General features: G+C 46.4%; 1 protein-coding gene across 4 annotated transcripts; it reads left to right on the top strand.

Annotated features, from left to right (window-relative positions):
* The first annotated feature begins 19970 nt into the window (after window positions 1-19970).
* CERK (ceramide kinase) lies at window positions 19971-66382 on the top strand. 4 transcript variants are annotated; one of them, XM_077935817.1, is made up of 13 exons: window positions 19972-20316; window positions 32971-33084; window positions 35015-35137; window positions 36324-36449; window positions 41045-41108; window positions 44391-44536; window positions 50136-50210; window positions 51131-51283; window positions 51800-51905; window positions 54277-54347; window positions 56686-56894; window positions 59935-60143; window positions 61298-66382. In XM_077935817.1, exons 1-13 carry the CDS (start codon window positions 20169-20171, stop codon window positions 61380-61382), a joined length of 1629 nt encoding a protein of 542 aa, XP_077791943.1. In that variant the 5' UTR covers window positions 19972-20168; the 3' UTR covers window positions 61383-66382. The 4 variants fall into 4 exon arrangements, with proteins under 4 accessions (XP_028602130.2, XP_028602132.2, XP_077791943.1 ...); XM_028746297.2 differs by lacking the exon at window positions 35015-35137 and having other exon boundaries at window positions 19971-20316; XM_028746299.2 differs by lacking the exons at window positions 35015-35137; window positions 36324-36449 and having other exon boundaries at window positions 19971-20316.
* The last annotated feature ends 5258 nt before the right edge of the window (window positions 66383-71640 follow it).

The raw sequence follows: 71640 nt of genomic DNA, 5'->3' as shown, positions 1-71640 counted from the left end.
TATTATTATTATTATTATTATTATTATTATTATTATTATTATACCCCATCCATCTGGCTGGGTTTCCCCAGCCACTCTGGACGGCTCCCAACAGAATATTAAAAATACAATATCATTCTTATATTGAAAGCATGGGGGACCTATGGCCTTCTAGACGCTGCTGAACTACAACTCCCATATTCCCTGGCATTGGTCACGCTTACTGGCGCTGATGGGAGCTGTGGTTCAGCAACACCACATCTGTTACATCGCATACATTGGGTTGTAGCTCCAAATGTCATGACCAGGGTAGGAGCTGCAAATCAGCAACATCTGGCAGGCCAAAGGCTACTCGCTCTTGCTTCACTTTAAGGGAATGACTCTTATCCCAAAACGTGAAACTAGAATACAACCAACATTTCCAATGTCCAATTGTGATATCCGTGGGGTCCCGAACAAGGTCCTGGCTCCTAGACATCAACAAGTAGCAGTGGCATTACGTGGGTTTACAGTGCCCGGGGCAAGTCAAGTATTGCGCCCCCAAACCCATGGACCATTAGCACTCTCTGAGTCCTTTCAACCAGCCCAGTATTGAATAAAGTCAATGAAAGACTCTATCACACTGACTTCTGGGTATCAAATCACTTGAGACAAGCACGGCGGAGAGTGGGATGGGTGTTGGTCAGGAGTGGGTATCTTCATAAACCCCGTGCAGAGGGTGCCCTAGAAACCAGCCGCTGCCCAAATCTGCTCCTCAGTGTGTCCACACAAACATTGGGAGATTTTCTGTGTAAGTTATTTCTACTTTCCTTCTTTTTCTTTTGAAATTTTGTGCCTCTTAAGAATTTTGCGCTCAGGACAACCGCCCCTGTGGCCTTTCCCATGCTATGCTATGGCACTGATTGGCCAGAATAACCAGCTGTTCTGTTGTCCAGCCTGTCCAATGAGCCAAGAAAAATGTTGACATTGCCTACCAAAAGATGCAGCAGCAGGACTCTGCTTAAACATGCTTGACGGTGTTGATGAACATAGGAACGTGACATGATAATAATAATATTTTATTTATACCCCGCCCTCCCCGGCCAGAGCCAGGCTCAGGGTGGCTAACACCAGTAAAATTACAATGAAACAAAAACCAATTTAAAATACAGGTTAAAATATAATTTAAAATGCAGCCTCATTTTAATAGTAGCCCATAGATCAAAACCGTAAGGGGAGGGAAACATACTGGTCAACCTGAGTCCAAACCAAAGGCCAAGCGGAACAGCTCTGTCTTGCAGGCCCTGTGGAAAGATGTCAAGTCCCACAGGGCCCTAGTCTCTTGTGACAGAGCGTTCCACCAAGTCGGGGCCAGTACTGAAAAGGCCCTGGCCCTAGTTGAGACCAATCTAACCACCTTGCGAATTGGGACATCCAAGGTGTTGTCATTTGTGGACCTCAAGGTCCTCCGCGGGGCATACCAGGAGAGGCGGTCCCATAGGTACGTGGGTCCTAGGCTATTCCTATTCCTATGGAAGCTGCCCAAACCAGATCACATTGAGCATTTGAACTATTTTATTTATTTAGAAAATGTAACAACCCAGAACATACAGTCGATTCAATTCAATCAACAAAAAAACCCCACCCCAATTTCATCTGGTAAGGGTGTTATCCTTTAAAGCTGTTAATCTCCCAGTATTTGGAAAGCCTCTAACATAACATGTGACAGTGGTACCTCTGGTTATGAACTTAATTCGTTCCGGAGGTCCGTTCTTAAGCTGAAACTGTTCTTAAACCTGAGGTACCACTTTAGCTAATGGGGCCTCCCGCTGCCGCCGCGCCATCATCGTGCGATTTTTGTTCTCATCCTGAGGTAAAGTTCTTAACCTGAGGTACTGCTTCCAGGTTAGTGGAGTCTGTAACCTGAGGTGTTTGTAACCTGAGGTGTTTGTAACCCGAGGTACCACTGTACACTGAAAGGTTTTTTTGTGTTTTTTTGTTAATTGAATTGTTTTGTCTTTGGGAAGGCTACAGTTAACAGCTCTGATCAAGGCAGATGTGAAATTGAAAATAATAAACCCATTGGAAAAAGGGAAGGGAGAAAGATCCTCATTAATGAGAAATCTCTCTAAAACCGCAATGGAAGATGTTCGGCAGATCAGGAAAGAGCGCCAGGGCCAAGAAAATGCCCGTGTGGTTAACAAGCAGGGTCAAAGAAGCTATTAGAGGCAAGATGGCTTTCTTTGGGAAATTGTGCAAATGAGGAGAATGAAAAAGGAAGGCAGACTTTGGCAAGAGAAATGCAAGCGAACAATGGGGAGGTGCTTTTAGAAAAGAAGAATTCGGAGGGCACTTGTGAAGAACCTACAGAGCACCACCAACAAAACAAACAAACATTAAATACAGAAGCTGCAAGAGACCTGCTACAGAGATGGCTGGAGTCAGAGGTGTGCTGAAGGAAGAAAAAGAGGTTGCAGGAAAGCCGAACGAATTCTTGGTGTCTGTCTTTGCAGTGGAAGATACAGGCCGGATCCCTGTCCCTGAACTTTCACACAAAGGAAATCTGAGGGACTGAGGCAAATAGTGGTACTTGGCAATTGTTCTACGCCTTGTTGATAAAAGAAAAACCGATCAGTCACTTGGTCTGGATGTGGGGCTACACCTGTATCTTATTTGAAAGCTTCACGTAGCAAAGAGCAAAGTATTTAGTGGTGTTTCGCTGGAGTTTTTAATGATGTTTCTATCGGTGTCATCAGTTTTATTTTATATGTTGCAATATTTCTATGTACGAAGTGTGACCAGAAAGTTCGGTGAATGGACACAGAAATTGGAGAGCGAGAAATATTCAAACATACAATCGGCATCGAAAACCCACAAAATGCTCACAATTGTGTACAGAGATGAAGCTGTAACTCGAAAGACAGTGTCTGAGTGGTTTAAGCGTTTCCGCAAAGGGCGGCAAACCATCGAAGATGACCCTTGGTCTGGCAAACAGTTGACGAGTGGAACGGCGGAAAATGTCGACAAAGTTCGCGAGTTACTGATGCGGGATCAGCGCTTTTCTGTCCGAATGATGGCAGAAGAATTGCATATTCCATGTGAAATCTTTACTGAGGTTACTGAGTTGTCCCACCCTCCATATTCACCCAATCTGGCCCCACTGGATTTCTTTCTTTTTCCAAAACTGAAATCTGCACTGAAAGGGCACAGATTTCCCAACATTTCACACGTCCAAGCTGCTGTGACGAAGGAACTGAAAGCAGTACGAAAAGAGGACTTCTCCAGACGTTTCCAGCAGTTCCACGAACGTTGTCAACGGTGCATTGTATCAGAGGGGGCCTCCTTTGAAGGTATGTATGTTCGAATATTTCTCACTGTCCAATTTCTGTGACCATTCACCGAACTTTCCGGTCACACCGTGTGTGTGTGTGTGTGTGTGTGTGTGTGTGTGTGTAGTGGGAATTATAAATTGTCAAGTAAATAAAGAAATAGGCTCCTCACACATCAGCTGGAACCTCACATGCTACCTGAGGAGACAAAGGACTTCCAAAGGACTGCATCCCTATGGTAGCATTACAACTGGGCCAAAGATCTGTATGGAACCAACAGAGCTACCCTTTGGGAACAAGAGTGCCTATACTTTCAAACAGCTGTTAACTCCAGCAGACGAATATTTCTGTTCTGTACCATCTGCACTGCCAGTGGAATGGGAAGCAGTGATGACTAGTGCCCATAAGGAATGGGGTGGAGAGACAATACAAGCAGAGCCAAGGAACTCTAGTTTTGTCCCCATCTTTCTCCCTGCTGAGTTCTACAAGGACAACGCTGAGACTACACTGGCAGCTGGACTGAATGTGAGAAATAAAGCAGACAGGGGGGAGCTGGCTGAAGGTAAAAGGAAATCAGTGGGGCAGTGCCCCATACGCCCTAATGGACCAGCATCTACTGGTCCATTATTTCTATCTGCGTCTGAGCGAGGCGAACTGCGAACTGCTGCAGTTTGGGAGGACAAATGCACCCTAATGTTTTGATCTCGCAGTCTTAGTTAAGGTTATTCCATCCATTGCTTGTCTTCTGTTGTTGGTTCCGTTTGGTGCTGGATCCTCTGGGCGGCCTTGGGTGGAATGGAAAGGGCTAATAAACGAGCTCTTGGCAAACGCGGCACAGCCATACGCAGAATCTATTTGAAGGCGCCTGAATAGGAGGGAGCGCCTTTCTTGTTATCTTGAGCAGAAGGAGCAGCGAGGTTGGGAAAGCAGGTGAGGAAGTGCATTGCCCTCCCAAAGCACCGCTGAACAACCTTCCCCTTTCCCCATGGCAACCCCAGAGGAGAGGATTAATTATTTGTGCTGTTGTAAGAACAAGCGCCGGGTCTAGCAGCAGGACAAAACCAACTGGCCTCTTTTGAGCCTGCTGTTATTGCCCTCTGAAGGAAGAATAGCAAGCGGCTTCCCCAGAGGACCCTGTTATGACTTCATCATGAGATCCTAATGAGAGGTGCCCCTGGGGGCTGCTAGCAGGACTGCTGATAGCAGCTGCGACTGCTTTGCAGTACCTCGGCAATCTCCATCTTGGAGATGAGGAGCTTATTTACATAGCTCCTCTCTGCTCTTCCGGGGCCAGAGAACAATCAGCTCAGGAGGAACAAAAACACGGAATTCCAATCAGACATGCGAGCTACTCACAAGGGAAGGGTTGGAAAATCAATAGTTAACATATTGATCTCTGCGATACCTGATGTTTGTGGTTCTCACACACACCCAACTTAGGGGGGGGGGAGGTAAAGGACCCCTGGAAGGTGAAGTCCAGTCAAAGGCGGCTATGGGGTTGCGGCGATCATCTTACTTTTAGGCCAAAGGAGGCAGCATTTGTCCACAGACAGCTTTCTGGGTCATGTGGCTAGCAGGACTAAACCACTTCTGGCGCAATGGGACACCATGACGGAAGCCAGAGCAGCGCACAGAAATGCTGTTTACCTTCCCGCCGCAGCGGTGCCTGTTTATCTACTTGCACTGGTGTGCTTTCGAACTGCTAGGTTGGCAGGAACTGGGACAAAGCAACGGGAGCTCCCCCCGTTGTGGGGATTTGAACTGTTGACCTTCCGATCAGCAAGCCCAAGAGGCTCAGTGGTTTAGACCTCAGTGCCAACCGTGTTCCTATTCCCAACTTAAGGTGCCTTGTTCAGAGTGGTTGCATGTGGGTTTTCTAGAGAGGCATTTCTCCAGAACAATGTTGGGGACTGGCTGGCGGTGGAGAAGGGGGTCTGGAGACTGACTCAGAAGAAGGGGTCAGTGATGTGGAGGAGCCTGAAATAGCCAGGGGATGAGAGGCAGAGGCAGGAGAAGCTGCAAGACTGGAGAGAGCTGGAGGATTGGGGAACAGGTGCAGGAGGAGGGGGAGAGAGGCCAGGCTGGAGTAGAGTCAAAGATTTCCACAGCTCCTCATCCTGCTCCACTGTCTCCCAGGACCAGAAGAGGAGTGAAGAGAGAGGAGCAGAAGCAGGTTATCTGCAGAATTTGCAAGGTAAAGGGACCCCCGACCGTTAGGTCCAGTCGTGACCGACACTGGGGTTGCGGCGCTCATCTCGCTTTACTGGCCGAGGGAGCTGGCGTACAGCTTCTGGGTCATGTGGCCAGCATGACGAAGCCGCTTCTGGCGAACCAGAGCAGCGCACGGAAACGCCTTTTACCTTCCCGCCAGAGTGGTACCTATTTATCTACTTGCACTTGACGTGCTTTCGAACTGCTAGGTGGGCAGGAGCTGGGACCGAGGAACGGGAGCTCACCCCGTCGCGAGAATTCGAACCGCTGACCTTCTGATCGGCAAGTCCTAGGCTCTGTGGTTTAACCCACGGTGCCACCTGCGTCCCTGGTGCACAAATGAAGAGAACTGAACTTAAGATTGGGAAAAGGAGAAACTGAGGGAAAAAATAAAATTGGCATATCCACTCATCCCTAGCTGCAAGTGCGGCCATTCAGAAATAAGTTTGCAAGTGGAGCTCACTTTGGGAAGCCTTACTGCTCTCCTTTCTATGTTAATATCCATTAGAAGCAGAATCGCCAAGGGCAGGGCAACTGTGTGAAGAAGGCTGGGTAACACAAGGAATGTCAACGACCAGGAATTAATAGGTGGGGTGAAACAAGATGAATCCATGACGTGTCCATGCAGGCCCGATGAAGAAAGGAACTAAGACAGTTCTGTCTGGCTAGCAGCTAACAGCAAAGAAGGATCCGTTCAGAGCTGCCCTTCCCTGATACAATTTTGCAGAGAAAGCATCTACATTCCTGATCTCTTCTTAAGGTATATTCCCTGATGTTCTTTTGACGTCGGTCTGACACAGGTTCAATGTACGCAGCCTTTTCTCCTTCCAGCGTTCGGTTTGAAACTTCTTCCCAATGGTACTTACATAACAATTTCCTTGTTGTTTTCAGTTTAGGGATCCTTGCCGGGCTTTTCCAAGAGCTGGTGGGAAGAGAGCTCTCTCATATCATTGTGGGTGGCGAAAGTGTTGTTTCCAAAAATCGTTCCGAGACACAGAAAAGAGACTGAAAACCGCTATGACAAAAGAAGTGCAGTCATTCTGGCGGGAGAAATCCAATTTATACATTTTTGCTCTTTCCGAGGGTTACTGAGAGGCACAAGCCGCCTTTTAACTAGAACAACAGGGACTCTTCTGCTAGCAGATGGCTTATTATTAAGATTCACTTGTGGCCCAGAATTGCAGAGTCCTTGTCACTTTGGGAATATTGCCAGCGACAATAAGCTATTGAGACACAGAAACTCCAAAGTCTTATGACTGAAGCACACTTTTGTCTGAATTGAGCTCTCGCTCCCACACCTACACCCCCAAATAGCGATATGTAGGGTTGGAAAAAAGAACTAATTATAGTGGCACTGTCAGCGTAAGCCTTTGGAGCAAAATTCCAGGGCCCCACTCAGCAGAATGAGCAAGAGCTCTCTCCAAAACAACTAGGCTAGATGACCACATCTTGACCATTAAGTCCTGGGACCAGCTGACCTTAGATGAACTAATCCCCTGTATTTCTGCATGAGATGCTGTTCTGGACATGTCTCCTCTGAAGACAGGCAGTAATTATGCCAAGCCTTCCTATCAAGAACGACTGAGTAACCTAATTATACCCATTGTAGAGAAATGGAATAATAATACACTCCCAGCAAATGTTTCTTCAAAGGAAAGGTGGTCAAGTCAGTGGGTGGAGCATGAGGCTGAATTTGGTTACTAGCTGCTGGTTTCCCATTCCCACAAAAGCTCAGGACAGACCTGAGTGAGCAACCTCAATAAGGAACTTCAGCTGTGAATCAGGGCTTGCTTGGCAGTTGAAGACTTTGCTCTTATATTAGCTCTGCCTTTGCTCTTATATTAAATCTGCCTTTACTCTTATATTAGCTCTACCTTCAGCTTTATGCTGATGTTTTCAGATGGATTCCATGTCCCTTTGGTGACATAGAAGGAAGGTGTAGAAGGCAGGGATCATCAGAGAATTCTGGGGAGCATTTTTATGAGGAACATTGGCAGCTGCCCTTTACTGAATCAAACCATTGGTCAGTACTGCCTCAGGCAGCTTCAGGCAGGCTTCTTTCCCAGCACCACCTGACAATACTAGGGACTATACCAAAGCAGATGTTCTACCACACAGCTACAGATTTTAATTATCTTAAACAATCGTTGCATTATTGCTGCAAAGGGGCGGCCCTTGAAACCGTCCCAGAAACTCCAGCGGGTGCAGAATGCTGCAGCAAGGACTAATTCCGCCAGCTAGCCCTGGTGACTATCTAATGTTTATTGGATGGATTTCCCCCAAATTGATTTTTGAACTTTGAATTTTATTGTTATTCATGCTTCTATGCTGCTTCTATGTTGTATTACAATTAAGGGTTTTAAATTTGTTGTTAGCTGCCCTGAGCCCTGTTTTCTGAACTGTAGTACCTGAGGTTAAGTACTTAATTCATTCCAGAGGTCCGTTCTTAACCTGAAGCACTACTTTAGCTAATGGGGCCTCCTGCTGCCGCTGCACCACCACAGCCCTATTTCTGTTCTTATCCTGAAGCAAAGTTCTTAACCTGAAGCACTATTTCTGGGTTAGCGGAGTGTGTAACCTGAAGCGTATGTAACCCGAGGTACCACTGTATAAATAAAAAGCTGGGATACAAATGCAATAAGTAAATAAGTCAATCTTACTTTGATGGTGGGGATGGGACCGTGTCTAATGGTAGGGCCGGCCCTGAATCCGCATATTCCCACCAAAAATGTGGTATTAACAGGCACCTGCTGCTTAGACAGCAGCCACTTATGTCAATAAGCCAGCCAGCCTCCACCCAGGCCATTTTTCCACCCCGAAAAACAGCAGGGGCTCCTGCACACTGATTCTGTAAAGGTAAAGGGGCCCCTGACCATTAGGTCCAGTCATGGCCGACTCTGGGGTTGCAGCACTCATCTCGCTTTATTGGCCGAGGGAGCCGGCGTACAGCTTCCGGGTCATGTTGTTTTTGTTGTTGTTTAGTCGTTTAGTCATGTCCGACTCTTTGTGACCTCATGGACCAGAGCATGCCAGGCACTTCTGTCTTCCACTGCCTCCCACAGTTTGGTCAAACTCATGCTGGTAGCTTCGAGAACACTGTCCAAACATCTCGTCCTCTGTCGTCCCCTTCTCCTTGTGCCCTCCATCTTTCCCAGCATCAGGGTCTTCTCCAGGGAGTCTTCTCTTCTCATGAGGTGGCCAAAGTACTGGAGCCTCAGCTTCAGGATCTGTCCTTCCAGTGAGCACTCAGGGCTGATTTCCTTCAGAATGGATAGGTTTGATCTTCTTGCAGTCCATGGGACTCTCAAGAGTCTCCTCCAGCACCATAATTCAAAAGCATCAATTCTTCGGCGATCAGCCTTCTTTATGGTCCAGCTTTCACTTCCATACATCACTACTGGGAAAACCATAGCTTTTACTATACGGACCTTTGTTGGCAAGGTGATGTCTCTACTTTTTAAGATGCTGTCTAGGTTTGTCATCACTCTTCTCCCAAGAAGCAGGCGTCTTTTAATTTCGTGGCTGCTGTCACCATCTGCAATGATCATGGAGCCCAATAAAGTAAAATCTCTCACGGCCTCCATTTCTTCCCCTTCTATTTGCCAGGAGGTGGTGGGACCAGTGGCCGTGATCTTCGGTTTTTTGATGTTGAGCTTCAGACTATATTTTGGACTCTTTCACCCTCAATAAAAGGTTCTTTAATTCCTCCCCACTTTCTGCCATGAAGGTTGTGTCATCTGTATATCTGAGGCTGTTGATATTTCTTCCGTCAATCTTAATTTCGGCTAGGGATTCATCCAGCCCAGCCTTTCGCATGATGAATTCTGCATATAAGTTAAATAAGCAGGGAGACAATATATGTGGTGAGAGGCAATTGTGCACTTTCCCCACTGCACTGCTGGTGCCCAGATCGCCATAATCTTTTCATTCAGCCCCAACAAATAAAAGCCAGTCAATATTCCCAGATTTTTACTTGGGGTTTGTGTGATTAGTGCCTGTAAGGTGGCAGTATTCTGCACTGAATAGACAGTTACCATGGCAGTGTTCCCTGACTTAATGTGCCATTTCCCCTCTAGTTCCTACATTTTAGCAGTAGCTTTATCTGCAGCCATTAGTAGGTGATCTAGATTATCACTATTCCGGAAAAAATAAAATAAACCACATGCTGATTTCGACTACAGTTTAAAAAGCAGAAGAGCAGGCCAGGGCTTTGTTTTTTTCCGGTCAGCTGGCAACCCTAATCTGCAGAGATAAATATTTTCCTCTTTCTGAGGCACGTTTAATTGACTGTGGCTAATTATGTATGCTGTTCCCGACATCCTTAGACATCCATCTGATGCTATAAGGAAATGAGAGCGAAAGCCAGACAGCTTGGCCCAATGTATATGCTGAGTTGTCAAAAGACGCAGCGTGGAAAAAGCTAAGCTCTGCACTTTTAGGCAAAGCGACGGAGCTCATTTGCATCCTTGTATCAGCAATTCAGACAACTTCATACCCAGCTGTCATCTTCATCTTTACTTCAATATTCAGCCAGACAACGATCAAAGTGAAGATTATTCCGTTCAAACACAACTTGCTTTAATTCTCAGAATATCTGATAACAATTGAGGATGTGAACAGGGAGAGATTAGTTTGCATATTTCTTGAAGATTCTCCTTTCCATTGGCAAGCTCCTCCTTCCACAAACAATTAGCATACACTAGTTGAAGTCATTTGTGCTATTGATTAGCATATAAATGAGCTTAATTCCCTTTCTGTGTGAGGCAGGGGTCAGCAAACGTTTTCAGCAGGGGGGCAGTCCACTGTCCCTCAGATCTTGTGGGGGGCCGGACTATATTTTTAGGGGGGGAAGGAACGAATTCCTATGCCCCACAAATAACCCAGAGATGCATTTTAAATAAAAGGACACATTCTACTCATGTAAAAACACACTGATTCCTGGACCGTTGGCGGGCCGGATTTAGAAGGTGATTGGGCCGGATCCGGCCCCGGGCCTTAGTTTGCCTACCCATGCCTTAGAATAGATCAAGAGCAGATCACCTGTTGTTGGACTCCACCGACGCCTATCAACCAGGAGTCAGAGCTGAGGGAACTCAACAACTTGGAGGGCCACAGATTTCCCACTCTGCTTTAAACCCCAATCAATAGCTTTAGACAAGCGAGACAATGAGAAAAGGAACAGTCTCCACATTTCAGGTGGGCTGAGCCAGGTTAAGTAAGGATAGAATGAATGGATTGTGTTGGATCTGCCAGTAAAGCATAATAGCATTAACAGCTTCTCTACAGTAACTACCCACGTCTAGTACTAACAACAACTTACACTGAAAATCTGACCCTGCTAACACTGATTGATTAGCTGTTTAATCCTGTGAAGAGCGTTGGCTAATCAGCTCAACTTTATTTCTGATGCAGGCAGCCGGAGTTCAAAACCATTCTGCTTCAATCCTAGCTGTAATTCAATTCTGATTATTAAAATCCCCGTTCCCACCATGATTGCATGGCATAGGAGACACAAAAACACCAGCTCCTTCTGCATTCAACCAGGAAGAGGGAAAGGCAAAACATTTAAAGTTTGCCACAATTGAAAAATTAAGGCTTGTGCGTCCCCTGAATTACACTAATTTAAAGATCCCGTAATTTCCCAGATTGTCTTTAATGTGCTGTGTGGCTAATCTAGTTTACCAAAAGCTGAAACAAAAGAAATCTACTTATCCTCAATCTTAGCAAAAAGCAAGTGGGGCAACATCAGTCTGGTAGAGATTAGGGTTGCATACACACATTTGATTCTACTCTCAACAAAGACTCGAGTACATGGCTTTATTTCCCTGTGTAGCCCATACACAATCTAGATCTATTGCATTGTCATTATTTTATTTTGCCCACTGTGAAGCGCTTCTTGGGAAAGTGGTTTCGTTCTGAAAATAAAAGATCCTTGCAGATGGATTCTGCATTACTCCACAGTGTGCCCATTTGAAAACAGGTGGAGACAGTCCAGGCCCGGATTTAGGTTTGATGAGGCCCTAAGCTACTGAAGGTAATGGGGCCCTTTATATGTCCAGCTGTCCTTTGTCAACAACAAGTTGCCGCTGGTTTTTTGTTGAATATATGCTATATGGTAATTTATGGACCTAATAGGTGTCTTAAGGGACGCGGGTGGCGCTGTGGGTTAAACCAGAGAGCCTAGGACTTGCCGATCAGAAGGTTGGAGGTTCGAATCCCCGCAACGGGGTGAGCTCCCATTGCTCGGTCCCTGCTCCTGCCAACCTAGCAGTTCGAAAGCACATCAAAGTGCAAGTAGATAAATAGGTACCGCTCAGGAGGGAAGGTAAACGGCATTTCTGAGTGCTGCTCTGGTTCGCCAGAAGCGGCTTTGTCATGCTGGCCACATGACCCGGAAGCTGTACACCAGCTCCCTCGGCCAATAAAGTGAGATGAGCGCCGCAACCCCAGAGTCGGCTACTACTGGACCTAATGGTCAGGGGTCCCTTTACCTTTAATAGGTATCTCAAGCCATTTGCACATGTTGCCATGCAACCAGTCCATGCAGAATGTAGGCACCCTATATATAGAAAGGAGCAAACCTGTGATATTTTAGGGAGCAGGCTAGCAGGCCAGGCCCATTACTTACATCATAGGAGCCTACACAACACAAAACACTGCTGCTGTATGTAGATTTAATTTTATTTGTTTTTTATCTTATATTTTGGAAATGTACATCCAGTTGTTGTTGTTTTCCATTAATTTTTTGAGGGGCCCCCAAGAGAGTGGGGCCCTAAGCTACAGCTTGTTTAGCTTATATGTAAATCTGGCACTGAGACAGTCCTTGGCAATGGTGTGTGTGTGTGTTGGTGAGATACAGCCACACCTGTCCAATGGCATTGTGGGTGGGAATAGACCAAGATCACAGTCACTACTTTATTCTTCATTCATCTGGTTCGTTTGCAGGGAGGAAAAAGCATGAGTAACCTAATCAATGGGTTGGTTTCGGATGTGTGCAACCACTCGCACCATTGTGGACAGCAGGATCTAGAATCAATCTAGAACATGGGTAGGCAAACTAAGGCCTGGGGGCCGGATCCAGCCCAATCACCTTCTAAATCCGGCCCGGGAATCAGCATGTTTTTACATGAGTAGAATGTGTCCTTTTATTTAAAAGGCATCTCTGGGTTATTTATGGGGCATAGGAATTTATTCATTCCCCCCCCCCAAATATAGTCCAGCCCCCCACAAGGTCTGAGGGACAGTGGACCGGCCCCCTGCTGAAAAAGTTTGCTGACCCCTGATCTAGAATGTCCCGAAGGTGCTATATATTTAGGTGCCAGATGAAAGCATTCCTCTTCAACCAGGCCTTTGGCCGATTAAACAATCTACTTTCTATGGGGGGTATTGTTCTATTATTCTTGTACAGAAGTACTTAATTTGTTCCAGAGGTCCGTACTTAACCTGAAACTGTTCTTAACCTGAAGCACCACTTTAGCTACAGGGGCCTCCTGCTGCTGCCGCGCCGCCGGAGCACGATTTCTGTTCTCACCCTGAAGCAAAGTTCTTAACTTGAAACACAATTTCTGGGTTAGCGAAGTCTTTAACCTGAAGCGTATGTAACCTGAAGCATATGTAACCCAAGGTACCACTGTATTAAGAATTTTATGTTGTAGGGCACTTTGTGATCTTTGTATGAAGGGCATACACCCCAACCACCCAAATTTGACAATGACAGAAGCCATCCCGGCTTCTGACTGGATCTCTGAATGTCCCGTTAGGGGGTGCAAAATTGTTAGGGGTGCAAAACTTCAACACCTGGTGCTGCCTCAATTCAGCTGCGTGCTTCGGTGGCCGGGCTCCACTGAAAACGGCTTCTTCACATGTGAACCAGGAAATGACCTCTCCATGCAATGGAATGACTCTTCTTATCTCTACTGCTGCAATCTCCTGGGTGACGCAAAAACCATTAGGCAGTTGAATTAGCATGTGTACTCTGTCGGTTTCCCACTCCTCTGCACAGCCCCATGTGCTGGCAACCCACGCTACGCCACTGGGTGGATGTATCTGAGCAAGGGGGCAGGGAGGCATAGGTGTGGGGCGGATTTTAAGTGTGTTGAGGGGCTGGGTCATGTCCCGATTTTCATCAGCAGGATGTCGGAGGGTGTGGAAGGGCAGTATATAAATGTAATAAACAGACTGAAAGCAGCATGTGAGGATTAGCATGCCTTCTTCCTGGTGGAGAAAAACTGCATTTATGTGCTACAAGCAGGCTTTTGTGTAGTGAAATATACTCGGAGTTGAGAGTGGATTTCATGCTCTTTATTCAGCTCATAGTGGTGAGGAGGAATGGAAGTTCCCCCAGAATGTCTGCTTTATATACATTATTTACACAATGGGCCCCACGTGATTGGCTAATTCCGGGATTCACCTGTAGGCCAATCAGGTTGCGGATTCACTTCCACCTGGAGCTGGATTGGGTGGCTCCTATGAACCAATCAGACTGCTGCATTCTGAATCCTATTGTTCTAGGACCAATCAGACTGCTGCATTCTGAATCCTATTGTTCTAGGACCAATCAGACTGCTGCCTTTCGGATCCTATTCAACTCAGTACATATCATGTACCCAGCCTAGGTCTGGTGAGCTTCCTTCTTCCCAGCTTTTCTCTGTCCACAAGGCAAGGAGCTGGTTCTACTTTTGAAGGCTCCCCCCCCCCCCCGCTAGTTAGAACCCTGATTGTGTGGGGTTCTAACAGGGAGCCTCCACGGCTAGAGCCAGTTCCCCTCTGCAGACATTTATTGTGTGCCATTGTGTGGAGAGAGCTGGGCCATTAGGAGGGAATGTGATGGAGAGGGAGGAATGGCAATGCACCTCATGCTGTCTTCACCATGCAATGAAAAGCTTACAAAAAGCTTGACCTATTGCTCAACATCCTAAAAACCAAAGTGCTGCACCGACAAGCACGAAACAACCCCTCTGCAGTGCCACAAATCCAACTCAATGGTGTAACGTTGGGAAATGTCGATCACTTCTCCTAAATGGACAGTTATCTTTTCACACTGACATTGATGCTGAAATCCAGCATTGCCTGAGCTCTGTGAGTGCAGCTTTCTCCTGATTGAAGTGTTTGAGGACCGGGACATTTGCAGGGAAACCAGAATGCTTGTTTACAAAGCTATTGTACTACCAACCTTACTGTATGCTTGTGAAACATGGACCACTTATAAACGCCATCTCCAACTCCTTGAAAGATTCCATCAACAGTGTCTCCGGAAATTTTTACACATCACATGGGAAGACAGGCAAACTAATGCCAATGTACTAGAAGAAACAAAGATCACCAGTGTCAAAGCGATGATTCTTCAACATCAACTTTGTTGGATTGGTCATATTGTGCGGATGCCTGATTATCGTCTTCCAAAGCAACTACTCGATTCCGAACTTAAAAAATGGAAAGCGTAATGCTGGTGGTCAACAAAAGAGGTTTAAAGACTCTCTCAAGGTAAATCTAAGAAAATGTGGTATAAACACCGACAACTGGGAAACACTGGCCTGCGAGTGCTCCAATTGGAGAACAGCCTTTACCAAAGGTGTCGTGGGCCTTGAAGAAGCTCAAACTCAGGACAAAAGGGAGAAATGTGCTAAGAGGAAGGCACACTTGGCAAACCCTCACCGTGATCAACTCCCGCCCTGAAACCTCTGTCCCCACTGTGGAAGGACGTGTGGATCCAGAATTGGCCTCCACAGTCACTTACAGACTCACTGTTAAAGAATGTGTTCATGGAATACAATCTTATTTGGCTACAAGTGATCGCCAAAGAAGAAAGAAGCAGCAGCAATGAAAAGCATGTGAGAAGGAACACCGTAATAGGGCTAATGCCTGATCTTAATCCCATTAAAGCTGTAAACAGAGACTTCCGTATAGATTCTCTTTAGCATCTCACTCCGCCTCTTAGGGGCACTTACAAGCTTTGAAAGGGAAAGGCGGTTGCTGAAACCTCAGCGGATCATATTCGACTGTGGTATTTGCATCCACAGGAAAGCAAATTATCTCCTGGATCCGTTCCCAGGCCCTCTGCTATGTCAATAACTTTCCCTCAATTGCCTTTCACTTAAAATGAAAATGGCATGAATAAGAGGCTGGAATCCCTCTTGACAGGGATTTGTTGGGGGCTCTTCCCCAACCCAGACGAGGCTATTTCCAATAATCGCTATGCTATTTTAAAAGACGGCTAAAAACCGTTGAGAGGAGCGCTCACAGTGAGTAATGCCGCTCATTGATCAAAGGACGTTTCACATACACTTATGGACTGTTCGGTTTTTTTCCTGCGTTCTGATCAGTGAAAAGCAGCTTAGAATGGTTTTTGGCAGATGAAGTCAGGATGAATTTGACTCTACATACCTCCTATGGGCTTGGCGTGGGTCTGCTACATCCTTTCATCTTAAGTCTTCTTTTCTCATTCATTGAGTTAGAGGGCTTTCAGTATAGAAAGATTCTGGCAATCGTCTAGCCCAGTTTTCCCCAGACTATGAGCCCAATGCAAACTAGTAAGTTGAACGAGAAAAATTTAGTGGCATAAATGCTCCCAAGTGGCTCAAGGAACCCATCTGCAAAAGGAGACTTGGGGCAGAGCCACACTTTACATTTAAAGCACATTCAATGCACATTTCGACCACATTACAGTGGTGCCTCGCAAGACGAAATTAATCCGTTCCGCGAGTCTCTTCGTCTTGCGGTTTTTTCGTCTTGCGAAGCACGGCTATTAGCGGCTCAGCGGCTATTAACGGCTTAGCGGCTTTAAGAAAAAGGAAACAAACTCGCAAGACGTTTTGTCTTGCGAAGCAAGCCCATAGGGAAATTCGTCTTGCGGAACGACTCAAAAAACGGAAAACCCTTTCGTCTAGCGAGTTTTTCGTCTTGCGAGGCATTCGTCTTGCGGGGCACCACTGTATTATTATTATTATTATTATTAGTAGTAGTAGTAGTAGTAGTATGCTGCCCTATACCCGCAGTCTCAGGGTTGTTACAACCTAAAATCACAATATAAAAAGACAAAATATAGAATAAAAATAAAAACGATAACACCCCCCAACACGTTTTTAAAGGGCATTGGGTGTCAATCAGCCAAAGGCCTAGTTAAAGAGGAATGTTTTTGCCAGGCGCCTAAAGGTGCCCAATGAAGGCGCCAGGTGAACCTCCTAGGCATTCCGCAAATGGGGAGCCACTGCAGAAAAGGCCCTGTTCTCGTGCTGCCACCCTCCAGACCTCTTGTGGAGGAGGCACACGAAGAAGGGCCTCAGAAGATGTTTTCAGGGTCAGGGTAGGTTCATATGGAAAGCAAATGATTCCAGAGAGAGAGAGAGAGGGGGTTTTTTGAGGGTGCTGAGGAGAGTAGCCCTATAGGGCTAAATTGCAGCTCCCAGGATTCTTTGGAAGGAAATCACATGATTGAAACGTAGATTGAATATGCTTTAAATATACAGTGTGGATCTGCCCTGGGTCTACTGTTTATATATTGTCACAGTTCACTCCTCTGGTTTGTCTCCTCTCAATTAGCATTAGCTAGGGATGAGTAATGATGCAGAAGGTCTGAATGGCATGACTGGATTATGCAAGGATTTCTGTCCTCAGAGGACGATACCCACTACCTATCAGCACAACTCATTTCACTAGGCTTGCCTCTTTCTAAGCAGGAAGGAGGAGGATGGGTGTTACAAACCAGAAGCGAGTGACACAGTGACACATCAGTTGCCACCCTAATGGGCTTAGCCTGGTTGCTCTGACAGTGCCAGATAGCAGCAGTGCCCTGATTAGCACTGGGACATCCTAGAATGTTAGTACCTACAATGCCCCAGTGGGAAATTTAAATGGTTGCAGTGACGTAGTGTGGTTTGCCAGCACCCCGGGGCAAGGCAAGTATGGTGCCACCTCTGCAGCGATGAGGTTTCCTTCATAGTAAACCCCCTGCAATTTAAAATCACCTTCCTGTTGTTGTTGTTTTAAAAAATATGTGCGTTTAATTCAGCATTGTTAAGTCATGAAAAAACTGAAGAAACCCACAAACCCACACACAAATTTGCTACGCCACATGCCAACTGGGACAACAGGGTCTAGGCTGGCTTAGCTGACGGACCCCATTATGCGGGGGGGAGTAAGGTTCCAAGCAGGAAAGCGAAAGCTGAACAAGCCCACCTCACTGGATAGCAGTTGACGTTGGTGTCAAGCGTCACGTCTCAAGGGCTGCCACAAAGGCCCAGACAAGAAGAACGTATTGGGATTGGTAAACCGAGGAACCAAATCAGAATGCATCTTGCAAAACATGAAACTGAGCTAGTTCCTGAAAGTAAAATGGCATCTTGAGCCTCATCTGTTACTCAGAGCCGTTCCACTTCCTTGTTGCATCTTGCGTGTTCTCAGATCCTCGACAGTCTGCATCAAGGTGGCAAACAGGGTGGCGTCAAATTTAGCAAGGCTCTTTGGCGGATTCTAAATTTAACGGACAGGGAAGCGGGGTGTCACAAGAGAATCTGTCACCGACCTACACTGCGCCCTCTGGGGCACGGTGTCTCTTTCCCAGCCTTCAAATAAGATGTAGCTGAATTTGGCTGGCTTTTATATGGGTTCTTTTATATGGGTTCCTGATTCTTTCCACCCTATAATCCGCAGCAATCCCTGGGTGTCTGGATGAGTTTCAGCTTCTTGTAGCCCAGGCATAGGCAATCTTTGGCCCTCGAGATGTTTTGGACTACAATTCCCATCATCCCTGACCACTGGTCTTGTTAGCTAGAGATCATGGGATAAGGCCAAAACATCTGGAGGGCCGATGGTTGCCTATGCCTGGCCTATGCCTGTTCTAGCCTTATCCTGACTTGAAATTTTTTGTATGTTTTGAATCATGACTGTATGATGATGATTTTATTATCTTTCCCCCCTCCTCTGCTAAACTACTTGGAGGTTGTTGTCATTTTTCTACTATTGAGGCATATACCGTATTTTTTGCTCTATAAGACTCACTTTTTCCCTCCTAAAAAGTAAGGGGAAATGTGTGTGCATCTTATGGAGCGAATGCAGGCTGCGCAGCTATCCCAGAAGCCAGAACAGCAAGAGGGATTGCTGCTTTCACTGCGCAGCGATCCCTCTTGCTGTTCTGGCTTCTGAGATACAGAATATTTTTTTCTTGTTTTCCTCCTCCAAAAACTAGGTGCGTCTTATGGTCTGGTGCATCTTATAGAGCGAAAATTACGCTAAATGTTTCAGGGGAAACAAACAAACAAATAAGCAAACAATAAAATAAAATAGTTGCCCTCTCCTTTTCTTCTTAAAGGTAAAGGTAAAGGGACCCCTGACCGTCAGGTCCAGTCGCAGACGACTCTGTGGTTGCGGCGCTCATCTAGCTTTATTGACCGAGGGAGCTGGCGTACAGCTTCCGGGTTATGTGGCCAGCATGACTAAGCCACTTTTCTCCTTACTGTGTTTTAATTTGTTGTAAGCTGCCCAGAGTGGCTGGGGTAACCCAGTCAGATGGGTGAAAATAAATATATTGTCATTATGTTTAGCTATTTATTTATCCTTGGGTCTACAATCAAGAGGCATATAAATGTTTTAGGGGAAACAAACAAATAAACAAGAACTAAACTAAACTAAACTAGTTGCCCTCTCCTTTTCTCCTTAAAAGGTAAAGGTAAAGGGACCCCTGACCGTTAGGTCCAGTCGTGGCCGACTCTGGGGTTGCGGCGCTCATCTCGCTTTATTGGCCAAGGGAGCCGGCGTACAGCTTCTGGGTCATGTGGCCAGAATGACTAAGCCGCTTCTGGCGAACCAGAGCAGCGCACGGAAATGCCGTTTACCTTCCCGCCAGAGCGGTACCTATTTATCTACTTGCACTTTGACGTGCTTTCGAACTGCTAGGTTGGCAGGAGCAGGGACCAAGCAACGGGAGCTCACCCTGTCGCGGGGATTCGAACCGCCGACCTTTTGATCGGCAAGTCCTAGGCTCTGTGGTTTAACCCACAGCGCCACTCACATCCCAGTCAGATGGCTGAACATATACATAATAAATATATTGTCATTTATTATTATTATTAATTTTTCCTTGCATCTGCTGGCGCACTCTCCTTCCTTGGAGTTTTTTAAGAAGAGCTTGGCTGGCCACCTGTCCTGGATGCTCCAGTTGAGAACGCTGCCACTTCAGGGGGGTTGGTCTAGATGACCCTTGGGTGTCCCCTTCCACGTCGGGCCCATTGCGACGATTCCCCACTCCACCCCGAGACTCGCCTTCCTCCTCCCTCTTCCTCCTCCTCCTCCTGCCTTCGAACAACCAAAGGGAAGAAGAAGAAGTGAGGGCAACTCCGGTTGAGGGCAAGAGGCGGCGGCTTCATCGGCGGCCGCTGGGCTTGCGCGAACTCACATCCCCCCCCCGCCTTCTCCCCCCCCACCCCCTCCCTCGCCGCCGCTACCCACGCGCATGCTCCGTGGGATGGGACCTGCGAAAATTCTGAAGGATAACAGATTCTAAAATGCCAGGCTGGGCAGAGGCGCGCGCGCAGGCGGACTGAGCGGCGGCGGCGCCAGGCAGCCTCGCCATCCTCGCCGGGCCGCGCCAGCGAGCGAGGGCCGCCCTCCGTCAGCCGCGATGCCGCTCGGGCGGAGGCAGCTGCCGGAGCCCCGCTGAAGGGGACCGCAGCCACCATGGGCGAGAGGTCCCCGCCTCCGGTTGGCCGGCGGACCCGGCTGGTCTCCTCGCTGGTGCTGGGGCAGCGCGCCTGCGAGGTCGCCCTGGACCCGGAGAGAGGCGCCTTGGAGTGGACGGAGCAGCCGCAGCCGCGCGGGGGGAGAGGTGAGGACGCTTTGGGGGGTGGGGAGAGGGGGCTCCGAGCCATGTGCAGAGTGCAGCCGCCTCACTCCTCACCTCCAAGACGCTGCTGCTTTCCTCTTCCCTTTTCAAGTTAAGGCGTGGTGGCGCTTTCGGAATCAGGGCTCCGAGCCATGTGCAGAGTGCCGCTGCCAGCCCACCACCAGCTAGGAACTGCCACTTCCCCCCTTAGGGCAACAACAACAGAAAGAACCTCGGGTGTTTTTCAGGGTTCCGAGCCATATGCAGAGTGCCGCTCTCTCCCTCCCGGTGATCAAGACACTGCCGTTTCCCGTGGTGGTGGTGCTTTCGGGATCAGAGCTCCGAGCCATGTGCAGAGTGCCGCTACCAGCCCACCACCAGCTAGGAACTGCCACTTTCCCCCTTAGGGCAACAACAACAGAAAGAACCTCGGGTGTTTTTCAGGGCTCCGAGCCATGTGCAGAGTGTCGCCCCCTCCCTCCCCACCTCCAGGACACTGCCACTTCCCTCCCCTTTTCAAGTTAAGCTATGGTTGTGGTGGTGGTGATGCTTTCGGAATCAAGGCTCCAGGCCATGTGCAGAGTGCCGCTGCCAGCCCACCACCAGCTAGGAACTGCCACTTTCTCCCTTAGGGCAAAAAAAGCCTCGGGTGTTTTTCAGGGCTCTGAGCCATGTGCAGAGTGTCACTCACCCCCACTACTAAGGAGCTGCCACTTCTCCCTTAGGTAAAACAACAACAAGGGTGACTTTCAGAGGAACTTCTGGGCCCTCCCAGTTTTCACCCCTTTTCAAGTTAACCAATGGTTGTTGTTGTGATGTTTTTAGAGTTAGGGTTCTGAGCCATGTGCAGAGTGCCGCTGCCAGCCCACCACCAGCTAGGAACTGCCACTTCCCCCTTAGGGCAACAACAACAACAGAAAGAACCTCGGGTGTTCTTCAGGGTTCTGAGCCATATGCAGAGTGCCGCTCTCTCTCTCCCCGTGATCAAGACACTGCAGGTTCCCCTCCTTTCAAGTCAAGCCGTGGTGGAGCTTTCGGAATCAGGGCTCCGGGCCATGTGCAGAGTGTCGCCCCCTCCCTCCCCACCTCCAGGACACTGCCACTTTCCCCCCCTTTTCAAGTTAAGCTGTGGTGGTGGTGATGCTTTCGGATTCAGGGCTCCGGGCCATGTGCAGAGTGTCGCCCCCTCCCTCCCCACCTCCAGGACACTGCCACTTCCCCCCCTTTTCAAGTTAAGCTGTGGTGGTGGTGATGCTTTCGGATTCAGGGCTCCAAGCCATGTGCAGAGTGCCGTTCCCATCCCACCACCAGCTAGGAACTGCCACTTCTCCCTTAGGTAAAAAAAAAAACAAGGGTGACTTTCAGAGGAATTTCTGGGCCCTCCCAGTTTTCACCCCTTTTCAAGTTAAACAATGGTGGTTGTTGCGATGTTTTTGGAGTTAGGGTTCTGAGCCATGTGCAGAGTGCCATCCCTCCCTCGCCACCAGCACTACCAAAGAATTGCCGCTTTCCCCCTTAGGTAAAACAACAACAACAACTCGGTTGACTTTCATAGGGACTTCTGGGCCTTCCCAGTTAAACACTGGTTGTTGTTGATTATGGTTGTTAAATTGTTGTTTTAAATTACATTTATACCCTGCCTCTGTCCTTGCCGTTGGGCAAGGTGCTGCCGCCAAAAACCACTTCAGATGGCCTATTGCCGCAGCACAGGACTGGTCGTTGTGCAAATATATGGGGGAAATATTAAGAAATCCCCATATGCTTGGTTCACAAGTAGGATCCCAGGTCTGAAGACTACTGCCATAGAGCGTCGAGAAACAGCTTTGGTTCGAACCGGTTTGAAACACTGTGTGCCAGCTTTGCTGACCCTGCATCACTTAAAAACTTTGCTTAGGGGTATTGCCAATACAGATACCTCTGGAAAATGGTTGAGCTACTTAACTCACACAGAGCCGTCTTGTTTGGTGGCCCATGCTAATCTGCATAAGGCAGGGCCGGCCCAAGATATTTGGCCACTTGAGGCGAGCCACAAAATGGCACTCCCCTCCCTGCCAGGGGGGTAGCGATGAGTGAAGATTGACATCAGGAACAAGGTGGGGAATAAAGATCTGCTTTGGGATCTGCTGCCCCTGTGGATCTTGCCGCCTGAGGCAGTCTTCTTGCCTCACCTTGCCTCATGGCTGGGCTGGCGCTGACATAAGGGCACCACTTCCACTGCCCAGTTCAGACTTCTCTTGAAGTTGGGACATGACTTCTCCCAAGCTGTTATTATTCGGGAGCCTGTGCAAGAAACTTCGTTCTCTTCTCATTAGTGTTTGCATCATCTGTCAGCATCACAGCCTGAGAGGTTTCACATTCCTGTTTAATATTTGCTAGTCAGATATGCGGGGAGGAGAGTCTGTGTGAATGAAAGATGTGCTGACGACGTCACTGGTTCTAAAAACTGCTATTACAAGTTCAGTGGCTGGCCACAGCTCCCAAGCCTTCTAAGAAAGCCACACGCTTCGTTTAATTTTTTGCCGTTGGCTATGTTTGTATTTTAAATATTTGTAAAGTCTTAGCAGGTTTTTTTAAAGAGTGAACACAGAGAGATTTGCACTGCTACGTACAGGGTGTTTGGACAATGGCTAGTAAAAGTTCTTTTACGAATTAATTTAAGCAGTTAATTGTCCCTGTTTGCCCATTACAGTAGGTCAACTTTTAAAAAAATGGCCTGGACTAGTTCAGTATCAGTTCTACATGCTGCACATCAGAACTGCAGTCTGTTGAGAGCCTGTTCACACTACAGTTTTTGACCACACAATAAATACAGTTTTTGACCTGGCATATGTTCCTATGTACAAACTTGTTTAAACCAGGCATTCGTTCTCAGTACGTTTCCGAGCACAATTTAAAGTGTTGGTGCTGACCTTTAAAGCCCTAAACGGCCTCAGTCCAGTATACCTGAAGGAGCGTCTCCATCTCCATCGTTCTGCTCAGACACTGAGGTCCAGCACTGAGGGCCTTCTGGTGGTTCCCTTGCTGCGAGAAGCCAAGTTACAGGGAATCAGGCAGAGGGCCTTCTCGGTAGTGGCACCCGCCCTGTGGAACGCCCTCCTACCAGATGTCAAAGAGAAAAATAACTAGCAAACTTTTAGAAGACATCTGAAGGCAGCCCTGTTTAGGGAAGCTTTTAATGTTTAATAGGTTATTGTATTTTAGTGTTTTGTTGGAAGCCGCCCAGAGTGGCTGGGGAAACCCAGCCAGATGGGTGGGGTATAAATATTAAATTGTTATTATTATTACTATTATTATAAGCACCCCGCATCTAGATCAGCGACAAGGAACCTGTGGTCCTCAAGACATTGCTGGACCTCAGCTGACCTCAGCTCCAGCAACATGGCCAATGGGCACAGATGATGGGACTTGTAGTCCAACAATATATGGAGAGCACAGAAGCCTTCTCCTCAGTTCCTTCCTGCAGCTCTAATCCCATCTACTATTTTCACCCTTGGCCTTAACTCTGAACTCAGATCAAGCAGCGGATCCTGCAGTTAAACTGGACATACTCAGAAATAAGTCCCATTGAGTTAAATATGCCTTATTCCTGGGTAAGTGTATATCAGGCTGTTCCCTAACTCTCTTGCAGTGCACTCTGGACAGATCTGGGCCATCCTTCCAGGGTGACTCAGGTATGTTTGTTCTGCAAGGGCACGCACAGCAATAATCCTGCATCACATTTAAAGTCCCACACCCTCAGCCTTAGCCATGACAGCCATTGTACAGTCTTCCTGTCATCCCAGAAGCTCAGGAGCAGCTTGCAGGATAGGCTGGCAGTGGTGCCTTTCTAGATTACGATAAACAAGGCAGTTTACAACAACAAAACATAACCTGGCCTCCCAGCACTGCCTCAGTTTACAGCTCCTCCCCACCGGCCGCTACTATCACAGCTCTCTTTTCGGGGCTTCTGGCTTCATAACAACCTCTCTTTCTTCTGTGCTGCAGTTAGACCAGGCTTCCTCAACCTCGGCCCTCCAGATGTTTTGACACTACAATTCCCATCATCCCTCACCACTGGTCCTGCTAGCTAGGGATCATGGGAGTTGTAGGCCAAAAACTTGTGGAGGGCCGAGGTTGAGGAAGCCTGAGTTAGACCAAAGTCAATGTGTTCTTCGTCTGTACCATGAGCAGAGCCTTTCCTGCTGCAGCCCCAATGCTATGGACACACCTTTCTTGGGGGGGGGGTGGAGTCTGAGCAGCGGCTTCCTTTTCACAGCAAAAACACGTTTGCTTCGAATGGTTTTTGGGTATTAACCACTCCTCTGCCCTATTTTATTGCATCAGTATTTTCCAGTTTTGTATTCTAGTACAGTGGTACCTCGGTTTATGAAATTAATTCGTTCCAGAAGCCTGTTCTTAAACCAAAGCGTTCTTAAACCGAGGCATGCTTACCCTACTGAGGCCTCCCGCCACCAGTGCCCTTCCACTGTTCTGCTTCCGAGGCAAAGTTTGCTAACCGGAACACCTACTTCCAGTTTTGCAGTTTGTTTGCTGAATAGTTCATGAACAGGACTGTTCATAGACCCAGGTACCGCTGTAGTTACTGTTTTAGGACCCTCGTACCTATGGGACCGCCTGTCCTGGTATGTCCCATGGAGGACCTTACGGTCTTCAGACAAAAACATCTTGGAGGTCCCAGGCCACAGGGAGGTTAGGCTGGCTTCAACCAGAGCCAGGGCTTTTTCGGCTGTGGCCCCAATCTGGTGGAACGCGCTGTCACGAGAGACTAGGGCCCTGCGGGACTTGACATCTTTCCGCAGGGCCTGCAAGACAGAGCTGTTCCGCCTGGCCTTTGGCGAAGGCACAGTCTGACCCCCTCCTTTGGTAATCCTCATAGAACTCTAGCCCAATGGTTGCCATCAATTTGATTCTGAATTTTTTTTAGAAAGAGGGAAGGGGGTGTTGAAACGAAGCCGCTAAGCAGCTGATCGGCAAGGGATCAGAGGGAAGATAAGGGACGCTAGCAATAAAGGAGGCTTCCTGGGAGAGGGGAGGTAAAAGCCCATGGATCCTCAGGATTTTTGCATTGGGTCACCCCAAATTCACCGTCAGACCACATAGCATGTCCATGGCTACAGCCTGCACCCAAAAAATCAGGCACCCACTGTTGCGTGGGGCCGCAATGGCGCAAAAATGTGGTTACAAAGCACGGGCCCACATGGATCCTCAGGATTTTTGCATTGGGCTACCCCAAACTCACCATCAAATCACATGTCTGTGGCCACAGCATGAACCACAAATACCATACATCCACTGTTTCGTTCAGAATATTTTTTTCTTGTTTTCCTCCTCTAAAAACTAGGTGCGTCAGGTGCATCTTATGGAGCGAAAAATACGGTACAGTGGTGCCCCGCAAGACGAATGCCTCGCAAGACGGAAAACCCGCTAGACAAAAGGGTTTTCCGTTTTGGAGGTGCTTCGCAAAACGAATTTCCTATGGAAAATGTCTTGCGAGTTCCTGCAGGTTTTTTTTCCTCCCCCCCCCCTTTTCCCCAAGCCGCTAAGCCGCTTATCAGCTGATCCGCTAAGCCGCTTAACAGCTGATCGCTAAGCCGCTTATCAGCTGATCCGCAAAGCCCGCTAAGCCGCTAATAGCGCTAAGCCGCTAATGGGCTTGCTTCGCAAGACGAAAAAACCGCAAGACGAAGAGACTCGCGGAACGGGTTCTTTTCGTCTTGCGAGGCACCACTGTATTTAGTAACTCATATAAGGATAAATAATTGTGCCTATCTCATACGATCCATGGCTTCTCCCGGAGTCCCAAGTCGATTTGAAGACAACTGGTTATTTCTCCTGCAGGAGTGCCTCCCCTACAGCCCACCTGGCTTTAGCATGGCTGCATTTCCCTCCAAGCAAAGTGGATTAGGGCCACATAGTGACACCCCCATTCAGCTTCCTTGACTTTCATGCTCCATTTCTCAATGGCATCGTACGGAAATAATAGCCAACCAGAGAAGCAAAGAGTTCTGTCCCTGCTTTGCCAGATCTGCTGGCTTCTGTACCGCTGAGAAAGCAAAATACAATGCCAATCAGGCTTGTCGAGCAGGAACAGAGCATTCTGCTTTACCTGCTGAGGAGGCAGCGAGTAGGGAAGAGGGTCTGGTTTATGAAGAGTGCCAGGGACCCGATCCAGATTTGGCCTGAAGCTGGAGGTTCTCTCACCATCTCCCCCAGCCCACTACAGCTGAGGTCTCTTTGGCGTCCCACCTTTCTGCTGGATCCATGCCTAGTTGCCAGGATCAGATTAGGTGAGCCGCTCAGATTAGGTTGCTTGGTTTATGACCGATTAAGCCCTTCTCATGGAAGCAAACTTTCAAGCAAACTTTCAAATGTACTTGGAAGTAGGATCAGCACAGGATCTCCCAGTATTCCAAAGCTTGCTTCCTCATCAGTGCCAGATTTACTTATAAGCTAAACTCTGTGGTTTAGACCACAGCGCCACCCATAGCGTATAAGCTAAACAAGCTATGGGACGCGGGTGGTGCTGTGGGTTAAACCACAGAGCCTAGGACTTGCCGATCAGAAGGTCGGCGGTTCGAATCCCCGCGACGGGGTGAACTCCCGTTGCTCGGTCCCTGCTCCTGCCAACCTAGCAGTTTGAAAACACGAAGTGCAAGTAGATAAATAGGTACCGCTCCGGCGGGAAGGTAAACAGTGTTTTCGTGCACTGCTCTGGTTCGCCAGAAGCAGCTTAGTCATGGTGGCCACATGATCCGGAAGCTGTACGCCGGCTCCCTCGGCCAATAAAGCGAGATGAGCGCCGCAATCCCAGAGTTGTCCGCGACTGGACCTAATGGTCAGGAGTCCCTTTACCTTTAAACAAGCTATAGCTTAGGGCCCCACTCTCTTGGGACCCCCCCCCCAAAAAAAAAAATTAAAGGGGAAAAACGACACGGTGTACATTTCCAAAATATAAGATAAAAAACAAATAAAATAAAACCTACACACAGCAACAGCGTTTTCTGTTGTGTAGGCTCCTATGATGTAAGTAATGGGCCCCACCTGCTAGCCTGCTCCCTAAAATATCACAGGTTTGCTCCTTTCTATATATAGGGTGCCTACATTCTGCATGGACTGGTTGCATGGCAACATGTGCAAATGGCTTGAGATACCTATTAGGTCCATAAATTACTGTATAGAGGCATTGCAGTGGGCTGGACTAGATGACCGCTGGGGTCCCTTCCAACTCTACAGTTCTATGATTCTCTGCTGGTCCTCCTAACCAGGGTGGATGTGATTTAAATCAAATCGATTTAAATCACTAGTCAGTAAGACTTGATTTACCGTATTTTCCCGTGTATAAGACTAGGTTTCCCCCCTAAAAAATAATGTTAGAAAATAGGGGGGGTCTTATACACGGATACATCTCCCCCCATTTTCTTAAATCGGAGTCCCCAAAAATAGGGGGCGTCTTATACATGGGGGTGTTTTATAGACGGAAAAATACGGTAAATCTCCCCCCCCCCTTTTTTTTTCTTTTTACAGAAACCCTCATTCTTGCTGGTATTAGCTTATTATTTGCAACCAGATGAAGGTTTTTTGGAATAATAAATTTTCAGAGTAGTTTTTACAGTTATATCAAAAATTATTGATTTGGTTATGCTATTAGAAATACGCAGACAGATAATTATGAAATTATTGTGAGGTTTAATAAGTTATCTGTTTATATTTGGACAACTTCCCTGCTGTACTTTATTGGAAGGAGAAGAATAATCATTTCCTGAATAACAATTTAAACAATTTATTTAACCAGAACAATAACATTATAGCATATGTATCCATGTTTGTTAACAGATGTGGTTAAACAATTTCTTTTTATAAAAACACCAGACTGAGTTTTAGCACACATGAAAAACTTAAAACAAATCCTTATTACCTGATGAATAGCCTTTGGTCTATAATGTAACTTAAATAGAAAACTATATTTAGGGGGGGAAATCCTCCAAAAGCATTTTATTTTAAAAATCCAATTTAAATCAAAAAGTTCTGATTTAAATCAAAAAGTTCCAATTTAAATTAAAAAAAATCCGATTTAAATAAAAAAAATCTGATTTAAATTTTAAAAATCTGATTTATTTCTTTTTTAATCATTTATTTATTAATTTATTTAATCATTGATTGATTAATTGATTTTTTTAATCATTGATTTTTTATTCACCTGCCCTTCCCAGCCCAGCAAAGACCTGCTGCCCGAAGTGATCATCTCACTGTGCCTAATGATAGGGCTGGAAATTGGGGCTGGATTAAGAGGAATTTTGACATGCCACTGGCATTCTGTTAGATAAAAAGATCTTAAATGCCAGAGAACAGGCTTCTTCATTTGTTTTCTGTCCCTCCCTCTCTCTCTCTTTTAAATATCTCTATGGCCTCTTCAACTAACTGTAGAAGACCTCTCTGCTTCACTTGTTCATCTTACATCAATACTTTCAAATCCACCTTAAGCTTTGTGTGTCAATAAGTGGTGAAATGCCAGGACTGTTGAATATGGCCTTCCTTAATGAACTTGAGAACCTGACCTACTTCTGGAGCTATTTAACTCAACATTTTAAAAGATTTGTAACGCTACTCCACAATCTTCATCTGATCGGGCCATTGCAGGAAACAGGAAGCTCTCCTTTTGCAACCAAAAATACATTGAAAGAGAACCGAAGAACCCGCAAGCCAGACAGTGCGAGGCTTTGGGAATGAGAGAAAAAGTCCTCTGCAATAATAAAGTGGACTGCTGCATGCTTTGATCTCCTGCCAAAATAAGCATTGTTTACCTGAGGAAGATTAATACCTAAGGGAAGTATCAGTTGATGAGCTGTCTGGTGAGACTGGCCTCTTACATAACAGGAAGCCCTGGAACACAACACAGCCCTATGCAGTCAGTCAAGAATAAAAAGGTGAAGGGGAAAAATAGGTCAAGTCAAGAATGAAGGCCTTTTGTAATAGGGAGATTTACGTTTACGTAAGCTTGAACGGCATTGCATCACCAGCCCCTTAAATAGTACCAGGCTTGCCAAAAACATCAGTGTCTGTAGTTTCCCAGGGACGCGGGTGGCGCTGTGGGTAAAACCTCAGTGCCTAGGGCTTGCCGATCGCATGGTCGGCAGTTCGAATCCCCGCGGCGGGGTGAGCTCCCGTCTTTCGGTCCCAGCTCCTACCCACCTAGCAGTTCGAAAGCACCCCTAAGTGCAAGTAGATAAATAGGGACCGCTTTATAGCGGGAAGGTAAACGGCGTTTCCGTGTGCTGCGCTGGTGCTGGCTCACCAGAGCAGCTTCGTCACGCTGGCCACGTGACCCGGAAGTGTCTCCGGACAGCGCTGGCCCCCGGCCTCTTAAGTGAGATGGGCGCACAACCCTAGAGTCGGTCACGACTGGCCCGTATGGGCAGGGGTACCTTTACCTTTAAGCTTGAACGGCATTGCATCACCAGCCCCTTAAATAGTACCAGGCTTGCCAAAAACATCAGTGTCTGTAGTCCCCCCCCCCACAGGGGTGAGGAATCTCTGGTCCTCCAGATGTTGTTAGACTCCATCTCCCACCAGCCATTGTCTGCATAGCCAATGGCCGGGTTGTTAACAGTCCAACCAAATCTGGAGGGCCACAGTTTCCCCCACCCCCAGACAGTGTTCAGATTTAGCTAGGCGCCAGGTTCATTTGCGGGACGCGGGTGGTGCTGTGGGTTAAACCACTGTGCCGCTGGAGCTTGCCGATCAGAAGGTCGGCGGTTCGAATCCCCGCGACGGGGTGAGCTCCCGTTGCCCAGTCCCTGCTCCTGCCAACCTAGCAGTTCGAAAGCACGTCAAAGTGCAAGTAGATAAATAGGTACCACTCCGGCAGGAAGGTAAACAGCGTTTCCATGCGCGACTTTTGTTCGCCAGAAGCGGCTTGGTCATGCTGGCCACATGACCCAGAAGCTGTACGCTGGGTCCCTCGGCCAATAAAGCGAGATGAGCACCGCAACCCCAGAGTCGGCCACGACTGGACCTAATGGTCAGAGGTCCCTTTACCTTTACCTTTAGGTTCATTTAGAAATGTAGAGATTATAGTACAGTGGTACCTCAGGTTACATACGCTTCAGGTTACAGACTCCGCTAACCTAGAAATAGTACCTCGGGTTAAGAACTTTGCTTCAGGATGAGAACAGAAATCGTGCTGCAGCAGCGTGAAGCCCCATTAGCTAAAGTGGTGCTTCAGGTTAAGAACAGTTTCAGGTTAAGAACGGACCTCCGGAACGAATTAAGTACTTAACCCGAGGTACCACTGTAAATCCTTTTGTGGGTGTTGTCCCCAATAAATGAATTTTGTTTGTTTGTTTGTTTGTTCCCTGCCCGTCTGGCTGGGCTTCCCCAGCCGCTCTGGGCGGCTTCCAACAAAAGATTAAAAACATGATAAAACTTCAAACATTAAAAACTTCCCTAAACAGGGCTGCCTTCCGATGTCTTCTAAAAGTTTGGTAGTTCTTTTTCTCTTTGACATCTGGTGGGAGGGCGTTCCACAGGGTGGGTGCCACTACCGAGAAGGCCCTCTGCCTGGTTCCCTGTAACTTCGCTTCTCGCAGTGAGGGAACTGCCAGAAGGCAGTCAGCGGTGTATGTAAACCAGGAGCTGGCCCTAGGCATAACATAAGTATAGAATAATAATTACGATAATGAATAGCTGAGGCAAATAATTTATGGACCATCATCCTCATCATTTGTATGTGTGTGTCTGTCCCACCAACCCCTGACATTTCTCAGAGCGTGTTACGTAGATTTTGGAGTCAACTTGCTCTCCAGCTAATGGCCCTGCCAAAGATACGTTATGAGATCATCCTCAGGCACTACAAATTCTTACTTTGCATTGCTGTTCCAGTTTTTGTGATTGGTGATGCTCGTTTTATCACGTGTTACTTTTACACGTTGCTTCCGTTAGCAGGATTGCAGTATGTGACTAACACGTTTGTGGAAATATAGTATTTATTGTTGATAATGCGCTTTGCATCGAAGGCAGAATTGCGCTGGGTTCCTTGGAATCGATTAAACATATTGTTATGAATTTGATGGGTGGGGAGGGAAGACCCCCCTAAATCATGGGTAGGCAAACTAAGGCCCGGGGGCCAGATGCGGCCTAATCGTCTTCTAAATCCGGCCTGTGGACAGTCCGGGAATCAGCTTGTTTTTACATGAGTAGAATGTGTCCTTTTATATAAAATGCATCTCTGGGTTATTTGTGGGCCTGCCTGGTGTTTTTACATGAGTAGAATGTGTCCTTTTATTTAAAATGCATCTCTGGGTTATTTGTGGGGCATAGGAATCCGTTCATTTCCCCCCACCCCCCAAATATAGTCTGGCACCCCACAAGGTTTGAGGGACAGTGTACCAGCCCCCTGCTGAAAAAGTTTTCTGACTCCTGCCCTAAACCCAGTCAATGAATGAACGTCAGAATCGAGTTAATATTTGATAGGGTTGCCATGCACCTGGAATTTCCCAGACACAGCCGGTATTCAGCCTTCGTGAACAGCGTCTGGGTGGAAATCGCTGAAATGTCTGGGGAAATCTGGACGCAGGGCAGCCCATGCACTTTTGAGTCCGGATTTTCACTTTTTGAAATATGGCAACCCTATACTTGGAGTTAGTGGAGAAATGCAGGCTGAACTTCCTTTCCAAGCCAGAGCCTCACCTGGGATAGAGGTGTTAACATGACAGAAAGGGATCCTTGGTCCTGGGCAAACAGAGGTTGCCAAGGTGATGGGATTTATAAGAGAGGTAACAGGAAATGTGTGCTGCGAAGAAGAAGGGAGAGAGAAAAAAGACTTTGGCAGACTGGCAGAGATGGCTTGAGCTCCAGTGCTGCACTGCGGTGGGAAACAATCCCCTCTTGAATTGACTGTGTTGCAAGTTCCGGGCTCCCTCCCTCCCTGGTGTAAATATGTGAATAAATCATATTTCTTAAAGCTGTGACAGTCTCTGCCATGTCTTGCTACTCAAAGCAGCACAGAGTGGCTGGAATCTTGGCACAGATTGGGGATGGCACCAACCTTTGTAACAATATTTTAGAAGCAAAGGGTTTTCCCTCATCTGGCTTGAAGCGAAACATCTGTATAAAGGGAAAGACCTGCTTTCTGCCTTAGAGGACTTGCACAGTCAGATGCATGACAGTACAGTGGTACCTCGGGTTACATACGCTTCAGGTTACATACGCTTCAGGTTACATACTCCGCTAACCCAGAAATAGTGCTTCAGGTTAAGAACTTTGCTTCAGGATGAGAACAGAAATTGTGCTCTGGTGGCGCGGTGGCAGCCGGAGGCCCCATTAGCTAAATTGGTGCTTCAGGTTAATAATAATGATGATGATGATGATGATGATAATGATTTTATTATTTATACTCTGCCCATCTGGCTGGGTTTCCCCAGCCACTCTGGGCGGCTTCCAAAAAAATATTAAAGAACAGTTTCAGGTTAAGAACAGACCTCTGGAACGGATTAAGTACTTAACCTGAGGTACCACTGTAGTGCATTTTGGTCCGGCCTTTATACCTGCATGTCGAATCGTATCTCTTAATTTTTCGCATTTTCTTCTAGAAGCAGAAGCCGAAGCACTCTGATACTGTGTAGATCTTCCTCACAACACTGCTCTATCTCTTTTTCGCAGAGAGCTGCGCCGTGCCCATATCTGAGATTATTGCTGTCGAGGAAACAGAAATCGATAAGAAACAATGTAATAGTGGGAAATGGCAGAAAATGGCAAAGCCGCATGCATTCACAGGTAAAACACAACGGCAGGCACCGTTTTTAAAAAACACCTGTTTGCTAAATGTTTGCAATATCCTTCCAAGCGGTGAGAGAAATCTTACCACTCATCTCCTTTCTTGGATTTTTCGCCAAGAAATCGTTTGGAGTAAGTTACCGCTCGGCATAACATAATCTGTATTCCACCCTCACCAACCCTCAATTCTGAGTGGAGAAATTGCCGCAAAACTACTCTGATTTCCACTGCAGAACACAATAGCATCATTAACTACCATACCCCTCTGCCTATCTTGCAGAAAACGGACCTTTGGGGAGCATATTAAGGGAAAGCAAGCAATAAATGGTTTTGAATTTGTCTTTTGACCCACTAGGGCAGGCTTCCTCAACCTTGGGCCTCCAGATGTTTTTGGCCTACAACTCCCATGATCCCTAGCTAGCAGGACCAGTGGCCAGGAATGATGGGAACTGTAGTATCAAAACATCTGGAGGCCCAAGGTTGAGGAAGCCTTCACTAGGGTATATGCCTGGGCTTAGTGTGTGTGAATTTTCACCACACACAACCTTCAAATTATAGGGCATTATTAAGTGCTTTAAAATAGCGACAGGGTGCATGTTTTCACATGTGCTCCATATTTTATGTACATATAATATCTAAGAGTTTTTTTAAATTGATGGCATGGCTATAAACTTAACCAAGGGTTTATTGATCGCTTAAATGCCCCAAGTGTTTGTTTGTTTTTAACCTAAAGTCCTGCTAAATCTTGCCCCTATTGAATCCATTAAATGGTCAGGGTTTTCTGCCTTGTATCTGCACTTTAATAAAATGGTAATTATTAACATTCTGACAGGTGGTTTTCCTCACAACAGATTCTTCTTTTTTTTTCCACCAAAGGAAGACCTACTTGACTTCAAAATATAAACCTTAAAAAAATTAGAAGCCCTGCCTGTCTGAGGTGAAAGGGCAAGCGCTCGATTTGTTTCTAATTCCTTTTAATACCTTTTGAATAAATAGAGGATTTTCCTTTTACAGTGTTGGAATATGAGACATTCTGGGTACCTTGAAATGAATCTTTACATATAACTTTGTTTGCATAGGACAGGCATCCCCAAACTCGGCCCTCCAGATGTTTTGGGACTACAACTCCCATCATCCCTAGCTAACAGGACCAGTGGTCAGGGATGATGGGAACTGTAGTCCCAAAACATCTGGAGGGCTGAGTTTGGGGCGTTCCACGCTTTGCAGTGATAGCTGACACCCGAAAGTAGACTTTCCAGTGTCTTTTCCCCAAATCTGGAAAGTCGGAGGCTGTTTCCGAAAGACCTTCAGCAAGCTATATAAAATTACAGTTTAATTTGAAATGTCTTCCCCATTTTTGTTGTCCATATCTTGAAGCTACTGTCACATACCAACTGAAAGACAGGAACGTTAATTAGGAAGTCAAATCTCATCTATGCCGTATAACTGACTTGGTGGTCTCTCTCGTCCCATTCAGAATTATATTTCATGCGTTGGTCTAATAAGTGGGTGGGGCCGTAACAAATAGCCCCACCCCCAAGTCTCTGTGTATACAGTGTGAATGTCTGCAGAGAGGGAGTCCTTGCTCTGGGTTCCAGATCACATGGGGCGGGGCTACTTGGGGCATGTGACACCGGGGGTGGAGCTAGTCAAATTAGGCCCCCGCCCACTTCTGGCTACGGCGTCTTTTTCTTTTTTCTTCTGCCTCAAATTCCCAGCTGCAGTACAGGGCTAGCGATGCCGGTCTATCTTATTGGATTGGTGTACGTTTTAATGAGATAATGCACGCGGAGTTCTTTGAACCCTACCAGCCTCTGTATAAATACTAAGTTCCATTATGTTTTCTGGAGTTAATTTCGCCCCGCATTTAAAGGACTCTTCAGATGGAATTCTGCCTCCTGTGTACATGACCCTTTTTGTTTGTTTGCAGTGCACTATGTGAAGAGAGTACATAATCACCGCTGGCGGTGCAAAGACGTGACCTTCTGGTGCATTAATGAGCAACTGTGTAATCAGTGGATGCATGCGCTCAGAGAATTACTTGATTTGCAGAGTAAGTTCTCGATGCGCAACTTGTTGCCTCCGCTGCCTTGGATAGAGATCAAAATCCTAGAGTACAGCAAACGAAAAACGGGGCAAGGGGTTTGTTACAGGTGTCAAGAGTCATTAGGAACCCTCATTTGCCTCCTAGAGCTACCAATTTCCAGATTGGTTTAACAACCAATCCCTCTTTGCAGGGAATTTTGGGAACTGTAGCCCTGGGCAGAGAAATAATGTATAGTGTTAACATGGCCCTGTTGTAGACTAGGGATGGAGGACCTCTGGTCCTCTTCTGTGTCATTATTCCAACTTCCAGCAGCCTCGGCCAGCATGGCTAATGGTCAGGGATGATGCATGAAGTCTAGTACCATCTGGGACATATGTGCAGGAGAAGCAGATTAAAGATAAGAAGAAACAGGAGTTCATTGATAACTGGAGACCTCTAAAGAGTTACTTAAATAATAAGAGTTGCAATCTGAATTCGGTAGCAGCTTTTGAATAAGCTCTGTAAATAAAGGTTAAATGGGTTAAAACAGATACACACACACAGAGAGAGATGCATATTAATATTTTATTATGATTTTGCTGATAAATTTAGGCAACAGGTTTACTGGAGTGAAAAGATGTTGAGAAGGACGGGTAGTCAAATTTATGAAGATATATCCTGTACCTCTTGGATGGAATTTTTATTTTGATGAGTTTGATTGACAGATTATAAAATGTCTTTGATGTATGGATGTAACTATGGTTAATAAAGCATTAAATAAATAAAAAAGGGGGGGAGAAGAAGTAGCCTGGCTGCCTTGAATTTATTGGGGGAAAATGGGATAAAATTATCCAAAGTTATTATAGTTCAGTTAACTATACATATCACCAAAAGAATCATGCACCCTTATCCATTTTCTGGCCTATTACTTGAACATATTTTTTAAAAACTGAAAAAGGAAAAGAATGCTGGAATAGGGCTTAAAATGCAAAGAAAATTGACTGAAAGCTTGTGAGAATCTTTTGGTACTCGGTTCAGTCATGACAGCGTTTATTACATTTGAATCATTATTTCCAATGAACTTGGCCCTCTAAATTGCTTTGTAAAAACAACAACAACAAAACAACCCGCTGATGCGCATGAAAGAATTGAGGAGCGAATAATCCTAAAAACTATTTAGTTTTAACTGGTATACCCTTTTTCACTTTGACAGCCTCTAGACCAAAGCACTTGCTTGTATATATTAATCCGTACGGTGGGAAAAAACAAGGAGAGAAGATCTATGAACAAAAGGTAGCTCCATTGTTTAGCCTAGCCTCCATTTCAACAGATGTTATAGGTGAGTAATGTAAAAATGGTCTGTTATAAAATAAATTCCATCATCTCGTGCATGTTTTAGAAAGGACTGCCTTTAACTTAATTCCATGTCAATGCTGTTACGCAACAAAGGTTTGCCACTGAACCTACACAAGGGTGTTTTTTTATTCCGGTAAGGAAAGTTGTGCCGCAACGCAACCCAGTAATAATAATAATAATAATAATAATAATAATAATAATAATAATAATAATTTTTTATTTATACCCCGCCCATCTGGCTGGGCTTCCCCAGCCACTCTGGGCGGATTCCAAAAAAATATTAAAATACTGTAATACATCAAACATTAAAACCTTCCCTAAACAGGGCTGCCTTCAGATGTCTTCTAAAAGTCTGGTAGTTGTTGATCTCTTTGACATCTGGTGGGAGGACATTCCACAGGGAGGGCGCCACTACTGAGAAGGCCCTCTGCCTGGTCCCTGTAACTTGGCTTCTCGCAGTGAGGGAACCGCCAGAAGGCCCTCAGCGCTGGATCTCAGTGTCCGGGCAGAACGATGGGGGTGGAGATGCTCCTTCAGGTATACTGGACCGAGGCCGTTTAGGGCTCTAAAGGTCAGCCCCAACACTTTGAATTGTGCTTGGAAATGTACTGGGAGCCAATGTAGGTCTTTCAAGACTGGTGTTATGTGGTCTCAGTGGCCGCCCCCAGTCACCAGTCTAGCTGCCGCATTCTGGATTAGTTGTAGTTTCCGGGTCACCTTCAAAGGTAGCCCCACGTAGAGTGCATTGCAGTAGTCCAAGCGGGAGATAACCAGAGCATGCACCACTCTGGCGAGGCAGTCCGCAGGCAGATAGGGTCTCAGCCAGCGTACCAGATGGAGCTGGTAAACAGCTGCCCTGGATACAGATTTGACCTGTGCCTCCATGGACAGCTGTGAGTCCAAAATGACTCCCAGGCTGCGCACCTGGTCCTTCAGGGGCACAGTTACCCCATTCAGGACCAGGGAATCCTCCACACCTGCCCGCCTCCTGTCCCCCAAAAACAGTACTTCTGTCTTGTTAGGATTCAACCTCAATCTGTTAGCCGCCATCCATCCTCCAACCGCCTCCAGACACTCACACAGGACCTTCACTGCCTTCACTGGTTCTGATTGCACAAACCATGGCGCAGATTCCACATCCCAGCTGCATTTCCGCATCCATCCTCTGGGGTTGGATCTCAGGTCAACCCCGAGTGCATCGTAGTGCAAAATGCCCGTTTGCTGAGAAACAGCTGCAAGGTTTTGCAGCTCCCTGGAAGCTACACAGTGCTCATTTAATTCTCTGGATGCAGAGCACTTTCTCGGTCATCAGACAAACAAATAAGCATGCATAGCACAAAAAGAAAACTCCACCTGAAAACATTTGCGTGTCCTTTTTTGGTTGTCAACAAGAAAACAAGCACCGCTCAGTGGCACCTGAGCTTCTCCCTCTTTCCTAAGTGTACACAGCCTTCCTTGAGTTCAGATTGCCATCGCTAGGCTGAGAAAGAGTCCTAAGAGATTGGGACAGGCCTTTGTGCATGTAGCTGGAAGGCTTTCTGGCAACTTACTATGTGTGTGTATTTTTAGAAAGGTGCTGTGAAAACTCCAAGCATTTTGCAGCCATGTTGTTTGTACAGGGTTCACCTCAGATTTGGCACTGGCGTAGATATTTTCCAAATCCACGCTGAATATAGATTACAGGATTGTTGTTTTCCTTTCAAGGAGGCTGATGACCAAAAGCTTCTTACCCCTTTTCTTATCCAGCTATCATGCGCTTCCTTCTTTTGCTGGAATAACGGTCCATTTTTTCCATAGGAAACTTGGGTGGTTGTTCCAAAGGGAAGCATTTGCTAGTTGGGAATAGCAAACAGTGTTTGAGGCCCCGGGGCTGGCAGAAATCTGGTGAAATTTCTGCAGGCCAGGCTCTATCACAGACCCTCCAAATGTCCCCATTTTCCAGGGATGTCCCTGATTTAGAGAAGCCATCTCGGTTTCTGATCTGATCCCGGAATGTCCCACTTTTCCTTAGGAAGTCCCTGTTTTCATTGGAGAAATGTTGGAGGGCATGGAGTTATCCGAGCCCCAAGCCGTCTGAAGGCAATCCTGTATCGGGAAGGGTTTTTTAAAAAAATGTTTAATGTTTTATGATGTTTTTATATACGTGTTGGAAACTGCCCAGAAAGATGTGCGGGGTATAATATCAAAATTACCGTACTGGGCTGAATATAAGCTGTACTAAGGTAAAGGTAAAGGTACCCCTGACCATTAGTCCCAGTCGTGACCGACTCTGGGGTTGTGCACTCATCTCACTTTACTGGCCGAGGGAGCTGGTGTTTGTCCGCAGACAGCTTCCGGGTCATGTGGCCAGCATGACAAAGCCACTTCTGGCGAACCAGAGCAGCACACGGAAACGCCGTTTACCTTCCCGCCAGAGCGGTACCTGTTTATCTACTTGCACTTTTGACGTGCTTTCGAACTGCTAGGTTGGCAGGAATAAGCTGTACTATTTTTCCCCCAATCCCAACTGTGGAAAGTTAAAGTGTGGTTTATATTCATGGCCTTACGAGAGCAACACCCCCACCCAGGAAGCAGCCCGGAAGCGTGGGGCAAAGTTCCCCAGCCCGGCCCCCACTCCCAAGCCTCCTCTGAGCAGCCCTTGAATTTTGCAGCTTATTTGAGAGTGCAGCTTATATTTGGGTCAATACGGTATCATTATGGAATAAGACGTCCCTATTTTCATCAGAGGAATGTTGCGGGGTATGCTATCATACAAGCAAGAAGCGAAGAGGCTGTGGCTCTCCAAAGGTTGTCGGATGTTTCCCATCATCCTTGAATCATTGGGAACACTGGCTGGAGCTGATGGGAGTCCACCACCCTTTCCTGGTCATCATCTGGCATGCCACAATTGTGGCACTGTATGTTGTGGTTGCAGTTTGCCCATGGAGGCGAGTCTACTCCAGGCTTGACTACTGTAATTCACTCTACGCGGGGCTGCCCTTGAAGCTGTCCAAGAAACTCCAGCGGGTGCAGAATGCAGCAGCAAGGCTCCTCACGGGGTCTCTGCCATGGGAGCATATTCACCCAGTGCTTTTCCAGCTGCACTGGCTCCCGGTGGAGTACAGGGTCAGATTTAAGGTGCTGGTTTTGACCTTTAAAGCCCTTCAGAGCCAGAGCTTTTTCGGTTGCGGCTCCAACCTGGTGGAACGCTCTGTCGCAAGAGACAAGGGCCCTGCAGGACTTGACATCTTTCCGCAGGGCCTGCAAGACAGAGCTGTTCCACCAGGCCTTTGGTCAGGGCGCAGCCTGACTCCCTCCTTTGGCAATCTTTACAAAACTTTAGTTTATGGTTGCCATCAATTTGTATTTTAATTAATGTTTATAATGTTTTATAATGTTGCATTGTTTTAGTGTTGTTAGCCGCCCTGAGCCCGGCTTCGGCTGGGGAGGGCGGGATATAAATAAAATTTATTATTATTATTTATTATTCATGGCCTAGGACCCTCGTACCTACGGGACCGCCTCTCCTGGTATGCCCCACGGAGGACCTTAAGGTCCATCTATAGCAACACCCTAGTGGTCCCGGGCCCTAAGGAAGTTAGATTGGCTTCAACCAGAGCCAGGGCCTTTTCAACTGTGGCTCCGGCCTGGTGGAACGCTCTGCCTCATGAGACCAGGGCCCTGCAGGATCTGATTTCTTTCCGCAGGGCCTGTAAGACAGAGTTGTTCCACCTGGCCTTTGGCTTGGAGCCAATTTGATTCCCTCCCCCTCTTTCTTTTTTCTTTTTCCTTTCTCCTCCTGTGATGAGGCTGCATTTTAATATTTAATGTTTCAGTATTTTAATGTTGTATTTTAATCTTGTTTTTAAGTTGTTTTCATTCAACTTGTTTTTATTATGGCTTGTTAGCTGCCCTGAGCCCGGCCCTGGCTGGGGAGGGCGGGGTATAAATAAAAATTATTATTATTATTATTATTATTATTATTATTATTATTATTATTATTACTGCAGCCCTGCCCTGTTTCACGAATGAGCCATACCTGCATTCCATAACGGCTTCCTATATTGCTATACACAAGGTGGTTTGCAGGCAGAAGAAACAACAGAACATGCAACGAAGATCACGCAACCTGATCACGAAAACCCCCTGCATTTTAAATGAACTTGTATTGAATAAAGCAATAATAACCCATAAGAATATAATAATGCGCCGCAAGATGAACTCTCAAAATAACAGCAGGTTATTATAACAGGAATTCACTCTCAGCGATTGCAGCGAATGATTACCAAATTGTAATCAAGAAAAATGGTATCAGAGTTACAGTTCGTAAAATAGATGGTCTAGTCCTGGATGACACCCTATGTAACAATGGGTGGAGTTGCAGCTTGGTGAAATATGATATGGTTTATCACAATCCTGCCACCTTACAGTAGCCTAGGCTGCTTCCTCCCTCAGGCAGCAGCAACAACAATAAGTGTTAGGAACCAAAATGGTCATAAACCAGTAGTTTTCTCCCTTCCTTAGCCATTTTTGTGCACATATGATCTTCCTTTTAATATTATGTCCTAAAGCTGTTTGTTCCTTTTCTTCTCCCCTCAGTCACTGAACGCGCTAATCATGCTAGGGATAACTTACTTGAAGTTAATCTAGAGAAATACGATGGGTAAGTTCTCTCTTTTCTCTCTTATATTAATCTGGTTTTTTTAGGTAAAGTACACAGTCTGCACGTGCCCTGCTTAATAGACAAGTGGAATGACTGCCCAATAATTTGGGAATCCCCTTTAGTGTGCAGATTGCTGCGAGGAGCTTGCTTCAGCCACCCAGTTTAGCGCCTCTCTTTCTGACCTTATTCCCAGGCACCTGCTGAGGCCGCAGTCCCTATCGATTCATAAACGAACCCCCAAGAGAGCCTGCTTAGTATTGTAGTCTTAGGGGACGGAGATGTCCCTGTGATGTTTTGAAACCATCGGGGCATCGTACTGCCGAGTGGGCTTTGGCACATCTTGCATTTTCTCTAGTGGCGTAGGAGAGCTGAAAATAATGCCAATATACTGCATTTTTCGCTCTATAAGACGCACCAGACCACAAGACGCACCTAGTTTTTGGAGGAGGAAAACAAGAAAAAAAATATTCTGAATCCCAGAAGCCAGAACAGCAAGAGGGATCGCTGCACAGAGAAAGCAGCAATCCTTCTTGCTGTTCTGGCTTCTGGGATAGCTGCGCAGCCTGCATTCGCTCCATAAGACGCACACACATTTCCCCTTACTTTTTAGGAGGGAAAAAGTGAGTCTTAGAGAGCAAAAAATACGGTATTTCACATCTGGCAACCAATGCGACGCTTTGGTTTCAGATAACATGTGGGTAGACGAGTCCCAAAAGCCCGGGACCCAAATTTTCATGGTTCTCTAGCAGCTAGTTATCCAGACTGCAGAGCGTGCTGCTCAAATGCTCGTTGCCTTTGCTTTCTGATAATTTAGGAGACGCGTGAGAAACGGCAATGCCTTAATTCATGCCCAGTGAAACAGAAGTTCCACTCGGCCCATAAATCTTCCAGGAACGCTTTGTAATGCCTAATGATGCCCTCTTATCGATGGCGTAGCACATTTATTTATCATTGTGAATGTTTATAATCCTCACCGGTATATTCTCAGAAAGTTTAGCCAATTCTAATCGCCCTTTGGGAGGAAGATGGGTTGGGCGGTGGGGAGATATCCCCAAGCAAGCTAATTTCCCTTCTATTTCTGCGCATGCAGGCTATATAATCCAACAGAACTGGTCCATGCATATAGCAGGGCTTGTCTGTCGCTGGCAATGGAAAAGCGTTGCCTGCATTCCCAGCTCTCTTTCCCTCCTCCCCGAATCCTGCAACACACACACAGAGCTCAGGATCGTGGGCACCTGGTATAGGAATGCTAATTCGCTGCTTCTGCCGTGCCCGCTAAGACGGAGATTAATTAAACCGCCGTGTGCCCTGCTAATGCAAGGCCTTCTCACCAAGTCACAATTCCTCGTGCATTAATCCTCCCCTAATTACTACAACGCCGAGTCAAATAGTATTGAGATTCCAATTACGCCAGGCATGGAAATGGTTGTAGGACGGGACAGGCGTCCTGGATCATTCCTGAGGCTCAGAATATATGGACGCTCTAGTTGTTATAGACAGATCGGCCGGCGGTTACAAGCAGACAAATTACCAGCGTTCTATACCAATCCCGCATCATTTCCACTTGCTGTCTTTGTCCCTTTGGACTCACTAACGAAAGAGAGAGCTTTGGATAGGAGGTGTTAACTTTGAGCAGCGGATGCTCACGATAATGCAGTTTTGGTAGGGAGGAAAATGTGTTTCAATTCATCTTTTCAAATATAGGCAGTTATCTCACAGCAGATGATGAGGCAGGAAATGCAGAGCTAGATGAGATGATGGCTTTGCTGTTATCCAAATGTGACATGTAGAGCTTTCTGTCTGTCTCTGCAACATATCACAGCCAGCTGTTGAACTGTAGGAGAATTCAGCCGCCTCTAACAAATTAACGCTCGTTTCTGCTGTGCATTTAAACATCACCTGAACGGGGATCAACCTGGCAGCACAGCATTCCTTGAAAACTTTCCCAAATGAAGACTTCCCCCATTGCAGAAAGCCGGTACAGTGGTCCCTTGGTTCTCAAACTTCATCCATTCCAGAAGTCCGTTCCATAACCAAAGCGTTCCAAAACCAAGGTGCGCTATCCCATAGAAAGTAATGCAGAACAGATTAATTCGTTCCAGACTTTTAAAAACAACCTCTAAAACAGCAATTTAACATGAATTTTGCTATCTAACGAGACCACTGATCCATAAAATGAAAGCAATAATCAATGTACTGTACTATAACATAAATAAGACAGTATTGTAGATGATTAAAACAAAATAATTCTTACCTGCACTGATGATAGTCATTGTTTGGATGGGGGGCTTTTATCCATTTCTGCAGTCACACAATCAATAGCTGAACCCAGTAGCTGAACTGGGTTCCACACAGTCACAAAAACAAATTAACCGAAAAAGCCTCAAAAACAAAAACGCAAAATAAATGACAAAAACAGAAGCGCCAAACTTCATTCTGGAAGTCCGTTTGACTTCTGAAATATTCAAAAACCATGGCACATCTTCTGATTGGTGCAGGCGCCCCGGAAACAATGGCCAACATCTGCATCGGACGTTTGGCTTCTGAAAAACGTTAGAAAACCAGAACACTTACTTTCGGGTTTTTGGCGTTTGGGAACCAAGGCGTTTGAGAGCCAAGGTGTTTGAGAACCAAGGTACTGCTGTATCTTGCAGTACCAACTGGTGAGGAATTTGATTGGAAATATCTGCAGGATTAGTCCCTGCCAATATGGCTGGGTCATTTATATGATCTCCCAGCCATTTGTACACCTGGGGGATCACTGAAAGGACCATTCAGTCGCTCACGAACTCTTGCTGTCCATGGTAAAATCTTCAGAACAGCAGCCCAACTGTAAGATGATAAGAAGAAGTGGCATATGTAGAGATTATGAATGGTAACTCAATAGGTGAAATATCTATAAGTTGGAAGAGGAACAGTATTCCATGTTGATGTCTGCCTTGTGTTTACTGTTTTGTTTTCAACTGATGTCTGTGAGTACTCGCAAAGGAACATCAGAAACTAGGGGAGAATTATTTTACAATTAGCCCCAACTCTGCCCCCTCCCCCTGCAAAACAGGTTTACAACTGTTCTGTGATCTGAAATTACATTTTGAATGGATTAATTCAAGACACACAGTAAACCAGCCTGAAGAACTCGATAAGGGAGGTTTTTTCTTTTTTTCCTTTTTCTTTCTTCCTTGATAAAGCGAACCATATCTATTGTGTTGGGAGCGTTTGACATATTTGTTGATTCCTTCGTTTGCTGTGAGTGTGCATTTTAATTTGTGTATTTTCCGGCAGTGTTGTTTGTGTTGGTGGGGACGGCATGTTCAATGAAGTGATGCATGGTTTGATTGGAAGGACGCAGAAGGATTCTGGCATAGATCAAAATAACCCCAAAGCACCATTAGTCCAATGCAATATCAGGATTGGCATAATCCCGGCTGGTAAGAATTGCAAAACGGCTCGCTTTCGCCATACGTCATTATATTGCGGTTATGACTTATTACATGTTTCATTAGCCCCCAGGTTGTGTGACAAGGAACCTAGCCTAGAATCACAACATGGGCGCAAATTGGCTGCTGGTATTTCGACGTTGTCTGTATCTGTGTAAAAAGGAGCACGTGAAGGGAAACGACAGGATCATAACCTGTTGCCAGACCTCCATCACCCCAACCTCTGTGTGTTTAGCCAAACCCATGAATGGCTCTGTTCACAGATAATGGATGGATACATAGAGGTCAGAGACTGGAGCATGCAGATATCAACCGTCTCGTTTCTTTTCCGTGTGATCATTCTACATGGCTGGATGTGCAGTCAGCCCTAACTGTTATGGTATATTAAGATTTCAAGGAGACAGAGTATGTGAGATAATTGAGCCTTCTATTATTATTATTATTATTATTATTATTATTATTATTATTATTATTATTATTAATATACTGCCCTATACACAGGGGTCTCAGGGCAGTTCACAGAATAAAAATAAAAACAACAACCACAAAATACGTAATTAAAATAAAAATAACAACCCAATAGCCCCCCACCAAAATAATAATAATATATATATATATTTAAGGGCATAAGATGTAAATCAGATCAACCCAAAGGCCTGGTTAAAAAGGAACGTTTTTGCCTGGTGCCGAGAGGTGTATAATGAAGGCGCCAGGCGAACTTTCCTGGGGAGAGCATTCCACAAACGGGGAGCCACTGCAGAGAAGGCCCCGTTCTCGTGTTGCCACCCAATTATCACCAGCATTCTTCCCCTTTCTCTTGGGCCAGCCAGTTTTACCCCAGAAGGACCTTATTTAAAGGAGCCTGGAATCCTATGTTCAGGAACAGCATCCCAGTTTTCCATCGCTGTCCCTCCATAGTTCAGGGAGCTTATAGCAAATAGGACAGCGCAGGATTACCATCCTGCATTTATTCTACATTGCTTTAGCAGATTTATAGCGTTTGTGTTTTAGATTTAGATCGTTTTGTCTTTTGTGAAGATTTAACATTGTCTCATTGTTTGTTCTTTGTGGGCTGTTAGTACCCTTGACATGTGTTTTCCAGGACTGTCTATTCTCACTGGAACAAACCCTAGTCCTTTTATTTATATGTAAAGGCAAGCCTTTCAGGTTTGCCTGAATGTGTGTTCCTGGCGAATTCTATTTCGAGAGTTATGGAAACGTCAGTATTTAGTCTAAAGAAAGAACACATCTTGGTGGATTTTGCTAGGAATAGTTTGGACCTCACACCTGCCCCATGATCCCTCAATCTATCGCTTTCCTTTTAAATTGGGAAGTATCCTCCAAACTAGTCTCTTTATTTATATTTGGTTATGGACATGATTTATACTTCGCCTTTCAACAGCTTCCTTCCCAGGGAAACTGACAATTTTTTTAAAATGGTGCTAAACAATTTAAGATAAAAGCATTAAAACACAGGCAGCAGCAACAGCAGCAGCAGTAATAATAATAATAATAATAATAATAATAATAATAATAATAATAATAATAATATATTTATTTATTTATTTATACCCCACCCATCTGACTGGATTTCCCTAGCCACTCTGGGCAGCTCCCAACAGAATATTAAAAACACGATAAAACATCAGACATTAATAACTACCCTAAACAGGTTTGCCTTCAGATGTAAGAGCAAATGCAAAGTGGGAGAAAGGCAACTTTAACATAGAGCAGGGCTCAGCAAACTTTTTCAGCAGGGGACCGGTCCACTGTCCCTCAGACCTTGTGGGGGGCCAGACTATATTTTGAAAAGAAGAAGAAGAACAAATTCCTATGCCCCACAAATAACCCAGAGATGCATTTTAAGTAAAAGGAAACATTCTATTCATGTAAAATACACACTGATTCCCGGACCGTCCGCATAAGGGATATATGACTGAATAGTGCCACTCACAGGGTGTATAATCTACTATTCGTTTTTTTATTTTTTTAAAAAAGCTCAATGGTGAACACTGGCTCACCAGAAAACCGATGTACCTTTGGCACGTAAATTAATTGTCAGTTTAAGCAGGGCTTGTCATATGCCATATGCCAGGCCAAAACTCAGAAACCTGTTTTTCACTAGCAGGGTTTCTGTCACAGTCATACTATTTAATTAGTTAATTTTTAAAATAGCATTCCTCACCTGCCCTTAACCCAGGGCCGGTTGCCAGAATATAATATACAGTGCTAAAAACAATTATATGATTGGGGAAACCCCAAGTAAAGCAAACAGAACAATATACATTCAGCAAAATAAATTTTGTTTTGTCCCACAAAACAAAATGCCTTCACCGTCAAAGGCCGGAGGTGGGTTTTTAGCATGCAGCAGACACTACAGTCGTACCTCTATGAGGAGGGACTTCCACAGTTTCAGGGGCTGCTGCAGAGAAGGCCCTCTCCCAGCCACCATTCCCCACATTTTTTGGGTGGGGGTGTCCTTCCTTATATTGGTCGGCTGTCCAGTGAGGAGGGTCTCAAAAAGGAATAACTTCTCTAGTCCCCATACACCCAGGATGAGAAGGTAGGGCTTCTAAGCTAACAAGGCTGTTACTAGTTTTATATTATTTTATCCTATTTGCACTGTTATTATTCTGAATTTCAGTCTCATTTCCAGAATGACTCTTTCCCCAATGGATTGATTTCCTTCTGTTCTGCCTTAAAAACACACTTCTGTTGCTTGGACGTCCTATTATGATTTTCAGCTTTTATTAGACGGAGAGAAGTGCCGCAATCAAAAATTCCACCCAATTGAATCAGGGTTTTTTGGGTGGGAGTCAAAATGTATCTCCCCGGGTCAGAAATATCTGCTTGATATTACCTTGGCTTTTGGACTCAAAATGTCGTGGATGTATCTCCCCGGGTCAGAAATGTCTGCTTGATATAACCTTGATGTTTATTAACTTGCAGAGATTTCGTTGGTATGAATTCACTGGTCTGCTCTGTAAAGGGCGGCTCAAACTGTTCCCGTCTTTTCCCTTCGTTTAGCGTTCATTCCACCCACCTGCCTGACAAATCAAAATTTTGCTTAAGCACGCACTAAGCCTAATTCTTTTGTTCTGCCCTGGACAAACAGCGTCAGCTTGACAAAAGGATTTCCACCGCAGCTCTTTAACAACAGATCAATCTCCCTCTACACCTCTCTCGAAACATTGCGTTGACCCTCCTGCCTGAGTTATCAAGGAGAAAGCAAACACCACGGCTTCGTTCTGTCAAACTGCATAAAATGGTTAGCAAGAGAGGCGAGGGAAGGAAATCTCTCTCCTGTCTGCTGGATGGAAAGGAAGAAAATTCTGCATTCGGATGTCCCAGGGCCCTTGCCATGCCCTAAGCAATTCCATCCTGTTTCGTCACATTTTGGATATTCAGCATATGTCGACATTCGCATGTGGAAGCTGACCGTCCCAAGAGGGGAAAATCCAAAGTGTCTGACAGTTCAGATAGTCGCTAGCGAACGTTGACAAGTCACCTAAATGGAGCAGTCAGCTTTCTTTAGTATATGTCCGAGAAGCGGGGGAAATATACATCTGTTTTCAGGAATTCCAGGGCTCAGTTCTTGGGCCTGTGCTATTTAACAGGTTTATAAATGACCTGGATGCGGACGTAGAATAATAATAATAATAATAATAATAATAATAATAATAATAATAATAATAATTTATTATTTGTACCCCGTCCATCTGGCTGGGTTTCCCTAGCCACTCTGGGCGGCTTCCAACAAAGATAAAAAATACACTGAAATATCACATATTAAAAACTTCCCTGAACAGGGCTGCCTTCAGATGTCTTCTGAATGTCAGGTAGTTGTTTATCGCTTTGACATCTGTTGGGAGGGCGTTCCACAGGGCGGGCGCCACTACCGAGAAGGCCCTCTGCCTGGTTCCCTGTAACTTGGCCTCTCACAGTGAGGGAACCGCCAGAAGGCCCTCGGAACTGGACCTCAGTGTCCGGGCAGAATGATGGGAGAGGAGACGCTCCTTCAGATATACTGGACCGAGGCCATTTAGGGCTTTAAAGAGAAAGGATGCTGCAGACTTGTGGATGGCTTGAAGCTGAGACCGATAGTGAACACTATAGAAAACAGATTCGAATCTGGAATGCTAGGCAGACCAACAAGGTGAACGTCAACGTACACAGATGTATTGCATTTCATTGCAAAGCTGAGCAGAAACAAAAGATGGAGGAGGCCCGGCTCGTGTGAAAAGGATCCAGGGGTCTTGACTGGCTGCGAAACTGAACACGAGCCAGCAGTGTGATGCATCTGCTAAAAAAGCGAATGCGATCTTAGGCTGCATTAAAAGAAACATCGTCATGGGAAGTAATACTTTCAGTCTATTCTGTGCTGGTCAAGACTTATCTGGAATGTCACTCCCAGTTCCGGCACATTTTAAGCATTCAGTATTTCTTTCATTCGTTTTTATCTGTGTACTGCCGTGCAAGACTCACGGAAATAAGTATCAAGAGACGGTGTGAAGTACAATGGTACCTCGGGTTACATACGCTTCAGGTTACATACGCTTCAGGTTACAGACTCCGCTAACCCAGAAATAGTACCTTGGATTAAGAACTTTGCTTCAGGATGAGAACAGAAATCGTGCTGCAGCAGCGGGAAGCCCCATTAGCTAAAGTGGTGCTTCAGGTTAAGAACAGTTTTGGGTTAAGAACAGACCTCCGAAACGAATTAAGTACTTAACCCGAGGTGCCACTGTAGTGGTTAGAGCATTGGCCTAGGATCTAGGTGACCAGAATTCAGAAACCACAGTCAGCCACGAAGCTCACCGGATTACCTATTTATTTCAACTATTTGTAAACCACTTGATCCCAGTCATCTCTAAGCAGCATACAAGAGATGCAATGCAGTAAGACTAAAAAATGTGTTAAAACTGTAAAATCACAAAGTTCAATTAAAAAGCCTGCAAGGTGGTTGTACGGATAATTTGGGAGGAGGAAAATCATGCAGACCACCTTGAGCTCCTCGGAGGAATGATGGCGGGGGAATGTAAAATTTATTAATTAGTTAATACTTTTCTTTTTTTTAAAGCAAGGCTTTTGCAGGAGAACGTCCAAAGGGAATCTGCCCTAAGTCACAGTACATTGTACAGATTTGGATTCACACAACAGGTTGAGAAGATCCCTGTCATTAAGTTAGAATCACCGGACTGGAAATGAGTAAAATGCTCTGCAGAAAAGCTCAGAAAGGTTACTGGACTGCAAAAAGAGTTTCCCACCTGCTTACAGTGCTCACTCATAGCCTAAAAGGAAGAGAAGGCTTCAAAATATCTTCCTGTCTGATCGGCCAGAGCACCACAGGCAGCTAAGCAAAACTATTTACCACCCTAAGGTAGTTCCTTCCTCTCTCTCATCCTCTGACTCACTCCTACAAAGCACACAGAGCACAGAACCGTGGCGCTTCAAGATTGCACAGCTCTAGATAACTCAAGCAAGTGAGCCAGTTCATAGGGACAAGAGATGATTGTGGGTTTGGGGGTAGGGGAAAGGAATGGCAGTTTTCTTTATGTGTCTTCACCGTGCTGTAAACTTCCTTTTCCAGGTTCAACGGACTGTGTTTGCTATTCAACGGTTGGCATCAATGATCCAGTAACTTCAGCCTTGCATATCATTGTGGGTAAGTCCCCGCCTACGGATTTTGTGCCCTTGGTGGCATTTCCAGGTGCACGTCCACCAATTTTACACTGTTTCTGTATTTTCCGGTTATATTTTCCCCCCTCCCAGACTGGGTACACATCAGAGACCATTCCACTGGTGCCGTGAGGGCACGAATACGTGTTATGTAATATTGCTCTGTCAGACAGTCACAGAGAAGCATTGTTCATAAAATGAACAATTATTAGTTAACCCTGTTTCTGGCACCTGAATTCTGTGGGGTGTCCTGCCTTAATGTGTTGGTCAGCGTAGAAACTTTTTCGGCATAGCTGTTAGCTATAATTTTCCCGTGCCTGATGTTCATATGGCGACAGGTGATTGGCAGGCTGAGTGTGGTTTGCCCCCAAATGGCCGAATTAGTTCCACTGAGCAGTTGTTCTCCACCACTCTCACAGACCCAAAGTGTCATGCAGCAAATACTCTCCTCATCTCTCAGTTCAGTGCTGGATTTGGGGAAGTGGATCTAAACCACTGAGCCTCTTGGGCTTGCCAATTGTAAGGTCGGCGGTTCAAATCCTGTAAACTCCCGTGGCTCTGTCCCAGCTCCTGCCAACCTAGCAGTTCGAAAGCATACCAGCGCAAGTAAATCAATAGGTACCGCAGTGGCGGGAAGGTAAAGGGCGTTTCCATGCGCTCTGGATTCCGTCACGGTGCTCCATGCACCAGAAGCGGTTTAGTCCTGCTGGCCACATGACACGGAAAATCGGGCTGCAGACGAATGCTGGCTCCCTCAGCCTGAAAGCGAGATGAGTGCCGCAACCCCATAGTTGAATTTGACTGGACTTAACCGTCCAGGGGTCCTTTACCTTTTCCTCAATGCTGGATTTGCAGACTTACGCAATTGCAGCCTCCCGTATAATCTGAATTGTCTCTTGTCGACAGGAGACACTCAGCCTCTCGATGTCTCTTCAGTGCATCACCACGACACGTTACTGAAATACTTTGTCTCCCTCTTGGGGTATGGTTTTTACGGCGATATATTGAAAGACAGCGAGGGGAAACGCTGGATGGGACCCGTCAGATACGACCTCTCAGGTAACCTTTCGTATTTCGTTCTCCGTCCTTCCGTATGAACCTGCAGAGAACCAGGTTGCCAATAAAGCCAGTATTTTTCTCTAAGGACAACCGTTACGGAGCCAGCCTTGCTATAAGAAGGCCGTGAATGTTACCAGCCTGCAAAAATGTTTACGGGCTTCCTGAGTGCTGGCAAAGGAAAGGCAGAGGGGTTTGTCTGTCTGTTAGCAGCCCACTTATGGGCACAGGGGCTCCCACCTCATGGGAGACAGAAGGCGCCAGACCCTTCCTTTGCCACCCTCTGCATGCGGTGCCATCTCCTCCTAAAGTTGCCAGGCTAATGCTTAAATATACAACTGCATATGAGCCGAACGGTGGGAGAAGGAAGCAACAAGCTTGGGATGTCAAAAAAATCAATAAGAAGATGGCAGAGCGAGTGTCTCCGTGTGGTTCTGCAAGAGAATTGGCAGAACGGACAGAAATAATTTGTGTTGATTTATAAGACATCGTCGTTTCTTAATTCCACCCACCCCCCAGGTTTCAAGACCTTTCTGTCTCATCATTACTACGAGGGAACAATATCCCTTCTACCAGCATCACACGCCGTGGGGTCTCCAAGAGATAAGAAGCACTGCAGAAGTGGGTAGGCTAAACTATATTGCACTCGGTTGTTGTTTTTAGCACATCTGGCTCCCAGGTCACTGCACTGAGTTGTCAGGATGCTCCCAGCGGCTCCCAGCTGGTTGCCCAAGAAAGTACAGTGGTACCTTGGTTCTCAAACTTCATTCGTTCCGGAAGTCCGTTCTAAAACCAAGGCGTTCCAAAACCAAGGCGTGCTTTTCCATAGGAAGTAATGCAAAGTGGATTAATCCGTTCCAGATTTTTTAAAAACAAGCCCCAAAACAGCAATTTAAAATGAATTTTACTATCTAACAAGACCATTGATCCATAAAATGAAAGCAATAAACAATGTACTGCAGTCACGCAATCAATCAATCAGTAGTTGAACTGGGTTCCACACAGTCAGAAAAAGAAAAACACAAAATAAATAGCAAAAACAGAGAGATCTCAGTGTAACACTCAAAACGGAAGTGTGGCACTCAAATTGGAAGTGTGGTGCTCAAAACAGAGCATGTTTGACTTCCGAAAGAAGTTCACAAACCGGAACACTTACTTCCAGGTTTGCAGTGTTTGGGTTCCAAGTTGTTTGAGAACCAAGGCGTTTGAGAACCAAGGTACCACTGTATAAAGACAAGGAAAGGTTTCTTACCGTCCTCCCCCCCCCCCCGTTCTTTACAAAGAGAGGCTATAGAACCCAGCCTCTTGGATAATTGGGTTGTCCCGAGTGAATCTCCACCCACCCCCATCTCTCCCACTTCCTCATTCATCACTTCTACAAGTGCTGCTATGGCTGCCCTCTGTCTTTGAGCTCTTTGCTCTCCTACTTTTAAGGCTCGCCAGGTTCTGGGAGATGGAGGGTCTGGAATGTTTTCTAATGACACTGTGTCAGCTGGGTGTTGTTCTGGCTCTCCCATGATTTTCCAGCTTTCCCCCTCATCTGCCTCTGAGCTGCGACCTCCCTCCAACCAATGATTGCATGCACAACATTGCTGCTCACACCAGCCAGACCAGAAGGTGAAGAGGGAGGGAAGAAAATATGTATTTTTGCTATGCCTGCTCCTACAGCAAAGATGCCTGGGATCGTTGCTGTCACATGATGGTAGCAGAGCTCGCTCAGGATCCAGAAGATCTCTTGCCGCCCCAGCTCCACCTTTTTCATCGAAACCCCCTGTTGGGAGGTGTTTTATTTTTGCAGGCTACTGCTGGAAGTAGCCCCTGCCCACAGCAGGAGCAGGGACATTGGGGTGCTCCACACTAGCGGACCTCAGACACGGTTGGGACACCCTGATGTCATCCAAATGCCCCTCTAGCACAGGGGTCGGCAAGGTTTACCGGCCATGGGCCGGATCACTCTCACGGAGATCGCCCGTGGGCTGGACTGGCGCAGCGTGATGCCAGAAATCGTGTCTGCACATGTCCGCAGCTCCGGAATCGCTTCTGCCCCTGCCCAGACGCCGAAAATCACACCTGCGCAGAGGTGATTTTCAATGTCTGGACATGCGCAGACGTGGTTTCCGGTATCTGTGCGTGCACAGATGTGATTTCCGGCACCACTCAGGAGTCCCTGCGCGGCAGCATGCAGGGGACCTGCTGAGAGGCTGGCTTAGATCAGGGGCGGCTTGTGGGCTGGTAAAACGGTCTTTGTGGGCTGCATCCAGTTGCCGACTCCTGCTCTAGCACAACGGATCGTTTTCCGTGTCAGTTCACTGTGAAAGTCAACAAGAAAAAAGCAGTGACGAGAGTCAACAGCTTTCTTTAACTCTTCAGAACCTGCAATGTTCTGGCAACTTACTGTTTTTGGGTTTGTTTGTTTTAAAGAACCATTAAGAAAAAAGATAGGCATCCATTATAGCAGTGCAGGGCTTCAGCTAGAAATTTTGAAGCACGTGACAACTACAGTGGTACCTCGGGTTAAGAACTTAATTCGTTCTGGAGGTCCGTTCTTAACCTGAAACTGTTCTTAACCTGAGGTACCACTTTAGCTAATGGGGCCTCCTGCTGCCGCCACACGATTTCTGTTCTCATCCTGAAGCAAAGTTCTTAACCTGAGGTACTGTTTCTGGGTTAGCGGAGTCTGTAACCTGAAGCGTCTGTAACCTGAAACGTCTGTAACCTGAGGTACCACTGTATTCCAAAGAGAGGCAATCAATTTCATTGTTTGCCTCCAAACAAAATCTCAAATATTTGGAAAACGTGGCTTCAGAACTCAAGATGACTCTGGTACAGAATTCCCAAAGGCTGCTCCAGAGGTTAGCTTCTCATTTAAATGACATATAAAATGTTGCTTACAACACAGCCTGACATACTGCAGACAATCTGGCTAAACGAATGAAACATTAATGCCCGGTTCAGACTGCAGAGGGGAAAAAACCAGGCTCACTCTTCTTCTCCAGGTGCCACATTTGCAAGCAGAGTAAACAACGGCTGGAGATAGAGCAGAAGAAGAATGGGGGAGAGATTAAAGGTAATTTTATACTATATGGAAGACCAGACCCGGGTGGTTAGCAGATTTGTTCATTTGGCCTCTTAATGCACCGGGTGATGTAGCAACAAATGCAAGGGCAAATTTGGATGATTAGAGAAACTGAATTAAACCAGAAGCCTAGAAGAGATTCACATGGGTTTCAGACCAGGTAAGCTTTCTTCAAAGTGATGCTTTTTTGCTTGTCATCATTAATGGATCATTTGGTATGAATGATGAGGGTTGTGATGGAAGCCACAGGGCCCTGCAAACGAAATCTGCATTTCATATGTGAGTGCTTTTCTTTCTTCCTGTTTGCACATCTTCACTGAAGGGTCCAACTTAGAATGGGTTGGACTTGCTTCTGAGCAGACATACCTAGGACGCCAGCTGTAGTTGTTTGAACATAGTTCCTATTGAAATCAAGGACTGAAGTCATGACTAACTTGCTCCATTGGTTTTTATCTAACCAAATTGCAGATTATTTTTATTTTTATTTATACCCCGCCCTTCCCAGTTCAAAAACAGGGCTCAGGGTGGCTTACAACAAATTTAAAACACTTTTAAAAACTTAATTATAAAAGCAGCATAAAATACAGTATAAAAACATGAATAACAATAAAAATCAAAAATCAATTAGATAATCCCCAGGATTAGCTGGCTGAATTGGTCCTACTTGGGCCAGCGAGGAGGCCAGGGGAGAATTAGCTGTGGGGTCTCGGAGCGGGTGATCTTCATAAAAGGGGAGGGGGAGGGATTGATTATTTATTGAATGAATGAATGAATGAATGAATTTATATACTGCCCTATACCCAGAGGTCTCAGGGTGGTTCACAGATAAGATCAACATAAAAACCACAATGTATATAATCAAAATAAAAACAACAACCCAGTAACACTCCCCCCCCAAAAGAGTCACATTTTAAAAGGGCATAGGATGTCAATCAGATCAACCAAAGGCCCTGTTAAAAAGGAACGGTTTTGCCTGGTGCCTAAAGGTGTTTAATAAAGGCGCCAGGTGAATCTCCCAGGGGAGAGCATTCCACAGATGGGGAGCCACTGCAGAGAAGGCCCTGTTCTTGTGTTGCCATCCTCAGGACCTCTCAAGGAGGGGGCACACGAAGGAGGGCCTCAGAAGATGATCTCAGGGTCTGGGTAGGTTCATATGGAAAGAGGCGGTCCTTGAGGTCTTGCGGTCCTGAGCCGTTTAAGTCTTTATAGGTCAAAACCAGCACTTTGAATTGGGCCCGGAAACTCATTGGTAGCCAGTGCAGTTGGACCAGGATGCTCTAACCGTCTTACTCCGGTGAGTAACCTGGCCACTGAATTCTGCACCAGCTGAAGTTTCTGAACCATCTTCAGAGGCAGCCCTACGTAGAACGCATTGCAGTAATCTAACCTTGAGGTTCCCAGAGCACAGGCAACCGTAGTTAGGCTATCCCTGTCTAGATAGGGGCGTAGCTGGGCCACCAGCCGAAGCTGATGGAAGGCACTCTGGGCCACTGAGGCCACCTGCGCCTCGAGCGACAGCAAGGGATCCAGGAGGACCCCCAAGCTACGAACCTTCTCCTTCAGAGGAAGTGTAACCTCATCAACAACAGGCGATCTCCCATCCATCCAGGCTGGGGAACCACCCACTAACAGTGCCTCTGTCTTATCTGGATTGAGCTTCAGTTTGTTGGCTCTCATCCAGTCCATTACCAAGGCATCCAGCTTAGTCTGGATGCAACCCAACATGTCCATTTTAAAGTACAGCCACAGACATACTAGAAGAGGATACCCATAACCCCTGTTGCTCTAGCATCATAAAACTGACTTTGGCAGTACCTTCTATTTTCAAGTAGAGTTGCCCCCCCTTTTTTTACAATGCAGAAACACTTATTGCTCTGCCTTCTCTTGCCTCTGGCCCCGTAACTTTTCTTCTAGAGCAATTCAGTCTCTAGGTAACGAGAGCGAATCAGGTGCCAACAGCTATAAAAGTGCTATAAAAAGCATTCTGATTCCTGCACATCCAAACCTTGTCAAAGATACAAGTCAACACACTGTCTCCTGTCTGACCTCACTTGCCAGTTAGTTTGCAGCCCTATTCCAAAGGACAAATATGCACAGCCAGTTGGCCTTGTGGACAACCGGTATTTGAAAATGTGCAGTGTTTTTAACTTGGATAGCTTGCTAACGAAAGAACGCGTCATAAATTTGTGCCATGGTTTATTCTTGCGCACGTAAGAGAACCGGCGATGCCATGAGACACCTTTAGAAATCCAAATCGTGGCCAAATCGTCATGTTTGTGGCTCCCATCCCACTGCCTCTGTGCTAAATATACCTGTTTGTGTTTTTAAGGGGATGACGAAGGAGAATGGAAGGTCATCAGGGGAAAGTTTCTGGCCATCAACATTGCAAATATCAGTTGCGCCTGCCCACGGAGCCCGAAAGGCCTTGCACCAGCTGCTCACTTGGCAGACGGCTCTGCAGACCTCATTCTGGTTCGCAAATGCTCCCGATTCAATTTCCTAAGGTATCTCATCAGGCACACGAACCGGGATGACCAGGTGTGTATCTGCTGTGGCGGATCGAAAGGCGGGGTGACGTTCAATGCCGATCTGTGCTCCCATTGCAAAAACGCAAATGTAGATTGGGCATAATTTGAAAGAAGCTCCGATAGCAGCCTACGGGTTGTTTTTTTTTGGGGGGGGTGGGGGAGAGGGAGGAGAAGCACCAAGGATTCGGATTGGCTATGGCGTTAAAACCCTTTCCGGCAAAAGTGGAGTTGCCAGCTGCTCGCCGGAATTGGATTTCTGCGCCGCTAATTGGTCTGTGGCAAGGGGGAAAGTTTGGCAGGTGGAAGTTCTTGCAATGCGTTAGGAATCTCAAAAGTAGAGACTGTGGGAGCCAAGTGCTTTATTGATACTGTCCGCACTATTGCAGAAGCTGGCCAGAGGAGAGAGCTGGCCAGATTTCCACTGCGGTATGAAATTGACCTTTCCCAGCAAGAAGCCATCAGCCAAAGGGGTCACAGGTCCTACCTGGCCCTGCACAGCAGCGGTGAGGAAGCTGTGGTCCTTTGTATGTTGTCGGATTCCTGGCCATGCTAGCTGGAGTCTTGATGGGAGTCAGAAGTCCAGCATCTGGCCTGAGCTGCTCATTTCTCAGGTTCAGGTGCTTGAGTTTGCTGGCCAGCTTGACTGCCCACCTGCTTGGCCTGCCTATCTTGGCTCAGATCCCTGTCTGGACAGTACATGTTTGCTGCAGCCTCCCAGCTCTGGCAGTTCTTCTCTCCTTGCACTGATGCATATTGAACTACCTTGGGTTCTCCCTCCCCCCCCCCCACAGCCGACAAATGAGTTTCAGAATACACACACACACACACACAAATTACCGTATTTTGCGCCCCATAGGACGCTCCGGTCCATAGGACGCACCTAGTTTTTTGGGGGGGAAATAAAGGGGAAAAAAATTATTTCCCCCCCAGGTGCGGGGCTGGAAGAACCAGGTCGGGGAACAGTGGGAAGGCGCGCTCTGCCTCCCCGCTGTCCCCCGAGCTTGTGGGGCTGGTGATGGGGAGAAGTGCGCTGATCCCGGGACTGCAGGCAGCTCTGCGCGGCCATCGGGAGCGGGACGGGACTTCGCGCCCGGCTCCCAGGGGCCACGCAGAGCTGCGCTGAGCCCGGGACTGCAGGCAGCTCTGCGCAACCCTCGGAGCCGGTCTCCCGAGGGTTGCACAGAGCTTCCTGAAGCCTGCATTCGCCCCATAGGACGCACACACATTTCCCCTTCATTTTTGGAGGGGGAAAAGTGCGTCCTATAGGGCGAAAAATACGGTACTATTATGTTTTCTCTTTTTAAAAGGCCAAATTCAAAACTGGTTAATAACATCGAAGGAAGACAGCTACTTACAAACAAGGCAGTTATTTGTTTCTCCCATGCCCTGTACTTTATGTATGATATATACTCCTTGGGGCAGGAGCCTGTTCTTGTTTTACTTAGTGTAAATCTGCAAAGTGCCACAACCATTTATGGCACTCTATAAATAATGAGTTCAGCTCCCAGCGTTCCATTAGGCTCCAGGAAACAGAACTCCACGCCCCAGCCCCACCCCGAACTGTACAATTGAAGGGATGGGTCTGTTGATTTGATTTTTATTTGATATATTATATTTTTACGCTGCTTTTCGTTCAAGTGAATCTCAAAGCGGTTTACAGACAACCTATAACAATAACAGAAAATCACAGGTAAAGGATTCCTGGACGGTTAAGTCCAGTTGAATTTGACTATGGGGTTGTGGCGCCCATCTCGCTTTCAGGCTGAGGGTTTGTCTTCAGCCAGATTTTCCGGGTCATGTGGCCAGCATGACTAAACTGCTTCTGGTGCAATGGGACACCGTGATGGAAGCCAGAGCACATGGAAACACTGTTTACCTTCCCGAACATCACAAACGCAGTATAAATCATATAGAGCAATCAACAATGTTAGCTCAACCTGCCTAGCATCTCATTATGCTGAAAATGTTTCTATTCCATCAGTCTTCTGCAGACAATTAAGAACACATCTTTACACCACAGTTTGCTGATTTCCGATGTTAACTTTTCCATACGGTTTTCTTTCTAATTGTATAGTTTTCTGTACAATCCTGATATTCTTTTAAAATAAATGGTGGTATATGAATATTTTGTTATGAATAAATTTGATTCATTTCGTATGTTATAGTTAAGAATGGGCGAAGGTGCATCTATTGAATATCAAGGAATAAAAGTTTACAGTGCCTCTTCCTGAGCTTGTCATAGGAGCCACTCAAACGCCATTCTAGGAAGTGACCGTTCCAAAAGTCTTGAGGAAACAGCCATACATTTTGTAATGTGCATTCCATTTACTTTGCAGAGGGTCACTCTCTTTCCTGGATAGCATGGGCAAGTCTCAGTATTTCACACTCAGTTTTCCACCTGTAAAATGGGAATAATTCTGACCTGCCTTACGGGATTTTTAAAGGAGGACCCAGATCCAAGTTTGTTTGTAAATGACTAGCCACCCACCATTGTTGACATCCAGCTGGTTCAACGTGGACCAGGTGAACACTGATAATAATAATAATAATAATAATAATAATAATAATAATAATAATAATAATAATAATAATAATTTATTTCTACCCCACCCATCTGGCTGGTTTTCCCCTGCCGCTCTGGGCGGCTTCCAACAAAAGATTAAAAATACATTAAAAGATCAGTCATTAAAAACTTCCCTAAACAGGGCTGCCTTCAGATGTCTTCTAAATGTCAGATAGTTGTTTATTTCCTTTACATCTGTTGGGAGGGCGTTCCACACTACCGAGAAGGCATTCTGCCTGGTTCCCTGTAACCTCACTTCTCGCAGTGAGGGAACTGCCAGAAGGCCCTCGGCACTGGATCTCAGTGTCCGGGTTGCACGATGGGGGTGAGCAGAATTGTCCCAATTTAGATGTGCCGAAGCCATTCGAAATCCGTGACCTGCATCTTTCTTTATACTGAACTCTGGCTTGCTTTGAACTAACAGAAGCGGTTTGCTGAGTTTTGAGTCAACAAACGCAACAGATTGCCTCTTCTCCCTTCTCTGCAGTTTGACTTCAGCTTTGTGGAGGTTTATCGGATCAAGAAGTTTCAGTTCACATCGAAACATTTAGAGGACGGTGACTGCGATGCCAAGAAAATGCAGAAGAATCACTTTGGCCATTTCTGCAGAGACCACCCTGCTTGCTGCTGCATTCCTCCCAGCAGCACCTGGAACTGCGACGGAGAGACGCTGGATTGTTCAACAATTGAAGTCATGTGAGCATCTTCGTTTCCGGGAAAAAAGGATCTGTGCTTTTAAAGATGCAGCAGTTTCACTCGCTCCTTAATTGATGGGAGGTGCAAAAAAATGGTCTCCACAGCAGATAGAAATCTGTTATTTAGCACACACACAAAGCCATACACCCTGAACGGGAAGTCTTGAAAATGAGAGGTCATAACATGCTTGAATTTTCAGACCTACCTCCGTACCGAATAGCAACTTCCGGTGTCGGGGGAAGGCAGAGTTACAGTTCATTGGTACCTCAGTGATGGAGGAGGAAGTTAAAGCCTACTTCTCACAGTCTTTATCCTAATTCAGAGGATCCAGCAGCTGCTTTTACAGTTTCAAAATGGTACATGCAACCCCTCGCTGCATGTTTAGCATCACACTTAGTTTGGCCCTATGTCTTTAGGAATATAAAGACTAGTTGAGTGGATGTTCAGTTAATGAGTCCTGACATGTGTTTGTGTGAACTGACCCCAAATTTGGCTGGACTGTGGCCAAAATGTTTTGTTTTCATTCATAGTTCTGCAGAAGTCTGTAAGCGGTTTGTAATTCCCAACCAAAAGGGAATCAGTGGAAGAAATATAATGCAACATTCCACATTCCAAACTGAACGATACTCGAGTCGTACCTTGGTTCTCAAACACAATCGTTTCCGGAAGTCCGTTTGACTTCTGAAAACGTTCGAAAACCAAGGCACAGTTTTTGATTGGCTGCAGCAGCTTCCTGCACTTAATCAGAAGCCGTGTCGGACATTTGACTTCCAAAAAATATTTGCAAACTGGAACACTCACTACCCGGTTTGGGACGTTCGGGAGCCAAAACGTTTGAGTCACAAGGCGTTCGAGTACGATTGTACTAATAATAGCAACCATAATAATGCCACATTTTAAGTAACATAATTAAATATCTCTGAAAAAAATCCACAACAGCCCTGCTCATTTATTCCCTGCCTCTCATCTAGGGAACACAAGCTCTTCACCACCAATATGACAAGGCAACCATGACTTTCTCTGACTTACTCTGGGGTGCCATTGTGAACAACCAGTTCCCCTGGAATAGCAAAGGGGTTTGCTTCTCCCGATGACTGGCCTAGTTCACAATTAATACATCTGCATTTATTCCGCACTTTTCTTCCCTTTTGCAGGGTCCACTGCCAACTCATGAAACTGTTTGCAAGAGGAATAGAGAGGAACTCCACACTCGAAGCAGTTCAGAGGCAGCTCTGCTGAGCAAGTTAACCGAAGCCCATTCTCCATAAAACAAAACGAAAAGCAAGCAACAGAAGGCAACCGCCTGGACGAACAAGCGTCTCAGGCACGTCAATAAACGTTTTAAAGCCGAAGACGGTTTTGTGGTAAAAGAATCCATTTTGGTCATATGCGAATGCCTTCAAAGATTTTAGACGTAATGCACGTCAGGCTACTGTTTTGTGAAGAAAGCGAGGCTGTGTACACACCACCTCAAGCAGAGGTGCCAACTTGCGCCCCAGATTGAGGGGGCCCAGTGTGCTTGTGACATCATGCGTGCGTGCGACATCACATCGGCGGGAGGGGCCGAGTGTGGAGCCCAACAGGGTGCAGCTTCAGTGACTGGTGGCTCCTCCTTTCTTGTGGACAGGAGGAGCCGGCCACTGAAGACGTGCCACTCTTGGCTCTGTATTTGACCTCTTTCATCTTCCCACAGATATTTTTTGTGGGGTGAAGAAACCTTGGCCCCACAGAGTTGGCGCCAGGGACCTCCAACCAGCTTCCCCCTGATTTGAAAACACAAGCCAAGGTTAAGCTGAGGTGCATCCACTTCTGACAGCTGTTGCGCACATGCCGGCAGCTTCCTTGACTAGGACTCAAACCAGGAAATGGGTGCCCCAAACCCCTCTCTGGTCTGTACATTTGCAAATGTGACAGCAGGGACGAACGACCTCACTGCATTTTAAGCCGCTATGCATACATAGACTTGAGTATTTGATACAGAGCAGGGCAAACGTAGCTTGTCGGAGGCCCCAGGGCGGGAGTCCTGCTAAAATAAAGTTACTCAACTCCAACAAAAAAGCAGCCGGTCCCTAGCAGGCCCCTTGGCCAGCTTAGATCTCCGAGGCCTGGGACAAGTGTATCTGGCTGGGGCCCCCTCTGTGTGGGCCTGGAGGGAGCAAATGGCTTGTGTTTTCATGCTTTCTTTTCGCCCTTCGCCCTGTGACCATGCTCCAATAACAACTAGGCCTGTGGCAGTAATTCAGCCTTATTAGCTTGCTGCCCCCTGGTACCACCACTCCAAAAATATCAGACTGCTAAGAGGCTGCTATCATGCATCTCCATGCTGGCCAGAAAGGCATAGTCGTTTATTTTGTAGCCAGCATGAAAATACAGCATGCCACCACTTAGCAGGCTAGTGCTAAAGGGGAAAAGAATCCTTCTAGGAAGTGGAAGACAGATGGAGCAATGCATCCTCCCCTCTGCCAGACCACTGCAGTTTCAAGCTAGCTATGTTTCTAGGGGCGCGGGTGGCGCTGTGGTCTAAACCACAGGCTTGCCGATCAGAAGGTCGGCGGTTTGAATCCCCGTGATGGGGTGAGCTCCTGTTGCTCGGTCCCTGCTCCTGCCAACCTAGCAGTTCGAAAGTACGTCAAAGTGCAAATAGATAAATAGGTACTGCTCTGGCGGGAAGGTAAACGGCGTTTCCATGCGCTGCTCTGGTTTGCCAGAAGTGGCTTAGTTATGCTGGCCACATGACCCGAAAGCTGTATGCCGGCTCCCTCGGCCAATAAAGCAAGATGAGCGCCACAACCCCAGAGTTGGCCACGAGGTCCCTTTACCTTTATGTATGAAGCAATTTTCCTTCCCTTGTTCAGAAATCAAGTGGACCAGTAGAAGAGGAACTGTTCTTCCTGCAGCAAGCTAACTCACTTGCATGGAGTTCCTTGTTGCTTATGGCTGCCAGGCAATGGACCGGGTTGGCTTAGCCAGCCACCATTGGCTCTCACCGGCTGCTGCCAGTTTAGTGAGCGCCCCCTTCTGCCCACAGCAGGACCCCCGTCAACAGCATCAGCAGGTCTTCCGAGGGGCACAGCCGAGCCCTTGTGGACCAGTTCCAGGCTGGCATAGCAATCTGCCTGCCTCCAACCCAGCTGCATCAGGGTTGGCTGCCAGCTAGGACTGTTCCCTCCGTTGTTAAGTGCAAAGTTGCATTAAATTCAGTTGGGGGTTTTAGCAGTGACTTGGCCGGGATGTTGTTTTGCACCACTGGTGCCCTTGTGCAAATACCGTATTTTTCACTCCATAGGGCGCACCAGACCATAGGGTGCACCTAGTTTTTAGGGGGGGAAATAAAGGGGGGGGGAAATCCCACTCGCTCTCTTGGCTTCGTTTTTAACCGTGGGGCTGGGGCGGGGGAAGCCCGAGCTTTCCCTGACCCCAGCCCCCAGAACAGGTCCGGGAGCAGTGGCAAGGTTGCGTGCAGCTGGGGGCGCGCTCCGAAGGGTTGCAGATAGCTGCCTGAAGCCTGGGGAGCGCAGCGGGAGTTGGCGCTGCGCTCCCCAGGCTGCAGGCTGCTATCCGCAACCCTTCGGAGCGTGGGGTGAACTCCCGCCGCGCTCCGAAGGCTTGCGGATAGCTGCCTGAAGCTTCAGTTGGCGCTTTCAGCGAAAGCAACGCGAAGCCTGGAGAGCGCGGAGGGAGCGCTCCCTCTGCACTTCGGAGGCTTCCCGTTGCTATCGCTGAAGCCAAGGAGCCTGCATTCGCTCCATAGGACGCACACACATTTCCCCTTCATTTTTGGAGGGGGAAAAGTGTTTCCTATATAGCAAAAAATACGGTAGTTTCCACCTTAGGAGCTGCTTGAAACCAAACGCCCTGCGTGTGTTCGAAACGACCAGCTGAATTACGATGGCTTTGTAGCTGGCGTGTTGATTTAAAGGCTGCCGAGTATCAAAGTTCTCAAGCCGTCACTCACACCAGTTTTTCCCTTGCCCAAATTATAACTGAAACCCCTTTGTTGCGTGAGCGGAGCCACGCCTGCAACTTATCAATGCAAATCAAATACACAGGCCTGGCTTCAAAGCAATAGGGTGTTGCGTAGAACACCTTTGCGTATGAAAACATATTGTGATTCCCTTCTGTACATCTCTAGGAGGGAATAAAGGATTGTCTGAAAGGGTTGTATGGCCAGACAGCTGTTCCACAGGGCCTGGGAGATGCCGAAAAGAGACAAAAGTGGAAGTAACTGACACAAGACACCAGCAGATTGTCCGCTTGTAAAACGTGCTTTAAATGAAAACAAAATAGCTTGAGTCTTCTTTTTCTTTCCATGAATGCAGCAGAGTTCGTGCACACAGGACATGGTTTTCCTTTCTCTGCAGCCCCTGGAGGCTGGGTCACCCTTGGGACTGGTAGAGGATTTGGTGTAGTGGACTGCAGGTGGAAGGGAGAGTTGGCAGAAAGATCCCCCCTCCTCCCCTTACATGATCGGAGGAGCAACTTAGGATCATGGCCAACGACTCCTTAGAATCATCAAATTCTAGAGTTGGAAAGGTTCATCTAGTCTATTGCCTGCAGTGCAGAAATACGCAGCTGCCCCATACGGGTCTCAAACCTGCAACCTTGGCGTTGCCAGCACCACGCTCTAACCAGCTGAGCTATCCAGACTCCTTGGGTTGAAGCCAGTTTGCACAATCAGAAGAATCAAGTGAAGTAATCATTCTTTGATGTGGCTTGATTTTTTAAAAAAACTGCTTAGACCTATACTGAACCAAGTTTGCTGGTTTTATTTTTAATTGTTTGGTTTTTGGACTGGTTCTGTATTATTGTCAAAGCGCTTCGTTATCCTAGCCTACAGATACTTTAGGAATATCAACCATTTCAGATCGCTGGTAGGTTAGCAGGAGGTCTCCAGTGTCCCGTGGGGAAGGGGGACGTGTTTGCAGGCTCTTGTGCTAAGGTGGGTCTGCACGACTTGTGAACCTTCCCAGCTGAACGCAACACACCAGCCTTGGAATGGTAGAGTCGGAAGGGATCCAAGGCTCATCCAGATCCAGCCCCTGCCATGCACGGATCCTGCCCACAGTCATTCCTGGGTGGGCTCATCCCACCAACCTTCTGGTTAACAAGCAGATGTGTTGACCCATCAAACGACTGGGAGTTCAGGGCCAAACCATTGTGAGAAATCATCACTGTTCCAAAGAACAGGTAATGCAGAGCAGGGTTGTGACCTCCCGTGGGTCACGTTTGGAGCCCCCGCCAGGTGTCATTGGTGGCATCAGATGACTCAATCCTGCACCACACCTGATGCCATTTATTACGTAAATAAAGGGGAGGGTTAGCTGGACGTACCTTGGGCCAAAGCGGTCTTGCAGGTCAAATGGTATCAGGTCTGAAATGGTCCACAGGCTAGAGCATGGGTAGGCAAACTAAGGCCCGGGGGCTGGATCCGGCCCAATCGCCTTCTCAATCCAGCCCGCGGACGGTCCGGGAATCAGCGTGTTTTTACATGAGTAGAATGTGTCCTTTTATTTAAAATGCACCTCTGGGTTATTTGTGGGGCCTGCCTGGTGTTTTTACATGAGTAGAATGTGTGCTTTTTATTTAAAATCCATCCCTGGGTTATTTGTGGGGCATAGGAATTCGTTCATTCCCCCCCCTTCAGAATATAGTCTGGCCCCCCACAAGGTCTGAGGGACAGTGGACCAGCCCCCTGCTGAAAACATTTGCTGACCCCTAGGCTAGAGGATCCTCACTGCTGGTGTCGAATAAACGCAGCGTTGCAAAAGTGACCGCTGAGAATTAGAAAACCCAGCTCAGTCCCTGCAAGTTAGGCTAAAGATTCAACATCTTGAGAATCAAGCGTGTTGCTTCAAACTGCTGTATATCTGAGTAGCTTCATATGTTAACAAAAGCACAGTCCTCTTTTAATGGGGTGCATTCCATGTTAGGAAGAGAGCTCTGTACCTGTAGCTGGTGATCCTATGCGTGTTTCCTTGGGAATAAGCCCCACTGAATATTTTGAGGGTCGCTGCCTAATAAATGAGCAAAGACTGGGTTGTAGCTGACTGTTTAAGATGGAGTTAAAAAACTAGAATGTTGCAACATGATCATTGTTGATGGGGGACGACGACTCCATGTTGGCCTGTGGGGTCTTGTTTTTTCTTTATATCAATCTTGCTGGTTTCAGGATTGAAAAGCAACGTTTTGTTCTTGAGTGATGGAAGGAAACTCTTCTCAAAATAAACAGCTACGTGGCAGACGTTGTGCGTGCTTTTCTGTTTGGTGTTCAAGTTTCTCTGTTAAGGTGATGGACAGCCTTTTCCCAGAATTCTCTCCCAGCTCAGTGATGTTGTTGCTGCTGTTATATTCCAGACCTTAAGAAAAAAGGGGGGGAAACCCAAACATTATAAAGCAAATACTTACTACCATTCCAAAAAAGAACACAAAAGCCAAATGACAGTAGAGACATACTTGATCAAAAGAAGCAGGAAAGAAAAGGAGATTGTATCACAAATAATTTATGCATTTCTATAGGTTAACGCAAAAAAAGAGTGATATAGAAAATTAGGTTTAAGTTTCTAGAGTTTATCCGATATTTTGATTCATAGAAAATTATTTCTCATATTGCTCAGGCATTATTATGTTGAGATTTGTTATTCAGTATTTTATGAACTTAATCAGCTCTTTGAGCATTTAGTGCACATTCCCATAACCTTTTATACATGATATTATGTATATGCACCCTGTGTCAAACACCTAAGACCCATTCCCTCATGGATTTGAATTTCCTTTTCCCAGCTATTAGCAATATCTTTGGGATTATTATTTTGCCCAGTCCGAAAGAGGAAAGGGGAAAAAAAAACCCCAGAGGATCTAATTTTAATTTGGAAGTGTGGATTCCTTCATTTATTTTCTTGATTTAGATATTGTCCCAATGTATCTCTTTATATTTACATTCCCAACAAATGTGTCCAAAACTCTTGTCCACTGGAATGGTGCACTGTGACTGTTGCATTCTGCCCTACTTCAGATAGATACAGTGGTACCTCAGGTTATATACGCTTCAGGTTACATATGCTTCAGGTTACAGACTCCGCTAACCCAGAAATAGTGCTTCAGGTTAAGAACTTTGCTTCAGGATGAGAACAGAAATCGTGCTCCGGCGGTGCTGCGGCAGCTGGAGGCCCCATTAGCTAAAGTGGTGCTTCAGGTTAAGAACAGTTTCAGGTTAAGTACGGACCTCCGGAACGAACTAAGTACTTAACCTGAGGTACCACTGTAGATAGATAGATAGATAGATAGATAGATAGATAGATAGACAGACAGACAGACAGACAGACAGACAGACAGACAGACAGGCATGTATATGGTCAAATGTAGCTTTGGCAAATAGCATGTGACTCCTCTTTCCAGACTGGGCTAGAGTCCTGTAAATAAACAATCTTTAGTTAAATATCATGTGAAGTATACGACCCTCAGCCCATTTGCTAGTTTTCCCTGTTTATGTCTACTAAGTAACGAAAGTAAAGGTTTTAAGTATTGCCTAGGAACTGAAAGGATTCAAATCAGAAGAAAAATGCATGAACACCCATAATTTTGGAGTCTGCAGTGTGGAATGATTTGAAGGCGTTGAAAGCCTCAGACTCAGCTAGCAAAGTAAATTATAATTTCTACAGGGTGTACAAAACCTGCAGTACTTTGAGGTTAGCAAGTCAGCACTTAACCGTTTTAGAGGAACATACGTTTTTGATTCATTAAACGTAGCAAGATATAATTTCTAGCGCCTGTATGGATGGATGTGGGGGGAAACCCTCAAATTTACACTGTGTGAGCTGAGGCCCTCACCTTTAAAAAAATAAATAAATTATGGAGCGTAGATAAGAAATCCCAGAGGTCCAGTCAATGACAGAAAGCATACTATTTCCAAGCCACGTCCTGAAATATGAGCCGTCGTTGTGTACAGCCCTATGTGTTTTGCCAGTTTTTAGATATTACATCAAGTTGCATTTCGTTTCTGCTGCACTATGCCTGGGTCAGAAGGGATGGATTCATCAATTATAGGTGCAGATTTGTCGGCACACAACACTTGTAACTGCACAGAATTAGTTTCACAATAATAATAATAATAATAATAATAATAATAATAATAATAATAATAATAATTTTTTATACCCCGCCCATCTGGTTGGGCTTCCCCAGCCACTCTGGGCGGCTTCCCAAAAAAAATATTAAAATACTATAATACATCAAACATTAAAAGCTTCCCTAAACAGGGCTGCCTTCAGATGTCTTCTAAAAGTCTGGTAGTTGTTGTTCTCTTTGACATCTGGTGGGAGGGCGTCCTACAGGGCGGGTGCTACTACCGAGAAGGCCCTCTGCCAGGTTCCCTGTAACTTGGCTTCTCGCAGCGAGGGAACCGCCAGAAGGCCCTCTGCGCTGGACCTCAGTGTCTGGGCAGAACGATGGGGGTGGAGACGCTCCTTCAGATATACTGGACCGAGGCACAAGTTGTGAAGTCTACCTATCGATCTGTACGCCCAGACTCACCCCTTTGCATCTTGACCTAAGAAATGTCCGTGCTGCAGGGAAAACGAGCAAGGCAAATGAAGGGCAAGGTTCTGTTTTGTATTTGCTGACCTGGGCATTCTCTTGGCCCAGTGGCGTAGCGTGGGGGGTGCAGGGGGGGCCCGGCCGCACCGGGCGCAACATCTGGGGTTAGGGCAAATCCATGGGTTAGGGGGCGCAAATCCACAGGTTAGGGGGCGCAAATCTACGGGTTAGGGGGCGCAAATTACTTGCCTTGCCCCGGGTGCTGACAACCCACGCTACGCCACTGTCTTGGCCCTGCCTTAACAACCAAGCCCCGTGCCACCTTAAAGATTAGCACATTTGTTGTGCGGTGCAACTCGCGCAGAAAAGAGCTTATTCCGTCGGATGCAACCGCAGCCTGAGGGTTCCACAGCTGTGTCCAGAAAACCAGTCCAGGTCAAGGGTCCCCATTGCTGTGCCAGCATAAATATATATCACAAGTCAGAGAGGTAAAAGTGGGGAGGAAGAGCAGATGAAAATGAATTGCTCTGCCATATTATATCACCGTCACGTTGCTTTTGAAAAGAACCAGCCTCCAGCGAGAGGCTCGCAGAAAGTCCCTGTTTTCATTGGAATAAAAGGCTGCGTGAAAATAATAATAATAATAATAATAATAATAATAATAATAATAATAATAATAATAATATAATTTATTTATCCCACGTCCATCTCGCTGGGTTTCGCCAGCCGCTCTGGGAGGCTTCCAACAAAAGATTAAAAAATAGGCATTAAAAACTTCCATAAACAGGGTGCCTTCAGATGTCTTCTAAACATCAGTTAGTTGTTTATTTCTTTGACATCTGATGGGAGGGCGTTCCATAGTGCGGGCGCCACTACCGAGAAGGCCCTCTGCCTGGTTTCCTGTAACCTCACTTCTTGCAGTGAGGGAACCGCCAGAAGGCCCTCGGAGCCGGACCTCAGTGTCTGGTCTGAACAATGAGGGTGGAGATGCTCCTTCAGGTATACTGGACCAAGGCCGTTTAGGGCTTTCAAGGTCAGCACCAACACTTTGAATTCTGCTCGGAAACGTACTGGGAGCCAATGTAGGTCTTTCAAGACCGGCCTTATGTGGTCTCGGCGGCCGCCCCCAGTCACCAGTATAGCTGCCGCATTCTGGATTAGTTGTAGTTTCCGGGTCACCTTCAAAGGTAGCCCCACGTAGAGTGCATTGCAGTAGTCCAAGGGGGAGATAACTGGAGCAGATATGATCAGTGTCAGGCAAACATCAACGAGAACAGCTAGCCCAACTGTTTAGGAGTGTCTGTACTGCGTTTACTTTAAATCTTTCCATTTCTTAATTACTCAATAGAGTCCTGCTGGTTTAGACCAAAGGCTCTTCACATCCTGTTTCCAGCCAGAAGTTCAGAACCAAGGCATGAAGACCCAGGGCCCTCTCCTGCTGCCCACCAATTGGTATACTCTTCTTCCTCTAGGGCACAGATGGAGAAGCCATAGGCCTCCAACGCCCATGATCCCTGACCATGGGCAATGTTGGCTCAGGGCAGTGATGGCCAAACTCGGCCCTCCAGCTGTTTTTGGACTACAACTCCCATCATCCCTAGCTAACAGGACCAGTGGTCTGGGATGATGGGAACTGTAGTCCCAAAACAGCTGGAGGACCAAGTTTGGCCATCACTGGCTTAGGGGGACTGATGGGAGTTGGTCCAACTCTCATTGAAATTCTACTCAATATGATCCGGAGCAGAACTATGACGTATAGTTAGCAGAGTAAAAACTTAAACACATTGCAGGATTCCCAAAATATAGACCAGTTGTTGTTGTTTAGTCGTTTAGTCATGTCCAGTAAAATTACAGTAAAACCATAAGGGGGGGGGGGAACCAATTTAAAATACAGGTTAAAATGCCATTTTAAATGGAGCCTCATTTTAAAAGTAGCCCATAGATCAAAACTATAAGGGGAGGGAAACATAAGGGTCAGACTGAGCTCAAACCAAAGGCCAGGCGGAACAGCTCTGTCTTGCGGGCCCTGTGGAAAGATGTCAAGTCCCGCTGGGCCCTAGTCTCTTGTGACAGAGCGTTCCACCAAGTCGAGGCCAATACTGAAAAGGCCCTGGCCCCAGTTGATACCAATCTAACCACCTTGTGACTTGGGACTTCCAAAATGTTGTCATTTGTGGACCTTAAGGTCCTCTGTGGGGCAAACCAGGAGAGGCGGTCCCGTAGGTACGTGTGTCCTAGGCGGCATAGGGCTTTGAAGGTCAAAACCAGCACCTTAAACCTGACCCTGTACTCCACCGGGAGCCAGAGCAGTTAAGAAATATGATAGATTCACATATTTACACCTCCAGTCTGCATGGAGAGAGTCCAGATCTTACAGCACAGTCATCTCAAGAGGGGTTTGTTCCCCACAGCAACACAGCATCTACTGTCAAAGGCATCTCTCCCAGCTTGCCTTCAGCCAGCCTGCCCAAAATGGATCTCTGCCTTTGTTCTCCCTTCTTGTTCCCAGCACACCTTGCCAAAAACATTCTTCCTGTCACATCATGCCCTGTTACCCTGGCAACCTTCCAAATCCCCAGCCTTTGTTCACACCTGGGGGGTAGGGGTGGGGCAGGACAGTTTTCTTGCATTGCCAATTGTCCTCTTGTTTCTTAATGGTCTTAGCTTGGCCAGTTCATTTTGCCTAGGCTATCTCAGGAATTCTTCTGCAGAATAATAATAATAATAATAATAATAATAATAATAATAATAATAAATTTTATTTATACCCCGCCCTCCCCAGCCAAGACCAGGCTCAGGGCGGCCAACAACCAACCAAGAATAAAAACAAGTTGATTAAAATACAATTTAAAAGAATTAAGATACAACATTAAAACAATAAGGGAGCAATCTCTTCACATCCCAAATAATCAAAACCCTAACATGTATTAATTTCTAGGGTTTGGGGGGGGGTCCCCCAAACTTA

Source organism: Podarcis muralis, chromosome 10, assembly GCF_964188315.1.
Source record: "Podarcis muralis chromosome 10, rPodMur119.hap1.1, whole genome shotgun sequence".
Lineage (NCBI taxonomy): Eukaryota > Metazoa > Chordata > Lepidosauria > Squamata > Lacertidae > Podarcis > Podarcis muralis.
Note: the sequence above shows the minus strand (reverse complement) of the source record. Positions and strands in the feature narration are given on the sequence as shown.

Excerpts from the sequence above, each read along its gene's own strand:
- CERK (XM_077935817.1), top strand. The coding sequence starts at position 20,169 with ATGGGCGAGAGGTCCCCGCCTCCGGTTGGCCGGCGGACCCGGCTGGTC. Across the intron at positions 44,537-50,135 it reads GATTGGCATAATCCCGGCTG|GTTCAACGGACTGTGTTTGC; the intron begins GTAAGAATTGCA and ends TTCCTTTTCCAG. Across the intron at positions 50,211-51,130 it reads AGCCTTGCATATCATTGTGG|GAGACACTCAGCCTCTCGAT; the intron begins GTAAGTCCCCGC and ends TCTTGTCGACAG.